The sequence below is a fragment of the Corvus kubaryi genome, unplaced genomic scaffold, assembly GCF_017639235.1.
Source record: "Corvus kubaryi isolate FWS band 111438036 unplaced genomic scaffold, C.kubaryi_AGA036_p1.0 37127, whole genome shotgun sequence".
NCBI classification, from domain to species: domain Eukaryota; kingdom Metazoa; phylum Chordata; class Aves; order Passeriformes; family Corvidae; genus Corvus; species Corvus kubaryi.
Window position 1 is genome coordinate 620,196 of NW_024581032.1, and position 72,089 is coordinate 692,284.

General features: G+C 44.0%; 2 long non-coding RNA genes across 3 annotated transcripts; both read right to left on the reverse strand.

The window, feature by feature from the left end:
* Positions 1 to 22,692: 22,692 nt before the first annotated feature.
* Positions 22,693 to 35,092, reverse strand: LOC121661233. Of its 2 annotated transcripts, none has more exons than XR_006014888.1 (3): positions 34,768 to 35,092; positions 32,398 to 32,503; positions 22,693 to 23,472 (listed from the first exon to the last, which is right to left on the reverse strand). It is a non-coding gene; the product is annotated as an uncharacterized LOC121661233 (long non-coding RNA). The 2 variants fall into 2 exon arrangements; XR_006014887.1 differs by having other exon boundaries at positions 32,398 to 32,500; positions 34,768 to 35,080.
* Positions 35,093 to 42,996: 7,904 nt separating this feature from the next.
* LOC121661237 lies at positions 42,997 to 53,021 on the reverse strand. Its single transcript, XR_006014892.1, has 3 exons — positions 52,786 to 53,021; positions 44,967 to 44,971; positions 42,997 to 43,009 (listed from the first exon to the last, which is right to left on the reverse strand). It is a non-coding gene; the product is annotated as an uncharacterized LOC121661237 (long non-coding RNA).
* Between the last annotated feature and the right edge of the window lie 19,068 nt (positions 53,022 to 72,089).

Here is a 72,089-nt window from a genome sequence, read left to right on the forward strand (position 1 = left end):
CTTCAATGTGGTGTAAATCCAACCTTTTCTGAAAAGCATTGCCTGTCAGGCAAAACTATTAATGCATTATACATATCTTGGAGCTGGACACAAGATTGCTGACATTGTATTACTTTTTATTTCCTTCATGGTGGAAGCTCTGCCTTCCTGGCAAACAGAAAAAATTGTACATCTCTCATAAAGAAGGACTGTTGGAGAGGATGAAAGTTTGGTAAGAAAGTTTCACAGCTATGTAGGCTTGGCAGAAAGATCTCTGAATGTAGAAACTGAGGATGAGATAGAAATGAAAGCAAGTTTTGATATAGAGTAAAAGATGTTTTGCTGAAACACTGATCACTGAATAACTGAAAAGGCAAAGGTTGGAGATGAGTTGGAAGGAGATTTTTATGATTAGGGCAAAGGTATGTGACCACAGACAAAGACATGTTTTTCACCAAGTAAAAAAGTCTCAAGAAGAACATAAGTAAATAGAAAACGTTTTTACCAAAAAGAGCTATCGCAGGCGAACAAGAAATGTCGATGTAGCAAGAAGAACAGAGGTCTGAGAATTTTTCACTGTAAGCTTAAATTGTAACTTACTCTTGTGATTGGATAATAATGACTATAATATGGTAATGGTAGTTATGATAGGCTATAGGCAAATGTAAAGGTATTGTGTATAGTGTTTATTGGTTGTTATGTATTAAGATACTCTGCAAAGAAAAGTATATAATGCTTTGCAACTTGAACAGAAAGGAGCTTCAGGTATGCCTACAAGCTGGAGCTGACAGCTGTAGGGCTGGCTCTGCATACCCACTCCCTGAAATGCTGTAACTTCGCCTATGCAATAAACAGCTTTCAAAAGAGCCGCCTGAAGCCCAGACATCCCTCGTGAAACTTTCTCCTATAAAGGACCTCTCAACTACGCTTTTATTTGGCATTTCTGAGCACTTACTCAAAGTCTGGCATAAGTACAAGAGTTGTTCCTGTTCTTCTTTTTCAAAAAGTTACAAATTTTTTGGCATAGTTCATAAACTACCTTCGAAGTGACACAAAGAGAGAACATCCCTCACACCAAGCACAACCACAGAACAACAGCATGGGTTATAAAGAAGGTACATACCAGTAATTCCTGAGGTAATTCTAACTGTAACAAAATAAAAAGCAAAGCAACTCTGAGATAAGTGCATTAAGCTTCCTCTGAAATCTGTACGCCTAAATTTTGCTAATATTCTTCACATTTTTATAGGGCAAGACAGTGTCACATTTGAGCTTTGTTTTGCCAGCTTTTTGAACCCAAGCCTCTCATTAATCACCTTGAAAACAAATACTTGTTCCTAGGAAGAAATATGTGCATGTGTACTGTGTTGCATACATGTGGTAAGGGCAGTGTATCTTGGACAGAACAGAGCTACAGATGTCCAGGAAAAACAACTTAAACCCAAGCCAGGCTAACTGTCTTTGGGTCAATGACATAATGTCTGCCCATGAGTTCTGCAGATTATGGAAATTTTTGTCTTACTGTGTGCAGTTCTTACTTCTGGGCACAGATGACCAGAGTCTGACCATGGGGCATTCACAATGGAAATCCTCCTGGTGATGTGAAGTCCTTGGCTATCAGGTCTGCACTAAGATGGCCTATCCCTGTCCCTCATTTCCATAAGCATGACAGAAGAATGACCAAAGATGGGTTTGACAGATCACACAATCAAAGAATAGTTTAGGTTGGAAGGGACCTAGATGCAACTGGATTAGGTTGCTCAGAGCTGTGTCCAATCTGGCCTTAAATGTTTCCAGGGATAAGTCCTCTACAACCTCCATAGGCAACTTGTTCCAGTGTTTCACCACCCTCATTGTAAAAAAGCTCTCTTATATCTTCTCTGAATACACTCTTCTACTTTAAAACCATGAAAATAATTTTTATGTGCTAGCAGTGGGTCAAATGTAAAAAATGTCAGCTTTTGAGAGAGCTAAAGACATGCTTCTACGTTGTCCCACTGGCCACTTGGGAATATGCCTATTCACTGATCAAAGTTATTTTTAGGGGCTTTCCAATAAGTTGTTTTTTGAGGAAGGTAGTATGATTTAAGCTTTTGGCTTTGTACTAGATAATAGTACAGTGAGCATGATAAATATGCAGGATACAGTTGTGGAGCAGAAGTCAAGCTGGCAACACCTGCTGGCATGAACCTACCTAGCATTTAATCCTCTGACCCAGGTGTATCATATTCTCCTACCACTGTTCATCACATCCCAGTCCATATTTCTTTTGAATGGAGCACAATGACAGTACAAGGAGTACAATGACAAGATCTGTACCAGCAAATTATGCAAAATATCACATAACAATTTCTTAGAAGTTGAAAAAAATAGAGCTAAGAACATCTTTAAGGTAGCATCTCATTACTGACAATATGTCCACTGACTGAAGGAAGTATTTGTTTTTCTCATCTCACCACTGTAATTTTTTTAAGCAGAGTAATTGTCAGAGTAATGCTGTGAAAGCATCTATTCTGGTGTAGGGATAGCCTGCAATAAAAGTCACTGCTGACTGAGGCATGGCCACCTCTGCCACACCTCTGGGAACAGTCTCATGAAGAAAATCTCTGCAGCTGGTCCAGAAAGTTACTCAAGTTTTTCAATACAGGGAGCACAGCCACTGTCAAGCCAGTAGCCCCAGCCATGTCAGCCAAGCTGGAACAGCACCTGGTCTGTGGGGGGCAAACTTCTGCAAGGAAAACAGGTAAGATGGACCCCTGTACAAGACCAGCTAAGAAGCTTCAGTGCAGTGGTTGAAAATACCTTGCACATTTATGTTTTCTTCTCACTTTGTCAGGACCTAAACAACATTCCTGGGGCTGCAAGGAGGAAGAAAGACAGTGGAGAAGATGGAGTCCAGGGCAGTCTGCAGGAAAACACAAAAATAATTGCCAGAAGAGGAGAAACGAGCTTCTTACATGTAAAAGTTATTTTCCATTCTATTCAGAAGTAAATTCAGTCTTGTGTCAGAAAGAATTTTAAATACATGTCAGTCTCTGCTACCATTTTGGCAAAAGTGACTTCTCCTTCTGAGCAGCCTTTCGGGATTATTTTTGTCCTGATGGTTTCTGGATTTCACCAGATTGATCTGCCAAGGGCTGCTGCTGAGTTCCCCATCCCTCTGATCCTCAAAGGACCTCCACAAATCCTGCTTCTCCTCTCAGGAGCAGGAGCAAGAGGGTGGCCTGGACAGTCAGCCCTGGGAGAAGCTGATTTCTAAATGCATCAACCATGCCACTGCTAAGAACGGGCAGCAACAAAGCATATTCCATTGCCTCTCATGTAGTCATTTAAAGTCTCCAGAGAAAGAAAAAAACCTTTCCTTCCTACCATGTTTAGTAGGACACTTCTTACTGATGACCCAGGCTGAAATAAAACACCAAGACCTATGTCAGAGCATGCAGAAGTATAGACAGATACCAACCACGTACTGTTCTTCCAGGGATAAAGTGACACAAAACCCAGAAAATCAAGACCAGAATTTTAAATTTTAAAAATTATGCCAGGATTAGTAAACCTGGTAGAACCATGGGATTTTTACCATTCTAATTCATAAACCAGTAATTTTCATCCCAAGGGCAAAGAAAGGATTTGTAATTAAAGTGCATTTAGGATTTATTGGCAGGATTTGTACTGTAAAGGCATGGAAGGACTTGTGCACCTAATTTCTGACTTATAAAAGGTTTTGAGGATTTTTGTGCGGTAAATCCAATTAAAGTAAGTTTAATGTCATGATTTAAAATCAAGAAACCCTGCCTCCCACATTTTGAACCATGTCAACTCCTCATGAGTACAATAGTGAGGGTGCCCTGCCATTGAGTGAGGTTGTCTGGAAAAGACTCAGCTACCTGTCATGGAGACAGTGAAGACAAGGAGCACAGCTTCCAGCCAGATGGTTGGTGGAGAAGACGAAACACTGATGGCACAGAGATCTTCAACCTTTTTTCAGTTTCAACAGCACCTCCCAACGCTTTGACTTTGATGGAGCACCTTCTCCATCTCTCTCTGCCTGGGTCAGGGCACCCAAAACATGGAGGGAGGCAGCACAGTTTTACTGTGCCTGTGTTGGACACAGTTTCACTAGCTGTGGCAGTGCCTTGGGGACAGCCTGGTGAGGGGAACTGTGAGAGAGACAGCCCCGAGAGCCCCCAAGGGATAGAGAGGCTCCAGGTGCCCCAGCAGGGAGCCTCTGCAGCCCCCGGAGAGCCCATGCTGGGGCAGGTATCTACATTGCAGCTGTGCAGGAGCCCATGCTGGAGCAGGATATGCCCTGAAGGAAGTGAAGCCTATGGGCAGGACCCATTCTGGAGCAGGTTTGTCTGAAAGGACTGCAGCTCATAGAAAGCCTAAACTGAACCCTGGGAAAAGTGTGCAGAGGAAGGTCAGAGAGGAGCTTCTATGGACCAACTGCAATTCCTCCCATCCCCCTGCACTGCTCAGACGAGCTGGGGAAGAAGGAGTGATGTTGAGCCTGGGAAAAAGGGAGATGGCAGAGGTAAGGTGTTTTAGTTTTTGTCTTTGTCACCATCCAACCCTATTCTAACCAGCAATATATTAATTTTCCCCAGTTCAAGTCTGTTTTGCCCATGATGGTAACTGGTAAGTGATCTCTTTGTTCTCATGTTAACCCAAGAGCTTTTTCATGTTTTTTTCTTCCACCTGTCACCTGTTGAAGAGTGGGAGTGAGAGAGCAGCTGGGTGGGCATCTGGCAGCTGGTCAAAGTCAACCCACCATGGAAATACAGGAGGTATGGGCACAATTCAGGCTGCTGAAGTTGCAGCACCCAGGCTATCATTTTTCCCTGACTGAAGTTTCACACTGCATAATTCTTCCTTGCCAGTCTGTCAGTATTTTTTCTTGCTAAGCTAAATATGAGTTTATGTTTCAGAGAAAAACAACAACCCCTCTATTTCTGATGTTTGAAAGAACTAATATAAGACAAAAGAAGTCAAAGTACTTAATTATCCACAAGAAATGAGTTGACTACAATAATGTTAAAAGTAACTGGTATCACTTGGATTTTAACTGGAGTCTGTTTTCTGCATTCAAATTTGCCAATCCATTTCTAAGTCTCCAGTTTCAAACAATGAAAATGACCTTTAGAGAAACCGAATTCCAACTTCAGGGCCAACTGTCTGCAGGGTAAAATCAGGGATGGAGTCCATTAGCTGTGCCAGGCCCTGCTAATCTGCATCTGATAAAGATTTGCATAGAAATGCAGTTAGTGAAGCAAGGGACCAAATATCAGAAGAAATGGGTTGTGAGTGGTGATATAGTTCCAAACCTTGCTCACTTAAAATGTCAGGACAACTCACTGCATCTCATGGTGCCTCACTGCAAATGCACCAGGGGTAGAAATTATTTTCTGCCGTTTCCAAAAGGAGCTATAAAGCAGTACCTGGTTCCTAGCAGCTATGGGATTGGGAGCAGCATTAAATGTGGAGGCAATTCCAATTTAATTGCACTCTTAAATTCTGTCAAAGTGCATCCAGTAAACAGGGAATATTCTTTATTAAGACTAACAGTACCATGGTGTTTCAGCTAAGACTATGAACCTACTCAACCAGGAAAAAAGAAAATAAAAAAGACTGTACACACACACTTACAGATGTGAAAGTACGTGATTCCTTCACTGTATTTATAGGCTGAGTTGATAACAGCTTGCCCAAGGCTGCTTGGGACTGACATCAGTGCCAGAGTCAAGGATTTACCTGTGACTTTCACTAGGCCTCATCCAGCACTTCAACCTGAATTCTCTCTTTGATACTTTCACAAAATGAACCGAAGGAGGAAATCCCAGTATCAGCTGAGATAATTCTGATGAATCACAAAAACTATAGTCTGGCTGGAACGTGTGTTTCTTTCCCATGCATCAGATATGGTGACAGTGTAGATAATCCTCAACAAACCACTGGCTCAGTGAAACAATTAATTACTGACCTTATAAATATTTAACAGGATTAAAAGTCCTGCTGACAGATGTACAATTGTACAATTCACAGTTGTACAATTAAGTTTTATCTTTCAACAAAGAAACTTCATTTGTACTAAAATATTGGGTGAGTTGTATTTTCTCTTTCAATGGATTGTTTAACAGATTGCTGAATTAATTTTTTAAATATGCAAATCACCTGGGCATTTTATAATATTTCTCCAAGGGCTTCTTCCCAGTAGTTCTTACCAGATCATGCAAATTACAAGTGATTCAGAAAAGGAAGCATTATAATATTTTAATTGTCAGAGTGTTTATTTCAGCTCCAGTTCTTTTACATTTTCTCTCTCAGATAACTAGAAACACATGACCTCCAGGAATCCCCATATTTGGGGAGTTCATGACAAAATCGTATATTAGGAGAGACGGAGTGCAGGAAATTAAGTGGTTTATATAGATAAAATTAGCTGACTTGGGGAATTCAAATAGTCCTCAATTACACTCTACCCCTGCACACATAATTTCCATGATAAATTATGAGCTGTAATGGACATAACGCACTTCTTGCACAGCATCCCCAGATTTTGCCCCTCCCCACAGTCTTCTTGGAAGCCTCCCAGGGGCCTGGGGGCAGCATCAGGCTGGTCACCACCTCTGGGTCAGGGGCAGCCAAACCTCATTTCCATGAAGCACTCCTGACTTGATGCTCAGCAAATCTACCTTTCCACCCCAAAGCCACAAAAAGGAAAGGAAGTTTTCTCTTTCTTTGCCATGACTGGCTCCTGAGAGTGACTCTTTAACTACCCCACTTAACAACTAGCTGCCCAAAATCTGATCTTCTGGGCCAGGAAAGGGGAAATAAGAAAGAAAAAAGAAGGGGAAAAATAGGCAGCTTTTTCCTTAATTAGTTACATATTTACCTGGTGAAAAGGGCAATGAATGTGTAACTGCATTGCAGAGTAATATTAAACACAACATTACTTTTTCCCCCATTTTCTTTAAGCTCAAACAGCTTCCTTCAGACGCTTCTGTGACAAGCAAACCCTGAAGGGGCATATTTGGATACACTGCCTTCAGCTCCCCTGCATTTCACTTCAATCAGAATCTAAAAAGAGCAGTTCTAACCCTGCAGCGTGGTGTGAGTTCTGCTACCTCATGCATTATTTCAGCACGAAATATTCATAAATTGGACACTAGGGGCAATCTTATTCTTTAAAGAGTGTAATAGATTTTTTTAAAATGTATGAGTGCAACATGTAAGAATCTGCAATTTGTTTGACATCCTGGATTTAACAGCCCAGTTCCCACTCCTCATCCACACAGAAGGAGCTGAAATTTTACCTTTTAACCAATTTCTTTCTAAAAACTGAACTTAGACAAAGCAAGTATTTTTCTCTCTTTTGCTTTCCTTACCATTAACTTGCAACACCACATCTTTACATTTTTGTTGCAGGAAGAAAAAATTACAGCATTTGTATCATAATTATCTTCCACCTGGCACTAGTGTGTATTCTGACATTAAAATGGTGGTCACGGTTTACAGTGACACACTGTTACAAAATTGGTCCTCAGAAAGCCAGAAGGGACTGACAGTGGCATCACAGTAGTCCCATCACACAAAGCTATCAGTGGAGAAAGCCACTGACAGGAAGATTTCCTTGTTCTACCAGATGTGTTACTCCTGTTTTAGCGGGAAGCCAGAAGATGGGACTTCTGGTAAACTGGTCCCCTGTGGGCACTGGGGCTCTCAGCACGTACAGAAGTCTTACAGTTTGGAGGACTTGGGGCTGAGGAGCACAAATATCTGCAAATAAACCTTTTGCTTTGACATGTTACTTTGCTAATGAATTCTGCAGGAAGTTACAAAATTGACCTATTCTCTGAAGCACTGATGAAGCTTTATCATTTTTTACCTACAGATTCAGAAATATTTACCAGCAGAGAACTAATTGGCTCTCTGGAGAACAAACCTAATTTTACTTTCTTCGAAAAACATCAGGAAAATAAAGCTAGATGTCCCCCACCTCGCAAGCAGTAATACAGCAGTTCTTACTCTCTAGCATTTCTGAAGTAATTTGATTACAGAATAACTAATCACTTTTACTTTTCATGAAAGATGGAACAATTTTATATGGGTTTTTTGTATTTCCTATTTGACGAAACAACGGTTAACTGACCTGCCTTCTACACAGCCCTAAAACATGTCCTATCTCTGCCACTTGCTAGCATATGTCTTAATTTATATTTCCTTCAAGCATGAGCTATAAATAGACTTCTACAGAGGTACTGCATGTGCAGAGATCCTTATAAACACCAGCCTCTGCAAGCTTTCAGAGGGAGTGGGCAATTCTTAATTGTCTGGGTTTAAACAGAACACAAAAAAAGATTCAGTTCAATGACAGAACACTAATAATTAGCTATAATTTGGATCATCTGAGGAATTAAATTCCTGCTTTGGAAAAAACAGGACAGATGCAACACAAGTAGGTTAGCAGATGCAAATCCTCTGAAGCAAGACATTTGCAATCCCTTACTAAAGTGATAATAGTGAGAGTACTAAAGTGAACTGTAAAAGGATTACATTTTCACTTCATAAAGTGTAGCTCATCTGGCTTTAATCATTTATCTCAGTACAAGGAATCTTCCAGGAAACCAACCATTTGCTCAAGTGGGTAACTTTTTTCCCACCTGGGATCATCGCTCCCCTTTAGTCATTCATTCCTACAGAGCATCATCTGCTTCCCTGGAAGATACTTCAATGAAAAGTACTACGCAGGGAACGAAACGCTGTACTTCATCTACCTTGCCGAACATATCCTTATCAGCACCAACACAAAAGGCTCCATTTCACCCCATGCAGCACAGGCCAGTGGTGCAGACACACACAGTACCTTTGTAAATTCAGAGAGCAGTTCCAGCAGGACCTGCAGACCAAGGCAGTTGATATTCATGTCTGAGCAACATTATGTGCTTCCATTATTACCCTGCCTTCCAAATGGATCCCTAAAGCTGACAGCACATCATCTATTTTTGCATTATCCCTGCTACACACCACCTTCTTCATCAGGAAATTTGCTTGTGACACCAAGTTGAGTGTGCGGTTGACATACGGGGATGACAGGTGGACCATCCAGAGGGACCTGGACAAGCTCAGGAAGTGGCCCATGGGAATCTCATGAGGGTTAACAAGACCAAGTGTAAGATACTGCACCTGGGTCAGGGCAACCCCTCATACCAATCCAGGCTGGGGAATGAAGAGATCCAGAGCAGCCCTACAAGAAGGACTTGGGGGTGCTGGTGGGTGAGAGGCTGGACATGCCCCAGCCTTGTGCACTGGGAGTCCAGAAACCCCCCGTGTGCTGGGCTGCATCCAAAGCCCCGTGGGTAGCTATTACAGCTGGTGATGGGGTCAGTGGCTGTGACCCAGGAAGAGGTGACCGGTCCGGGGAGATGGTCCCTAAAGGAATCGCCTTCCTGAGGCCCGGTGTCTTCCCTCAGCTGCTGGCAGGAGGGCCCTTGCAGAGGCTGTCAGCTCTTTAGTGATTATCAGTTCATGATTTCAGCTCAGCTCTGCAGGGCAGTCTCCAGGCCAAGCCAGACCAGAGAGAGAGAAGAGAGGCTCGTGTGGCTGGTTCTGCATGGAAGGTAGCTTTATTGTTGGTCCCCTCCGGCGAAGGGGAAAGCCAGGGATGAGAACTCTCTCTGACTCCCACAGGGCCAGAGGGCTTGCTTTTATAGGGATACAGGGGATGGGTGAAAGCCAATGGGTTACAAAGGATCTGCATAGGGTCTCCTAAAGGATTGTGGGTCTGTCTTTTCTTGCCGTGACCAAAGAAGTGGTTGCCTTTCCAGGGAGTACTGCTGGGCGATTGCGAAATCTCTTATCTCAGCAGAGATCCCTCCAAGGCAGGGGCTGGGCATACCCCACAGGTAGCAGGGGAGGGAGGAGATTCTGCCCCTCTGCCCCACTCTGCTGAGACCCCACTGCAGTGCTGCATCCAGTTCTGGGGTCCCAGCACAGGAAGGACATGGACCTGTTGAAGCCAGTCCAGAGGAAGCCACCAGGTAGATCAGAGGATTGGAACACCTCTCCTATGAGGAATGCCTGGGAGAATTGGGACTGTTCAGCCTGGAGAAGAGAAGGCTTTGGGGTGACCTAATTGTGGCCTTTCAGTACCTGAAGGGAGCCAACAGGAAAGATGGAGAGAGACTACTTACAAGAGCCTGGAGTGACAGGGCAAGGGGGAATGGCTTCAAACTGAGACAGAGTAGGGTTAGGTTAGATATGAGGAAGAAATTGTTCCCTGTGAGTGTGGTGAGGTACTGGCCCAGGTTGCCCAGGGAAGCTGTGGACATTGCATCTCTGGAAGTGTTCAAGGCCAGGCGGTATGGGGCTCTGAGCAACCCGGTCTAGTGAAAAGTGTCCCTGACCATGGCAGGGGAACTACAAGATCTTTAATGTCTATTCCAACCCAAACCATTCTATGATTCTATGTAGCCAATTCACTGGAAACTGCCAGATGTGGGTTATGTATTACAATATTAACTGTTCTGCATCCTGGAATTAATGGATAGACTCCAAACTGTACCACCTTTACATCAAAGTACCTCTCTTGGACCCAAACTCTGTAGTCTTGTGTTAAGTGTATGACTTTGCTTCAGGTTCTAAATGAAGATTACACTGATTTGTAAATGCATGGTTTGAGAGCTTAAGACATCCACGGGAGCTACAATAAAATTTATATCCACATGATCAGTTCCAAAATACTGCTGCAAGACCAGCAGTGAAATGATTTGATAGCTTTGGTCCATTTTCCAAACTGAAACAGATCCAGCTCTCAATAGCTGTAAGTGGACATTGAGCCACCATAACCAATGCCAACCTTGATGCTGACTGGTCGAGTTAGCAGAAAAACTGAAAAGCAAACACCATATCTGCTCAGCTGGAGGAAAGGATGGCATTACCACTAGGAAGGTCTAGACAGTCCCCCAATCTCCTCCACCACAGTTCATGAAATACAGCATAAAACTTACCACTGATTCCCTGGTAGTTGAACTGGGACCCAGGTTATAAACCAAGCAGATTTTAAAAGTTCACTACAAATGAAACCGCAAAAAAACCCCTAACAAACAACAACAAAAATACCCCTCTACATGGTTCACAGCAAATCCATACAGTCACAGTGCAATCACTTGTACTTACAAAATGAACAGTATTTTGAACAACACTTTGGTCCTCGTAAAACAATTCAAGAAATATTACAATATGCCTCAGCATAAAAGTACTCTGGCTCCCACTAAACACAAAGGCTTTGAGAAACTTGTACCATGTTGGAAAGTTCTTCAGGTTCAGACATCACACTATTTCACAGTAGATGTTTCTTTCCTATGCCCTGTTCCTTATGAAACCCTGCCCAGCAGATTATCTGAAATCATATTCCCTCCTGACATGCTGACCACACTGGAGTAAAATGCTGCCTTGTCTTCCTCCTCGCTGCCCTTATGAAGTGGGGTGTGAGACCTTGGGGATGGGTGGTCACCTCCACATGGGGCATGGATGAGCCAGGCACACAGAGGGGTGACCTTCCTTTCCATGATCTGTTCAAGCTGGATGATGACAGAAGAAAGATCCCTGGAAACCGGCTCTTATATTTCACAGAATCACAGAATGGGTCAGGTTGGAATAGACCACAGTGGATCACCTGGTCCTACCTCCCTGCTCAAGCAGGGTCATCCCAGAGCACATGGCACAGGATTGCGTCCAGATGGTTCTGGAACATCTCCAGTGAGGGAGACTCCATGCCCTTTCTGGGTGATCTGTTCCAGTGTGTGGTCTCTGCAAGGAAAGAAGCTGTTCAGGTGGAAGTTCCTGTGCATCCATTTCTTCCCCATTGCCTCTTGTCCTATTGCTGGGCACCACCAAGCACAGCTTGGTCCATCCTCTGACCCCTCCCTGCAGACACTGACAGACACTGATGAGGTCCCCTCTCAGTCGTCTCTTCTTGAGGCTGAATAGGCCCAGCTCCCTCAGCCTTTCCTCACAAGAGAGATGTTCCATCCCTTCATCATCTCTGCAACCTCCACAGGACCTGCTCCAGAAGCTCCATGTCTCTCTTGTCCTGAGGAGTCCAAAACTGGACAAAGCACTCCAGATGAGCCTCACCAGGGCTGAGTAGAAGGGTGGGATGGCAACCTCTGCTAGCCCTTTCCTGCCCCTCCTCAAACACAAAACACCCCTGGAGGGGGCAGACACACTTCACCATCACTCCTCATTTCTCCTGTCTGCCTGCTGAGCCCTACTGTCACCTGCCACCTTCATGAGCTCCTCCAGACAGAGAGGTCATCATGAACTAATACCATTATGTAAATTAAACCAAGCCAAACACTAGGCAGAGCTCTAAATGGCAAAATGCCGGCACGACTGATTTGCCTGGGAGTAATTAAATACTTTGAAAATTCAAAAAGAAGCAGAACAGTAAATTCACCTCAATCTGGGTGGGAGAGGCTTTAAATCAAGGCAATATCTTCTTAAAGTTACTAAATCCGTGATGTTTTCTGAACAAATCTCTTGGGCTCATTTACTGTATGAAGTTGGGTGTTACAATATCCTGGTTCAAGAAGAGATAGAAGAATGCCACAAGGATTCTACACTGATTTTGCTACAGTGATGGGGCCCCACCGATCATTTCCATCTATTTTATTTCAGAGATTAAAATGGCATGCATGAACCATTGCTCTGCACATGGACCAGAGGCATTGATTACCAGTCCAGTTCCACAGCATCAACAAGATTCCTACTGACTTCAAGAAAGGAAGAGAGATAAAGTCGTCATTTTCATGACCATTGGAAATCTGTTCTCAGACTGTACAAACTAAGCCTGAGACATAGATAGAAAAGCAGATTTAAACAATACTTGTTAAAGACAGTCTTGAAAATACCTTTCCAAAAATACAACTAAAAAACCCCATTTCACAGATTAAATATAACTCTTCTATGAAAAAAATACACAAAGTACCTTAAGATAATGAATATATTGTTAATGAAATAAATTCCAAACAGGATAGAACTTATTTTCACTCTCTTCTTGACCTTTATGTGAGAAGATGCCCTGAAATGCAATATATTTTGTATTACATCTGATGGCACTAATTCAAATGAGTTTTCAGCCTATTTTCAACCTGTATTTCAAACTCTATCAGAGATAACAGCGCAATCCAAACCCCTCTTCCCTCCCCAATTTAATTCTCCATTTTGGATGGCTTTCAAAAGTAGAAATGCAGTCACATCTGATGAAGAGTTATAAAGATGTCAGAAGGAAGCATAGAAGGCTCAAGAATCAGAGTAATTGAGCAAGCAGAGAATGCAAGGACTTTTTGAGTTGATTGTGTACATTTTTTTGTTGTTCTGTTTGGTTTTTATAAGGTAAAGAGGCATGATGCCAAGACTAGAAAGTCAGGAATTAAGTGCCCTGAAGTCAGTATACATAAAGACATGCCGTTTTTCAATACAGGGGGTAAAATTTTGGTCATAAGAGAGTGTCCCAGGGGTGACTCCACAGAAAAAGCCTGGGGTGACTCCACAGGAGACCTCCTCCAGAAAGTCTGAGTCATTTGAGGCCTCCTGAAACCTTTCCTCTGGAAGTAAGCCTCGTGCTGAATACCTGAAAATGGGATCTGGCATCCCTAAACACTTTTGAACACAGGGGCTAGGAAGCACTTAATGTTTTTAAATAGATCATGTCTCCTTGTATTGTCATTGAATTCCTGAAACACCACAATAGAAATTACAATTAGTGTGCTGATTTCTTTTAGTATCTTAATACTACAGAAGAACACTTCTTGTTTGTGTTCAGGCAAGTTATGCCACAGAAAAAAAAGAAAAAAGCATCCCTGCAGTGCCTTACTAGTTGTCATTTGTCCTGGCCAGAAGGCATTGCCTGTCAAAGGAGAGGGCACACTCAGTTCTCTGGCCCTGGGCTTCTGGTTTGAGCTATCCAACTAATATTTCACCTGGCACCAAGCTATGATGAATTTCAGTTTAAATCAGTAACAGCTGGCATGAGGCCAGCAACACGTTTTATATGAGCTGGTAAAGAGGCCATCAGAGGCAAGAACAGAGAGGGGCTTTTGCACTACTCCATGCGAAAGGCCAAGTTTAAATCTGTATAGAGATGTACATGCCCTTACACATTGAAAACATCTTGTGGGAAGACATATGGGAGTATTACAAACTGAATGCGCAGTGAAATCATGTAATCAAAGGCAGTGCCACAAAGTACACAACAAAGGAACAAATTAAGGTCACAGAAACATCTTAAATCTGTCATCTGAGAACTTCCAAAGTGCATTAATTTAAAAATGTATCTATCTTTCTCACACACACACATTTACAAACAGAGTTTCTGCGTTTACCTCCTGGGTTCTGACTGGAACTGGACAATTTTCCGTACTAGTACTAATCCCCAAAGAACCTCACTGCAAGCAACCCTCATTACTCAATAATTCTTTGCTGCCTCTACTTTTTGACATCTCAGCCAGTTCTTAATGCTTTTAACTTCTTAATGGAAGAGTAGTTACACACAATGGTGTCCTGTGGAAGATCCCTTATCTGTCCCTTCAGAGTGCTTCCCTGGCATGACACTGAGAAAAGGGCTGGGATCCAGCTCACAGGGACAGGACCATCTGAAGAACTACGAAGATGGGGAAATGCCTTGAGGGGAAGCCATATGAGGTCACTGGTTTGTTCAGCCTGAAGAAGAGGAGACTGAGGGGAGACCTCATTGCAGCCTACAACTTCTTTCTTAGGGGAAGTCGAGGGGCAGACACTGATCCCTGCTCTGTGGTGACCAGTGACAGAACCTGAGGGAATGGCATGAAGCTGAGTCAGGGGAAGTTTAGGTTATATTGGAAAAATATCTAACTCCTAGGAATTACAGCCTGACCCGCTCAGGGGCTGCAGCCTGACATTTTCTCAGGAAGGCTGCACATATCCGTATAGCACCAGAGGCACAGCATCACCTGCTTGGGCAACAGCAGCACTGACGCTGAGCCTGTGTGAAAAAGAGAAAGGAGAACTTTTTCCTTCAAACAGTTAAGGTCCTACAGTGGATACACTGCTCTTTCTATCCCAGATTGTTTTTACTTCACGTCCTACGCCTGTTTGGAGCTGGAGTGTGAGAGCAAACGCCAGGTGAGTGGAACTCTTCCAAGGGATGTGCTTGTGAGCAAGGTTTTTGTGTTGCTGCAATCATCATGAGGGCTTTCCAAGTCCACGTCAGGCCAGGCAGGTGGGACAGAGACAAAAAGTAAAATCAGCTGGCTATTTTTGGAGGAAGAACCTACAAAATAGGGGCCAGTTTGAAGTTCTGCCTGAAGCACAAAATCCACAGCTGAAGATTTGAATTCACAGGGGGAGAAACCTTCAATCCCAGTTTTCTGGCACAGGCCCCTGGACAGAAAGTTTTATGATGTTCTTGCAAAGCCAATATGAGGATTTTGCAGACACTAGCTAGGAAAAAAGTACTTGCACATGAGAACAACCAGAGAAGCACAGGAAACCCTTACAGCAGCAGAGCTCCTGCAGTGTTCTTCTGGATAGGCCATAGACAGCCTGAAAGAATTTGTTCACCAGTTTCAGAGAAAAATCTCATAACTCTTCTTACACTGTGCCATATGTTCAGTCAGTGTATGTCCGTTTAAATCAAGTGACTTGAGGATTTTGCCCTCCTAATTGAGTTTGTATCTCAGAACACAAGTTGGAAAAAAAAAAGTGATAAAAATACTGCAGATGGAAAGTATAGAAGATATATAGAAAATATAGAAACTGCTATCCCCATTTAGGAAGGAGCTGATAGTCGTGGCACTTATTAAAACCATTCAACACAAGTCACAGATAACAGTAATAAATCAGCTGACTTGTTTGACATATCCCCACATCCTGTGGTTTTTTTGTGAGTACTTCAAGTATTCAGTCTGGAAAAACAAGGGCATCTCATTAAAAAGCCCTATCAGCAACTGCAACATATGTTAAATTACTGACACATAACAAAGTCAAAATGAAAAGCCTCATTGAGGGATAGGTCCTTCAGATTTAAATAAGGGCTGCTAACTAGTAACTGTCTACCAGTGATGGGCAACAGGGTCAGATGCTTGGGGGAAGAGCTCACAGTGCAACCTGTCCTCTCCCTTCATTTATGGAGCACAAATGCCCTGAACAATTCTCCTTAACCCCAGCATACAATGAGCCATAGAAAGAGAGTACCCAGCAGCAGTTTTCCATCTGCAATACAGTCCTGCTCTCAAAGGGTTCTAACTGTACATGTACCTGACAGATTTCAAATGACATGGAGATGAACTATAGATGTTATTTTTCTCCTAAAAGTATCTGATGATTGTGGACACTGAGAAGAGAGCCCAGGTAGAAGCCCTGGGCTGGCAGTCCCAACAACCTCCCTGCAACTTCCCAAGTGGGATCCCCCAGCAAGGCTTCCCAACCCTTCAGAGGGGATTGCAGGGCTCTTTAGGTGCCTATTGAGGCATCTTTCTTAGTAACAACTCACATATACACAGAAGAAAAGAGCCTCCATCCTTTAAACAAGGATCCACAGCTCAGAAACCAAAACGAAGTTGCTTTGTAACTTTCTAAGTTGGGGTGATGCAAACCAGGGCTGTTTTTGTGGCAGTGCACAGCCAGCTCATCTGCAGAGGTGACTGTCCCCACTGGATAAGCAATACTGGGCACGGTCTGCTGTGCAAATGCCGGCCTGGAGGTCAGCCTGTAAGCAGCTGTTGTCAGCCGGTGACTGCAGAGAACAGGAGGGAGACCCCAAATCCCAACTTGCTGAGATATTCAGAATGTTTGATCTGCCTAGGCCCAAACCAGAACAAATTCTTATTTCTGTGGCTAATGTGAAATAACCTTCCTAGGTCATCAAATCCATCCCCTGCTAGCATAGGCAGCCACACCATAGAGGCCATTTCATCCCCACAAACTTCTGAAGAAAGGATGACTGGGAAAGGTGCGTAACAAGCAAGTAAAATTTCTTCTCTTGCTATGGAATTTTAATGCAAATAAATTATGTTAGGAGACAGAAACAATGTAAGCTTACCTAATACAGACATTAAATACAACAGCTCCCCTCCTAATCTCAGCACGTTGTCTTAATGTAGCATGTTATTTGAGACACAAAGCAGATGTGCTGCTATATTTGCAGTGCCCCGTCATGTAGCAATTCTGAAAGCATTACTGTCAAACTGACATTTTATTACATTTCTGGATATATGCTAATTTCATCATTACATTTTCCTCATCAACTGTGAAGGTTCAGGAACAAAGATGAATTGTGCTTTACTTCAGACAATTTTAAATGTGGTTGAAACTGGAGAATGAGGACCATAACTTCTAATTCTACCTACATGCCTCGAAGCCCTCTTCTTTTGCTCTTCACTGGCATTTAATATCAAATTATCCCTGCAAGGGGCCACTGGAGGAAAGCAGTACAAGGTAAGCAGACTGGTAATCCTGTCATCCATTTTCATAATTTCATTTCATGTAAACAGGCAATTTATTTCCAAGCCAAACACAGGATTACTGCTGTGGACTAAACAAAAATATTAGTTTTCAGCCATGTAAGTACATTAGCTACCATGTGACACAGCTTCATCAGGGTCTTTGAGGACCTGTCCTGGGTCACATTATGGGGTATAACCAAAGTATGTATTCTACCACCATCCACGTTACCTTCTGATGAATTGTTAAAATGGGTGTTTTCTTATCTTTGCCATGACTCAAGCGTGATAACACCCTCTATGGAAGCAGCAGCACCACCCACCCTGAGGGGGTCATCTCTGCTAATGGGCTATCAAGGACTCCCCACAATGACTCACATAATTACATCATCTGTCTTGGTTTGAAAGACAGGTGTCTGCCAAGGAAGGCAGGAGTCTCCCTTGGAATGGACGAAAAAAAATTGCAACCCCCTTCCCTCCGAATTATTACAATTTTGAAATTAAGGGGCTTTCAGGCAAAGATATGAGAAAAATAGGAATAACAATTCTTTACTATATATATATGTGTGTATAACAAGGTAAACAAACAACAATAACTATGGCAGTAACAGCAAACAATCACAAACCCAGTCCCAGCCTTCTCGGCTGTCAGGCCCTTTCCCCTCGGGTGCAGTTCCGCTCGCAGCCGGCAGGGGCGCTGGCGGCTCCCGGTGAGCAGGGCAGGTGCGATGGTTCCCCCACGGCTGCAGGGGGCGCTCCGGAGCGAGCTCGGGGAGCACACGGCACTGGTGGCCTGCGATCCCGGGAAGAGGTGGAACAAAGGCTTCACAAACCCCTGGGCAGCCGATCCCGGTGTCCGGCCGGACTCTTGGGAACAGCAGGCTGGAACAGCAGGGACGAGCACAAATCCCGGGTGGTAGATGAGATGTATCAAAACTCCAGAGCTGTGGTGGGAACCCCCTGGAGGTCTGGGCAGGCAGGGTGAGCAGGGCTACAATGTAGTGAAGGCTCAAAGCAACAGCAGGGGCAGGGCGGCCGCAGCCCAGCTCCCAGCTGGGCAGGGAAAGGCGGGCTTGGGAATTCCAGGGTCTCTCCAGTAGAAGGAAGGCAACTGAAGAAGCAGCCTCTCTCTCTGTCCAAACACTGGGAACTGCCTACCCACAAACCCAGGTGAAAGAGTAGCCAGATGCACCCCACTCCTATGGCCAGATCTTTTGTTTTTCTTAAGCACCCAGTAATTTGTCCCCCTGGCAACATGTATGTGGAAAATTCCTTTGAGAGAAAAAGAAAACAGGAGGAGAACTAAAACCCCAACATCATCTCATTGTGAAATTCCCTGCCCTGAAGGAGATGCCGAACATTTCTGCCTGTATATAATCTGGGGCTTGGGACACCACAACATCCACCATCGGACCTCCAGAGAAGGACCAGGCCTTTCCACGGGACAGCTGTTTTTGACAACACCACATCCATCACTCCAATGGCACTGCAACCAGTGTTTAATTAGACTGCTACCATCACCCTGACCAACAGGGTGTCAGGTTGTATTCCAGCTTTGTTGGCTTAAGCCAGTGTTTCTGTACTATTGCCTTTATTGTAATTTTCCTATTAAATTGTAACTCTGACTTGAAATCTCTCGCAAGGTATTTGTGTGGAGTTAATTCCTCCTGCTGGTTTACCTTCAAACTAGCACAGGACCACACAGCATAGCAAGGGGTTATCACACTGCAGTGAGGGAAAACCCATGGCCCATAGCAGGGATGTTGGCAAACAGAAAGAGAGACAAAAATAACTCATCTTAAAAGAATGCAACATTTGCACATGACGGAATAAGTCTGTAGGTAGGTTAATAATTACTTAAACTACATTAACACTGTGGAGGCTGGTGGGCCTGTTGACAGAAGGACTATGAAGGTCCCCTGGAGGGAAGAACCCTAAGTGGCACCCCCAGGTTAGGGAGACAGAAAAGGCCTCTCCCAGAATTCCTTAGTTACATTATGCTAATGTACCCCAGTTTTGCTTCCTCGATTGGCCCGTTGGCCTCCCTGCCCCTTGTTACTAACATGTCCCTGATCCAGAAGATTGTCCCTTCCCCGTTCTCCCATTGGCCCTTGCTCCCTCACCACTGCCTCAGAGTTCCCCTATTGGTTCCCATACCCTGGTCCCACCTGTGTACCGCCCCTGTGCCCTCAGATTATTGGTCCCTGATGCTCTCTCTCTCTCTGCCCCATATGTAAACCTGGACCCTCCCACGTTCTTGGTCTTCATCCCTGGACCCCTTCACATGTGTGGTTGCAATAAACTTCTCCCGTGGAACCCTACATGAAGACCCTTCCTTGTCTCTTTGCTGTCGACTTGTTGAAGAAGCTATCTGGTGTGTGTGTGTTTGTGTGAGTGTAGTGGCCTTGCCAAGCGGCTTCCTACTGGAGATGCTTTTGGAAGGTCGCGGCACCCTACTATCCGTCACCACTGCTGCAACATAACACCAAGGCTTCTCACTCAGCTGAGAGCATTTCTGTGCTGGACATGGCATATGATGACTCTTTACACACAAGTCTTCTCCATCCCAAGACGTTTTCATCTGAATGTGATTATCTATGGCATATTCAGTGTCTATATTCAAAATATAATCCTACACAAGTGGAAAGCAAAGATGGTTACAGAAAAGATGTGTTTTTTTAATGCAAATTATTGCACTACCAAAATTCTTGTTAGTCTTCCAGGAATATCTGTAAGATTCCAAGAGACATATTTCAACAAGGTCTGGTACAAAATACTCTTGGAGTTGCCTTAGTCCCAAAAATTAAAAGTGATGCGTTAAACTTATGCTAACTGCGTTTTTTCTCTCCCCTTAGTTTATATCTCCAAAGCAGGAGATGAGAGGTCTGAAATTGCAGGGACTTGAAGGATTTGATCCAAACAAAAGAATTAAGAGCTGCCGTCATGCACCACTTAAAACACCATCATACTGTAAGTGTTACTTTTATGTAAGTAGTTAATTTTGTGTCTCTTTTGTGTCTCTCTCACTGCTTGTCTTCCATTGCAGAATTCTCCTCAGTCCGCTACCAGAATATTTCTGCTTCTCTTTCTCCCCAGATCTATTGCAGAGGCATCAGTGCAGCACTCCTCCCTACTCACCCTGACCCTGCCAGTCACATTCTTAGCTGGCCTGGAGCACTCCTGAAAAAAGAAGTCTTACGAGCTCTACAGCACAGAGAACTCCCAACCTGTGGATACTGAAAAGCTAGAAACAGAGAAATTCTCCAGCTTCCTGAGTATTCTGTGAAAGTTCTGCTTTCTCACACAGGCTAGCCGAAAACAGTTTCAGGTTTTCGTAAACCAAGACTTTATCTAACACCTGCAGCTTGTTATGCACAGTCTTGTTATGGTACATTGGAAAAATATTTTGAAATGGGTGTTGTAAGGTCTTAAACAATCATCCTGGGAGGTGTATGGTCAAAGGACCAATAGCTTTGGCCATTCTAGCGAACCAAGTTATATAAACGAGTTTGTAATTAATTAAATAAGTCCATTTTCCTTGGACCCAAACTCTATGTCGTTATTCTCGCCGTCCCTGCTACAACAGTGACACCAACCTTAAGTGCTGATGACAGGCACCATCGAAGTGGTGCTTCAACAACACAGATACCAGAACCGGATCATAATGCCAGCTGGCATTATGTGGTGTTAGTGTCGTAAGAAAATGATAAAGCAGAATTTCAGAGGAAAATACATTATAAGACAATAATTCCATATATGCATACACACATATATAGATGTGTATACACACATACATCATGTAAGTGAAGATAACAAGCAGTGGCTGCAATCCCCTGCCCTCTTTTTGACAACCTTCCCGTTCTCTGAAGTTTGCATTGCCTTGCCTGGAGGTGCAAACTGCTCTGGGGTGTACTCTGTTTTCTGAAGAGCAAGGCATCTGCTGGTAAAGCTGGTGCCTCCCCCTCCATGGAGAGACATGCCACTCTCCTGTGGGAGGCTGACTGCCTCCCTCCTGTTTCAAATCATTACTTCTATTCTCCTTTTACTGGAATGAGGAGGAAGCACCAGTGGTGAGCAGAGGAAAGGGACACTGTTTACATCCAGGCTCTCTCTTACCCTGCTATTGGAAGGGAAAACTCAAATGCACAGGCACAACAGGAGTAAGCAGTGTAGAGTACCACAACCAAAATTGCTGATGTGATAGCATAAGCACACACATTAGGGGCTGCACTTCATATGTTTTTCCTAGTTTACAAACAATTGTGCCCTATGGCCTGCTCAGCTACAGGGCAGAAGCACCCTAATTATACCTTCATTAGATCATCTTGACCATGGATTATATGAAGGACTGGAGTAGTTTGCACAATCCCTTTACGTTTCAACAGCAGCACAGCAAGTCCACAAGGCACCTTATTTTTATAAGGTTTAGTGCATCTTAGCCAATGAACAGATATTTCAACAATAGCTGCAGATCCTTAGTACTACTTGTGCCAAAGTGTACCACAGGCCTCAAAAAAGAGAGAGAAGCTGGAATATTCAGCATTAAAAACAGTGCCCCTTGGGGGTTAAAGGAATAACTCCATGTAATGATAGCAGTAAAAATCTCTTATCTGTGTGGATGAGCCAACAGAGCAGATAAAGTGATGATAGTAGGCCTGGTCGGTTTGTGGTATTAGTGCCTCTCCACCCCATACTAAATGCTTACATACAGAGTGAGTCCCAGGAGCAATATTGTATTTTACAAAATTAATTCATTACAGGGAAAACCAAAAAAAGGTCTTTATGATAGCAGAAGTGATTCTGAGAGCAAACATCACAACCATTTTCTTTTTTAAAGAGAGAAAAATCATTGAGAAAACTTCATTGGATTTCTAAAGATTGTATTAACTATGGAATTTCTACTGGGCTGTGGTTATAAATCTCTGTATTAGTTTGAAAACAAACCAGTGGGAGGCACCAAGTCAGAATAACAATTTAATAGGGAAATCAACAAAATAAAGGCAGAAAACACTGGGTTAAACTGACAGAGTCAGGATACAACCTGACACCCTGTTAGTCAGGGTGGCGGTAGCAGTCCAATAAAATGGTGGCTGCAGTCCTCCTGAAGTGATGGATGTGGTTCTGTCGAAACAGTGATCCTGTAGAGGGGTCTGCTCTTCCTCGGAAGGTCCAGTGGTGGCTATGTAGCTCCTGTCCTCTGGGGACGGTTGTCTCTGGTGTTCGGAATCTCAGATTATATCCAGGATGGAATGCTTGGTTCCTCCTTCTGGATGGAGCATCTCACAATGGGATGATGAGTCATGAGGCCAGGCATTGATGGGCTCATTAAGAGAAGATAGTCTGGAGGGAGTTATCTCTGAGTCATGCGGCAGGGCATTGATGGGCCAATTAACAGAAGATAGTCTGAAAGGAAGGAGGCAAGGAAACACTGCCCCACCTGGTTTCAACAGCTCATGAGGATGGTAATAGAATACACTGCAGCCCAGGACAATCTCAAAGGAAATTGTGGCTGCCCTGTGAATTAATAGTTCATTCCCTTTAATTTTTAATAACTCACTTTTATATGCCTCTGGCAGGATATCCTCCTCTTTCTTATGGCTGGGGCATTTGGAAGAGATAACACAGGCCAGATTAATAGCCCGGCAAGGGCTAAAGAAGAGGCACCCTGTGTTTTAATTCTGGTGCTGACAAGTGCTTCCTCTGCAGCCCTCATCAGGAGCAGATATTGCTATGGTTGTAAATCTGATCGCATATTCTTCATTAAAGGATATGAACTGGGACAATAGGCATGGAACAAAAAACAATTGGTAATTCAAACACTGGGAAAGGTCACATTTTGAATACTCATTCTCACTCCAGCAGATCTTGCAATGAAAACGTGGTCCTAGATTTTTCTCTAAACTCCATATACCTCTCTCGCAGAGGTTTTTCTAGGCTGAAGCACGGATAGCATAATTCCATGGGTAGTCCAGATGCTGAAGACCAAGGAATAAAAGGCTGAACTGCTATTCACCTTTTAGACAGCATGAAAGGGAAACAGTTAATTATCAGTTTTGGCCTTTCCGATGACACATTTATAGACAGCCCCCTGTATTCAGCACAAGCATACTCTTGTATGTTCTCTGTTCCATGTATGTATGGCTCTGTTCCATGTGCCCATTCAGGAAGACTCTCCTAATCAGAAGTCAAGCCAAATGGAAAAAATAATTACCAAACTTCAGCAGACCTCTGGCATAGTATCAAAGTCCCAGAGCCAGAGGCATGAAATGTGAAACACCAAGTAAATTGTAGTTTTTACATACTGTCCCAAAGTGGTTTAATAATGGAAAATTTTGAACATCACCATTGATGAAGAGGAAAACAATTTTATTTTACGTAGAGTCCCATACAACTGTCACGGAGACACAGAACCATCCTCAACCTATTGTTGCTACACATATTTACTCCAGGATGCCTGAGTATGTCTAGTTTTAATTATTTGGAATCTTCAGTGAATGCCATGCTTCCTGAATTTCTTTTATTCACTATGAACTCCAGAGGCTACCTCACTATATTCCTAACTCTTAAAATGTTAATCGTATCCTTAGGTGCACTACTCCTTCATACCCACTCTCAATATTCCCATATCAAATGAATCAGCTTAAGGAACATTCTTCACTTCAGGAACAGCAGTCAGATGCTTTTCTCAAAGGTACTATTGGATATAAAGTACTCCACGTCAAATGCCACACACTACACACACGTTTGTCCTTAGTTTTGCAGGCCAAGATACACACATGATTTTTATGCTAAATGTGTTCTCTGCCTCTTTTCTTCCCATTCCCTCTGTCTGCCTTCCATCCTGGCTGCATTATACATCCTCTAGACTTAAAAAAACCAGCCCAAAACCCACCCAAAAAGCTCACCTCCTCCAACATACATTAGGTTCATGCAGATAACACCTGCTAATTCAGACATAACTAAACAGACTGTTGCATCCTCAGTGTCACTGGTAAGATTTTTCCCTCTACCCTCTCACAAACCACCATCTCACTACATGTAATGAGATTACAGTTCTCTCAAGTATTTATTAACTTTTTCCTCAAGTTACTTTTGAAGTTCTTGCAATCAGGTGTTTTGTTTCCTTTTGTGCTGTTTTTCTAAATCAAAGCTGCCTTAGAGTAAGACATTTCTGAAGACAAAGTTTATGAAGAAACTTTGCAATGTAATGTAGTAGGCTAGCTTTCTTCTTCTGTTAAGCCAATATTCCAGTTTACTCCCCTTAAAGACTTACCCAGGGAAATACTGACCAATCACATGGGCTGAATATTTTATCAACAGATGTTCTTAAATCTGGTGGGCCAAATCCATGTGTAGGTCCTCTCATTGCCACTGAACATTCAGCTGGCACAGCAATGTTTGAAAGAACAGGTGGACTATTTGTCTTCTTTGCTCCATTATTTATCTAAAATCTGGAATTATTTCACACCAACTCAGAGCTGCTGGCCATGAAGTATTGTGGAAGAGCAAAAGCAGCACTCGGAACTAACCATGACAGCATGCTGATGCTGAATCAATTTTTGCCTTTTTCTTTCATATATTCTCTGTATTCTTTACACATATATTTGTAGCTCTATTACTGTATTCCTAGCCTAGCTCCAGTACTTTACCTTACCCTACCCGATAGGCAGAAAGACAAAACACATTCCAAAAGATTTCAGGCTGGGGGTCTGTGGCTCCTATCCTATCTTGGCTCTTCCTGGCAACCAAGGCTGAGACCAGCTCTTCAAGACGTATTTTTATAAACAAAGTTTAGTTCCTATCTAGAGAAGGGAGGATTTGAAAAAGGGATGAACTGAGGGAATCACCTCACCAATTATATATAATCGGTGATTTTTGTCCGATATGCTAATTTGCAAAACCTATAAAAACTGTATATGTGTTATGCTGTGTGTGCATCTTCAGCATTTTCCACCTGGCAAATTGTGCACCTAAGGCTCCTTACAAAGGTAACCCCTTTTTATCCCCCTGTGTCTGGCTTGCGATTTTAGGAACAGCGAGAAGGCATCTGACATCCTGCTACTGACATCCCTGCCCAAAGAGCTAGCTGTGGCTCGAAAGCTACCTGTGTGCCAAGACAAACACAAGGCACAATGTGGTGGAAAAAACTTAGCTGTAAATTAGCTCACAGAAAATCCACCAGGATAAGCATGAGGGTCGGACAATCTGAAGCCTCTTGAAAGTAAATACAAAAAGCACTGCCAGAAACACTCAAAATTGGGTCCCGCAGAAGAAACTCCTTTTGTCCTGACAACCATCTCTGAGGAGCTCTCGGGTTTGCGGCTGCAAGTAATAACCAGATGTCTCCAACATCTCAGAGTGTCCTGGTTTGAGACGAATTCAGAAGAACATCTGAAATGAACGTCCTCTGATAGAAGGCAGGTTACAACCATCCCTCCCCCACCAGGTTCGGAAAGAATTTTTCCTCAGAGGAAAGTGAAAGGAAAAAAACTATTTAGCAAACACAGTGCATGCAGGCATGGGAAAAGAATAATCCTAAATAATAAAACCTCTCGCTGTAGAGAGAACCTGGTAAGTCCTTTCTGTGGGTGTGGCTTTCTCCTCATCGGAGCTGGGTCAGCTTGGGCCCCTCTGGGCCTTGGTGGAAAGGCCTCCCAGTGAGATTCTGATGTTTTGGTGTTCTGAACAGTCCAGAAGAGAAAAAGAAGAAACCAAAGTTCCGGGAAAACTCCTTGCTTTAGCTAATGAACAAAAAGCTAGCTAGAAAGTGGGAGAATGCCACTCTCTTTCCTGCTGCAGAGCTGCAGAGCTGAACTGAGCAGCCAGGCAGGAGAAGCCAGCGAACTTATCTGTTTTGAACACAGCGCTGAAGGAATTCCACTGGCTCTCCCCCCTCCCCCTTAGCTAGCTTTAAAGGCACAGAGAGGCACAGGATTCATATCTGGGCATAGAGCAGGTGATAGAGGATACACATCATGGAATCACCCCAAGACACAGAGAAAGAAGGCAAAATGCTGGCTGGTTAGGTTGGGAGATACTGTTGTGGCAGACCTGGAGCATCTACCACAGAGGAAACATGCTGCAGTCACCTTAGTCCTTAGCCTGGTAGAAAAGTGCAGCAGCACAGGAAAACTACTAAAAGGTCAGTCAGAAGCGATTCAATAACTTAGAAACTAGCTTCTGAGAAGAAGGACAGCCTGAGTTTCTTGACTCTAAGGGCTGGGATGATGCTGAAGGCTGGGAAGGGTGTCTCCAAGCTTGTGCTTCTGGTAGGGAGTGGAAAGATGGGCAGGAGAAACAGCCGGAGCACTCAAGCATCCCTGTGCCTTTTCCTTCATCTCACAGACACAGCCTTGTTATGTTGCACAGGTCCAAACAAATCTGTAATTTTCCCAAGGAAAAAAAATGTGTAGAAGACCTAACTACTAAGCGCTAGCTATCAAACAAACAAACAGGAGGAAATGCTTATGTCTCAGGAAATGCTGACAGGGTGTAGCTATTGAAAACTCGTAGGAAGGGAAATACAGCTGCAACATTAACACTGTAACAGCTTGCTCTGAATGGGTATCATGAAGGGAGAGAGGAGGAGGAATGTATTATTTTGCATTAGAGATGCTCATGAGATAACAGGTGTCTCAGTCACAGACCTTGAACGCCTACAGATTATACCTGTAGTCCAACCAGAGATGGAGTTACTGGAACATCTCATACAGGCCCTGAAACCCCAATAACTAGAGTGAGTTGATAAATCTGCATCTGTTCTTCATGCATAGAAATTAAAACACACTAATCACAGATGCACACAGCCTGGAAGATGTTTGCTGAAAATATCTTCTAACTTAAAAAAAATCCCTGGTGTCCTAAAAAGATAATGATTTCTTAAAAGAGAAAATTCTAAAACCCTACATGTAATATCTCAATGTTGAAACTTGTTTTAATGAGTGAAAAGAGTTAATTAAACACTTAAAAGGTACAACCTAAGTGTTAATGATCGCAATCTAGTCACACTGACTTTGTTTCAAAATCAGTATATACATTATTGCCTGGTGTTTATAGTCTGTACAACTGCTGGCATATGGACCTAAAAAAAAGAAGAGTGAGAGGCATGAAACAAAACAGAGAATTGTTTAAAAGGAACCCATTGCATGCCAAAAGGATTTTCTAAAACTGTAAGAAAGAGTTACACTTGTGAAAAAACAAACCCAAAACCATCTTAAAGAAGATAAAGAGCAGAAACATTGGAAAGACATGCAGATTTATTAAGAATAGAGAGAGCATAGAAACTAGTGATAAGCAAATGAGGAAGCATAAGCAACCTCTAAAGAAGCAGAGACAAGAGAACACTGAGCACTATATAGTGTTTCACACAGTAAAAAGGCACCCCTGGAAGCAACCACACAGATCATGTCCATTGTTTGGTGCAGAAAGTAGGGTCAAAAATTATGATGCTGAAAGACATAAAAGATATTAAAGAACATTACACAGAATTATCAGGACACAGAGTGTCTTGGATTAAATTTGCTTCTTTTAAAGATTTCAATACACAGTTGTCAACAGAAAAACACAAGCAGAAAGGTCACTAGTGACCATTTCCAAATTCTAATGTAATTTTATCCGATTGTTATTTGGGAGTGAGCAACATGAAACTTCTTGCACATAATTAAAGAAAGACCAATATAGTGCCCAGTAGTGAAATGGGAAGATTATTCTTATGGAGCATAGCTAAAGCCATAAAAAAATCTTTTACAATGCAACTAAATCCAAGGTAGTAGCCTAAGCAAAGAACAGTTTGCAGGCTTAAAGCAGCAGACATGCTTTGAAGGCTTTTACTTACGGATTTAGAGATGGAACAAACTGCTGAGTTCATTTGTCTTCTGTGATCATCACAGATAGCTGCTTCAAAATAGGTACTCAAAGAGAGGTACAGGAAAAAATTGTCCTACCAAGGCTTCTGTCAAACCCTGTGCTCAGCCCTGCCAGCCACACTTAAAGAAGGAAGTGAATATATGAGATGAAGTTCAAAAGAAGGCCGAAGAATTGATCCCTGAGCTGGGCAAAATAAAACAAAGCAAATGTTACATGTGAGGCTGACAGAGTTCACCATATCAGCTCAGAGATATGGTTGGGAGCTGTCATGATGACCATTTAAGACCACGTTCCAAACTTGCAGACAAGAGTTGACAGTAGGAATTTCAACCTTCACTTCCCAGCAAAATTTCCCAGTGATGTTAGTAAATGAACTATAGAACAGTTTACCAGGACAGATGGTCAACTCAATGTCTGAAGTTTTTAAAATGAGAGTACATGTTTAAAGAAGACATGCCCTGATCTGCTTTCAGGAAAAAAACCATATCTGTGACTTAATCATGCAAAATGTCAGGTCAAAGAAGTATAACAACTGCTGACTGATCTTCATGTCTATGAATTGGACTATTTAACCATAAAAAATTAGACAGATCAAATGCCTCCTTCAAGACGTGTTGTGGCAAACAGCTCTTGCAAGAGCCTCCTTCAGTATTCAAACCCACCCAGATATACACAAACCCTTCCAAATGTGTCAGAGCCGCTCACACTCAGGTCTAATTCAATACCTGTTTACATCTGTTAAACAAACATACCAAAGACAAGGTGTCAACCTGGTGCTGAATGCATGGTTTGAACATTTCAGCAGTCACTCTAAAGAACCCCCTGGTCAAGGCTTCACAAAGCACAGTTCCAACATTAGGCTAGACAAATGCCAGCTATGTTCATGTGGAAGTGAGAGATTAAATCCACTTGCTCTACGGGAAGCCTCCTTCTTATAATGGGATGTCCTATGCTCTTGTGTTCATCATGCCTAAGCACATGTGATCTGGAACAACGTATTCAAAATGAGCACCTCCTTTGATGCTTGTAAATGGAAAACCAATTTTGTAATGAAAAAATACAAAAAAAAAAAATCAAAGGAAACATTCACTGGGTAAGCAGGAAAAAAATTCACTTGTCATTCTTCAACAGTAATCGATCTTAAATACATGCTCTGTCATTGTCTTGGGGTGACTTTATGATATGTGTCCCCTATCTCTGCTCTATGCCCAGAAATTAATTTTGTGCCTTTCTGTGCCTTTAAACTGAGCCTGAGAGGGGGGAGAGGATAAAAAACCTAGCAAAACTTTCAAAGCAGTTTACAGTTTGTTTTCAAGGACACAGATACACAGACTCCTCTCTGCATCCTGCAATAGAGAGCAGAGGAAGCACACTGCTTGCTTTCCAACCAGCTTTTGGCCTTTTTTCTCCGGACAGAGACAGAGAGTTGAACTTTTGTTTTCCTGGGACTTAGTTTTTTTTCCCTTTTTCTCCGCTGAACTGTTTCAACATCAGAATACATTGGGAGGACTTTCCACTGAGGCCTTGGCCCTGGAGGTGGGCTCACCACCCCATCCCAGCTCCAAGGAGGGGGAGAGAGAGATCTACGGAAAGACTCTGAAATTTTTCCCAGGTTTTCTCTCCACAGTGAGAGGTTTTATTAATTAGCATTATTATCATTTTCCTGTGTGTTTGTTAAATAAATAGTTTTTATCTCTTTCACTTTCCATCGAGGAAAAATTCTTTTTTTTCCCCCAAACCTGGTGGGGGAGGGCTGGTTTTAACTTTCCTTCTATCAGGGGATATTTTCCTCCAAATTTGTCCAAACTGGCACAGTCATTTCCAGATGAATGAAGGATTCTGGTGTTCTACCATAATTTTATTTACTTTAGCCCAGGAAGCATTTGATCTGCTTTAAAAACTGTGGATCAGTTCTGTATTAACATACCATCACTCTGCCTACTCCTTCAAAGTGTGATAAAATATACTGATGGGAACACTGGAATATTCCTCAGGTACCACAGCTGAAACAAAAACTGCATCAGAGGAGTCCTTCTAGAAAAAAGCAACTACTACCTTCCCATTCACTCTTCCCCAAGTACCAGGCAGTCCATATACCATGTCATTTTTATCTTCTCTGGTTTTAGTCAAGAATATAAACCAAAAATACGTCACATCTTTAGCATACACAGACTGCATGCTAAAGGTTAAAGAAATTACTACTGGAATTATGAAAGAGAAAATAAGATGCTCTATCACGAAGAACCGCATTTTATGTTTCATTTAGGTTTGCCCTTGCACATGAATGTAAGATTTGTGAGTTGTGACTTAAGTAAAGGTCAGACTCAGGTCCATTAGCAGGCAAGCTTCTCTTCTCCCTCACTAATGCAAAGACAAACAGCTGCACCGGAACCTATGTTTTTAATCAACTGTTTACTCCTGTATTTTTCTCTACATAAAAAATATTTGTAACCATTTCATCTGCTGTGTTTTTTTAAAGCACTCTGAAACATTTTATTCATACAGCAGTGTTAAAGGGTCAGATTACACTCACCCAGAATCTGTTTAATAAATTCCCCCAACAGCCAAAACACTATTTAACAAAAACAAACAAGCCAATTGTCTTGGGGTGATTTTATGGTAATACTGTATTTCCCTACCATCTGCTTTATGCCCAGAAATGGGTCCCACAGCTTTAAGCTGGGTCCGAGGAAAACAGGAAGGGGGGACAAGGCGGGCAAATTCTTCAGTGTGGCTTGTGTTCAAGGACTCACACTCCCCCATATTGCTTGGCTCTGCTTGCAGCGGGAGAGAGTTTTTTTTCCAGCCAGCTTGTGAGGTGAGGCAAGAGGTTTTTTCCCAGGACTGCATATGGCATACCAAAATCCTCTGGTAACTTCTTCTTCTGGAACTGTTCAGCCTAGCTGTGATCCGAGAACCAGTTCATCGGACCCCGTGGACCAGCAGGGAGGCTGTGGGGACGTCGCATCCCGGCCTCAGACCTTGGGAGGGGCCAAACCAGCTACAAAGGGAACTCTAAATCCACCAGCTTTCTCCGCAACAAGGGGGTTTAATATCTAACATTATTCATTTTTTCCTGTGCCTTGCGGGCATTTTGTTTGTTAAATAAATAGTTTTTTTCACTTTCATCCAAGAAATTCCTTTCGCATTGGTGGGGGAGGGAGTGCCGAAAACCTGTCTTTGGGGGAGATGTTCATTCCAGAGCATTTTCCTCCTACATTTGTCTCAAACCGAGGCATCAATAAAAGTGAAAATGAAAAAAATAAACACTCAAAGCAATATGAATTTCAAATCTAAGTAATTTGAATCACTACTCAATCACTATTGACTCCGTGTGAGAAAGCATTTCAACAAAACCCACAAGATTTCTATTCACAGATGTTTTCAGCTCAAGAGCTTGAAACAAAGTTCTCACTATGTAGAGAAATGGCTGAGTGAACAGGGACATGTGTACGTGCACAATCCAAGCTATATTAGTGAACTGTCCTTGACTAGGGAAAAAAGAGAGGAGCAATGCTGATGTGGCAAGCCGACAGGATGTTGGGGGGGGGATGCTGACCATAGAAAGATAAAAACTTATGTTAGTTAGGTCGCATGCATATTAATCTGTAACCAATCGCTTGCTATTAAAGGCCATGTGAACAGTAGCTGTAACCCAATAGTATGGAGCTTGCTTATGCGTGCTTGGGGAATTAGGGTATAACTATGGGTCTGACAATAGAATAAATGGAGTTCCATCATATCTCTATGACAAGTGTGGTTCATCCCGGCAGATCTCTGGCTATTTCACTATCTCTAAAACTCACCTCCAGAAGTTATATTATTGTACACAAACTAAGGGTAGAACCCCCAGTTTTAGCAAGCTTTCTGGTATGCTTCAAAAGGACATGCAACATGAGACCTCAAAGGAATACTGAAGATTGTTACCAGCAAGGAAAAAAACAAACCAAACTAAAACAAGAAAACCCAAACCCTGTCTCAGTTTATTGCCAAAACATAGCTTGCCACAGCAAATTAACACTGAGCTCATGAACACAGCACATAATTTTTTTTAAAGTGCAAATATACTCACAAAAGGACATTCCCCATGTAGGCATAATATGAACAGCAGTAGGGAGTAGTCCCATCACAGCAGTAAGCTTTGCAGTCATTATCACACTGAGCCAAACAATATTCTGCTGAATAAAAATAACACTCATGAGGTCAAACATCAGCAACATCAAAATCTTGTACAGCACAGCTTTGAAGAAAATGCAGTCTAACCATTTCATATAATCACAGGATCTGTGACCTGACTGTAATCCTAATGGCAGCTAATTCCCACACTCCTTCTGCATTTCAGATATAGGTGCTTGCCATATGGGTATTTTGTAGCTGGCCATATCAGTTCCTTTTTATACTTAATCCTTTAAAATGAAAAAGAGCATTTTGAAATGTCAAGACACCACAGACCAACTTTTTCCATTCCAGCAAGGAGTCCAGAAGGAAACCTGAGTCTGGGCTGCCCATCTTACTGATCTGGAGGGTGGCAGGAGAGGAGAAGGAAGCTGTCTGGGAACAGGCTACCACCCCCAGTCCCAGCCTGGGGTGCAAATCAGAGCTGCCTGGGGCTCCCTTGCCCCCTGCCATCTGGCAGCTTCTCCCCTGGCTGTGCTCCAGCATCAGGGCCATGGCCAGTGTGGCATGGCAGTGCCTGGCACAGGAGCCAGCAGTGCCCTCTCTGCCCCACTGAGTTCCCAGCCACAATGCCCTGCTGGACAAAGCAAACTGTGAAACAACAGTAAGAGAGCTCTTTATTAAGAAGCATGGAAGAGCATTTATCTTTTTATTCCTGTGAAAAGCTATTTTAATAGCATCAACCTCTTGTGCTGTCATGACATTTAGTGTTTTCAAAATCAGGTTCCCCCAAGAAGATAACACTGTACTGCCACTGCCCTGTAAAAACATTCTCAGGGATCACCTTCCCCACTGTCAAGGCTGCAGCTGCAGCCCAGATGAATTCAAACAGACTCCATGTTCCATACACCATCATCCTTGGTGACATATTTGGTCACATACTGCAGTGGCAGAGACTTGAAGATTGCAAACCATGCTTCTGCATTCCCAATGCACTGTAGCTTCCGCTTCCCAGGCTGCAACTCACCTGGGAGGTTCTCACTCTCCCATTGCCATTATTGCCTTTCATCTGTACTGACCCTTTTGGTTGGTGTGCAAGGATCCAGGCAACCCCACCTCATCTCAGCTTCTGCCATGCTGCCATTCCTGCCCCAAGTGGGTGAAAGTTCCCACCTTGCACTGAAACTCCTTTGCTCACTGACTCATGCTTCTGACTCATCTCACAGCCTGATTGGTTCACAGGATTTTAGCAGGTCAGCTCTCTGAACCTGCTCACACTTGGTTTCTGCTTGAAAATAAGCACCAAGCGAGGGCCAGAGAGGGCTGTGCAATGCAGCACGTGGGTCAGCCTGGGAAACTGCACCCTAACGCTGTGAGGGTTGAAACTGCACCCTAACGCTGCCAACCAGCCCCACCAACAAGTGAATCAGGGTAGTCAGCAAGACACCCATCTCCACAAGGAGAGCAGCAGCTCATGGGCAGTACAGGCACTGCTATAGGGAACAGCAGTGCAGGACAACCCCCGCATAGGACACCCCATACCAAGGCTTTGGCAAGGGGCTGCCCTCCCCGGACACCCCATGACAAGGCTTTGGCACACCCCCGTGCCAGCAGCTACAGGCTTTTGCAATGTCACCTCTTTTTTGGTATTCGTGGCTCCAGCTGTGCCAGGCCAGTACATCGTCTGGCTCTGTCCTGGTGGGAGAGTGCCAAGGTGCCTTCACCCTGCACATCACAGGTTTATCCCACACAGGTGGGTTCACAGAATCATAGAATGGGTCAGGTGGGAAGGGACCACAGTGGGTCATCTGGTCCAACCTCACTGCTCAAGCTGAGTCATCCTAGAGCACATGTGGTACAGGATTGCATCCAGGGGGTTCCTGAGTATCTCTACTGAGGGAGACTTCACAACCACTCTGGGCTATCTGTTCCAGTGTGTGGACACCCTCACAGTAAAGTTCTTCCTCATAATCAGGTGTAACTCCTTGTGCATCAGTTTCTGCACGTTGCCCTCCGTTCCATTACTCAATACCACCGAGCCTCTGCTCCATGCTCTTGGCACACCCCCTTCAGATATTTATACACGTTAATGAGGTCCTCTCTCAGTCCTGTCTTCTCAAAATTTAATCTCCCTGCAGCCAGAGAGGGGCTTCCGCACACCACACCCCTCCCGGGAGCGCTCTGCTGGGACACCCCGGGGAACCCTTTCTAACTCCGGATGCAATTCAATCGCCGACGAGGAAAAGCTCCCACATCTGTCCTAAACCGCCGGCCCCGTACACACCGGCTGTCCGCGGCTTTGCGCCCGTCCCCCGCCCCCGCTGACCTGCCAGAAGGAGGAGGAGGAAAGAGAGAAGCAGTACACCCCAGGCGGGGTACCCCTCCATCCGGCCGCACCGCCTCACTCGCTCCATCCTGGCTGCACGCGCAGAGCCACCGTCCGCCTCATAGCGGGGGCGGGTCAGTATGGGGAGGGGGGCAGGCGGGATCTGGGCCGAGCCCCCTGCCCCCGCGACCGTCCCCAAGCCGGGCCGGCAGCTCTCTTTTCCCCGCCTCCCGGTGCATTTACCCTGCTCGGCAGGCGCAGGGAGACCCGGAGTGGTGTGAAAGACAGAACCGGTGTTGTTTGCGCCGCCTTGGCCAGTGCAGTGTTCGAGGGGGTTCCTACCGTGGTTAAAGTCGAGATTGTCTGTAAAGTGGGATTGCAATTGTGATCGTTTGTAAACTGAGATCAGAGCCATGGTCTGTAAACGCAGGCGAGCGGCGGTGCGGGGGTGGCTGCCGTGGAGCCATGGCGTGTTTCCAAACCTCAGACAGGTTTGTCCGTGCTGCCCAGCAAAAAGTATTTTCCGTGACCAGGCCAGAACAATGCTCTTAACTGTTCTTCAAGAGTGATTTTTTATAACTATTTAAATGCTGCCGTAACTCAGCCCGTGTGAGAATTTCCACAGATGGGGCCGAGAGGCCAAAATATTTGCCTTGTGGTCGCACAGAAGAGAAGGGTTAGCTCTGACTTTACATGAAGAGCTGTAGGTCTAGGAATGTGCTTTGGAAGGCTGAAATATGCACACAAAAAAATGAGAAACATCCACAGGTGTTTCTGCTCATAAAAGGTCTCCTGCTGTTGGCAGCTCAGAGGGGAAGGCTGACACAGAAACATACAATGAATTTCTTTTTTCAGGATTTCACTATTCTACAATGACAACAACAAAACCCCAAACCACCACACCAAATCACTTGAAAGCCAGTGGTTTTATTTATCAACACACAGCTGACTGGTATTTTTTCAAATGTATGCCAGAACCTGCCTGTCAACAAAGAAAAACAACTTTACATGTTTTTAACTACCCTGCAGTGTGTATCTCTTAGTTTATACAACAGCCCAAATGAAACATACAAAAGGAAATTTCTGTTATATGTAGCTGCTGAGAGTAAAACTTTGCATCTGCTTCCTGTGTCTTACTCCAGTCACAGGCCACAGATGTGTCTGAAAAAAGGCTTGCAAAAATAATACAGTTTTGCCAATAGATAGTATTGGTAGTAAAGGAACAAAAAATAGCAGATAAAGGAGACTATGATCTCTAGACAACTCCCAGAAATTCTGACATTTCCAGGCTTTTGATTTTAATCATGTTTGATCACCATGCCAGCCTGTCTCTAGACAAGCCTTTTGTTGGTATTTATGTTCTTCAGGTTTTGTTGTTGATTCCTTCCCTTGCAGTCCCCTCCCCTTCCCATATGTCTTGGCAAGTCACATTTCAGTATTTCCCAAAAATTTTGAGTAAAATTGCCCCAGAGTTGTTGGCCAGCATGCTTGAATTCCATGCTGATTTGCACTTAACAACTTTATGGATCTTCTGTAGTACTTTTTTTTTTTTTCTGTCTGCAAGGGATAAGTTGATTGAACCTTTCTAAAACTCCTCAACCCTAATTGTTATTTCCCGAGTACTGCCCCTTGGACAAAGCACTGAAAGGTGCAGCTGACAAAGGGAAATACATCTTCATGTTAATGTTTAAAACAATCCACAAGAAGCTTTCAATCCAAGGTTTTACCTTCTTTCTCCTGTGGATTTTCCTTTGAAGAGAGAGGGGTGGAGGTGGGGAAATACAAAATTTATCCTCTGGCATTGGGTTATCAGCCTTTAACCAACTTGCACAGGTAAGCAGAGCCTGTTACAGGTTGTCACAGGCTGCTCTTATCCCCTGCCCACGTAAAAACACCCAGAAGAGGAAGTGTAGTCGTGGGCCTGCCTGTCATTCCAGCTCTACTGTCTGCTCTGAAAATGAAGAAATCTGCTGGAAGAACATGTGCTTGTCTCCTACTCTTCCCAGCATCATGGAACACTTTTGTAGAAAGCTGAGAAGAAGGAGAACAATGTCAGGGCAGTGTCATCTGGTTCTGCTGGGCTGAGGTCCTTCTGGGACCAAAAACCATTTAGTTTTCTCAGAAGGATGTTTTGAAGGAAGACTAATTCATAGCAAAGAACATCAAGAGATTGGAGCTAAGGTTCTAGCCACAATGATACTCCTTATAAAACTCCATAACAGCACCACATCATGCCCAAATAATCTCTTATCAGAAATGGTTTGAAAGATGGTTTTCAAAAGCATGCAGGATTGGTAACATCCTGTTGAGTATACAAGCTCTCAAGTGCTAATCTTCAGGCACAGTTCAAGAAGAAAATCCTGCTCCCAGTGCACTAGTATTTTGAAACTCACTATAATCAGGCATCTTTGTCTCCAGAAGCTTAGTTAGCAGTTTAGAAACAGTAATTATCATACACAGACCACTAGAGAAAACTTAATAGAGGAAAGGGCACGTACTTAAGCATTTAAACCTCTTTACCTCTAAATTACCTCTAGAGAAATCACTTCAAAGCAATTAACAGGATATCTTATGCACATGCTAAAGACTGTCTCTTGTTGAACTCTAGCTGCTAATTGGCTCAACATGAGGAATGATAAGTCTTCTACATGTTTTCCAGTGTATATCAAGCCAATCAACTTTTGAGCTTCTCCAAAAGAGCCTTGAGTGCTCTTTGCAGCATCAGGGCAGCTGCTGAGATGGGCAAACCCCTGGTTCTAGAAAAACAGGCAGCCAGACGTTGTCTGTTCAATTGTGCTCCATGTTGTCCTGTAATGGCATGGAGGGGTAGTCTCATCTTCTGAGTATTTGCCACCTCTGAGCACCACCTATCTTCTGTCTCTCAGTCACAAGCAGTGCCTATATGTGCTCTTGTACACAGCAAAAATATAAACATCACCCTTCTTTTTCTGTGGGTTCTTTGTATCAGTGTCCAGAGCTAGAGAGTACAACATATATATTGTAGTTCCAGTGGCACATTGTGGCAGTGCAGGTGGCTCCAGCCACTCTGTCTCCTGAAGAGAACTCAGGCAACCAGCTGTGGTGGTCAGCAACCCAAGTGTAGCCTGTAACTTACAGTCATGGTGAGAACCCATGATTCCCTTCTTCGTGCCTTTTGCATGTTTTCTCCCAACTGGTTAATGTTTTCCCCTCCCTGATTTATGTATGATATTATGTATATTCATTTCCCTTCTTTAATATGTATCAATTCTAGAAAGTTCTTTGTTCCTCGACGCCCCATTGGATCCTTCCCTAAGTCCCTCCTATGTGTTGTTCCCATTGGTTCCCTTGCTGTCAACCCCGCCTACTTGCCTCTATCCCATTGGCTGTGATTCCTTTCCCTGCCTATTCTGTACCCAGTCTAAGATCCCTGGACCCTCCTACCAATTGGCCTTTTCGTCCCTGTCATTTCACCAGAGTAAACCTGCATGGTACACATATGGAGAGTCCCCTCTCTTTCTTCTTTGCCTTCACCTGCGTGCCTGCTTAACAGTGACAGGAAGATACAGCCCCTTCTGGGTGAGGAGCTCTACCCCTTTTTCATTGCTTCATGGGCACTGAGTGCCACCTTCCAGAGGGGTTTCAGCATTGACCTCCAGGCATCCTTGTGTCAGCACGCAAGGGGTAAAACCCCCTTTCTGCCAGCTCCCAGTGGCTGTTATCCCCTCAGCACATATAACTTCATTGCATATCATTCAGTATCTTCTCTTTTCCTACACTATGACAGAAAGAACAGGATTAGCTGACAGAGGGCGTACTCCCAACTACTGCTGAAATTAATGAAAGGCTTCCCAGTGGCAATACTCTTAGCTGGACTGGGTTTTTAACTTCTGATTCCCGTCTGTCTCCCTTTACTTATTCTACCACTAGTCAAAAGTGACTCTATCTTTTCTCCTCTGTTAAACTGAAAATTTTTTGCACTTCTAATCAGTAACATTTCCACTTCAAGGTACTCTTTCTGCTAAATCTTTTTCTGAGGATGGCCTGAATACTAATGCAATATTTAAATGGATTCTTAATATCAAACTCTATCCTCCTTTGACAGAGTACCATGTCTTTTCCTGACTACTGCATTAGTATGAGGTCTATTTTAGTATTGGCATAGTTACACATACGCTATTATTGACTATAATAAGAAAAATATACAGTATTTTTAAATACATTTTTGCTTTCTCTCGTTCAAAAATATTCTCTATGATTACACTGCCATTTATCTCCACATAAGCTACTTTATTATGTCATTCGGGTTTTCTGATCTCTGACAGTATCTTTGGCACTGGGGAATTTATCACTGAACTCCTAGAAGGCTACAAGACAGTCTTGTTCCTCTCTGCACAGACTGCAGGTCTCTGTCACATGAGGAATGTACTCAACACTCCTGCCTGTTGCTGAGTAAAGCTGGCAAAAAGCTTCATATAGGAATGCCATTAATCCTAGGCAGCAAAGAACATCAGTTATGGACTCCTCACTTATATCTACCATTCAAGGTAGGTGAAATGTCTACAGTGTAGCAGTTACATTCTACAAAATTATTCTAAATCTACAGGTAGAAAAGCATTATTTTTGTAGACTTGCATGAAAGCTTTATCTACGAAATCTTTACCTACATTTTGTTTCCAGAAAAGATCAAAGCAGCAGAGAAGGTGGAAGGGATTTTAAAAATTATTTGCAAGACAGAAGTTTCCCTGTTCTATCATCTGCATGCATTTGTTTACAGGAAGGGAAATAAATAGTGGAACATCTTTGGCATTATTTATTTTAAGAACAAGGAGCGTTTCAGAAATGTTGTATCCTTTCTCGTAGAGAACCAGAGAGTGATTTACAAACCTATGCTAACTGTAGGCATCTGCTGACTTGATAAACAGTATTTAAAAATACCGTTCTGTGTATTTTTACAAACACAAAACTTGGGACTTGTGTGCTTTATTGGTTTCATTAATGAAACGTTTGTTTAATAAACTAATCAGTAGTCTTTGGTGAAGCTTAGCAAACAGTAGAAACATCTGGAAAAAATTCTGAAATCTTGGGTTAAGGCATTAGCATTGATGTTTTTTCTCTTCCAAACCCTCTCCCTCCCAATCAATCAATCAATCAATCAATTTCTTTTTTCATCATTTGGTATGAGAGTTTGGAATCTGAGTAATTAAATGGTCTTTCTTAAATGTTTATATTGCTTTTGAAGAAGTATGAATCAAAATCAAAAAAACTTCATTCGAACAAGACTTTTATTTCCTTTTTCAAACTAAGCATTAGCCATTAAGCAGTCATGACATCAAATTCTTGGTTGAAGTGAGTTAACTGTCAACATACAAGGTACCAGGACAGCTACAGCTAGCTTATAATAGTCTTTTTTTAAAATATCATTTAAATTTCAGGGCATTCATTTTGAAAATTTTATTTTGATCATTGTTTTAGGGCACAATAGGTAATGTTTTTGTGAACATCATCGTTTTTTATTATGACAGCCAGTGAGGCATGTATGCAAGGGGATGAGCAACAAGCTGGATATTACTAAGCTAGAATGTTGCATCAGTGTGCTGGTATCTGTTGTTTTTCACATTCCTGCTACAGAGCATTTTAAATGATCAGCCAAACCTTCAGTTTTGCTGGGAAGAATTGGAACAGTATGGAGAGCTCTGTACCAAAGTATCTTATCACTCTCTACAACTCCCTAAAAGGAGTGTAGCCAAGTGGAGGTCAGGCTCTGCTTCCAGGCAACCAGCAACAGGACAAGAGGAAATAGTCTCGAGTTGCACCAGGGGATGTTCAGGTTGCACATCAGAAGGAATTTTTTTCACAGAGAGGGTTATAAGGCATTGAAACAGGCTGCCTAGGGAGGTGGCAAAGTCACCATACCCGGAGGTGTTCAAGACACGACTGGACATGGCATTCAGTGCTCTGGCCTGGTTGACAAAGTGAAGATTGGTCACAGGTTGCATCTGATGATCTTGGAGGTCTTTTCCAACATCCATGACTCTGATGTCAGAGCCAGGAAAAGTCATGTACCCAAGAAACCAGTAAATCCCCATAGTTTGTCAAAGCCTATTACTAGCAGCCAAGATTTAGTATTATTCTAATACTTGGTTTCATGCCTTCATTAAAATCCAGCAGCCCAGGAGTCAGGGAACCATGAATATGACCTAAAGATCTTTCTCTCACATTGATTCAGGGATCCCACACCAAAGAATTTCATGGACTTTTAAAATTATATAGTATATTTATATAAAATATTTAGAAAATACTAAATTTTAATCTCCTCTTCAAGTTGATTTTTTACAAGTATATATTCCTGTTCTGTGAACTTCATAGGAAGTATTAGCCTGTGTCAGATTCGATTCAAACAAAGCAAGACATCTGAAGACATAGTAGAGAGTAACTTTAAAGGACTATTTCTGAGAAGCAGATGAATAGCCTCAGTTAAGCAATGAACTCAGTGAACTTCTGGTCCAAACAGAATTCTTTAGTTTAAAGCAGAATCATTCAGAGCACAGTCGTGATGCCTCCACCATTCAATGCTGAGTGGAATTTTGTTACAGTGGGGATACTGCGACACATGTATCAGACAATGAGGCCCATGGAAAGAATATATATGGACCGATTCTTTGTAGATATTTTCAGAGAGGTTTCTTTTCCCACCGCATGACTGAGGATGCTGAGGAAAACTGCTGCAATCATGGGACTCGAGGGTCCTTCCCCTCGCAGGGGAACACAAAACAACCAATGGGGAAACGAGGTTGACCAGAGGCTAGGGAAATCCTGTGTCTCCCCCCCAGCACCCCTCTCCCAGGACCACATAGCAGGGGGGAAGGGACCCCAACAGAATTTTAAAAGCTTATGTTGAGGATGGCTAAAAGAAGGCTTCATTGTACCATCAGTTGCTGGTGAAGGATGCATTAAAGTCCAAAGAACTCTGGTATGGTACATTTTTCTCTCACAAGGTCTGCTCTAGCTTGTTCCTTCCCAATACATTGTGTAATATCTCAGTTTGGTTTTTGTAATTTAGCACCTATGATAAGAGCAGAATGGTGGGGTAGTAGGAAGGTCTCTGGATTTTGGGATTTTTTTCCTCCTTATATAATGAACCTACTGAAATTATTTTTCCAGAGGAATGTACAGTGAAAACAGCCAAATGTCACCTTTTCCTGCAGTATCCTGCACTGAGCGAGTAGCCTCAAGTTCCTGTTTGTTGTAATTACTGATGCTTGGCTGGTATTTGTGACTTTCAGAGAACTTTGTGAAAAACATCACTAAATTTAGTTTTCTTCTTTGCTAAGATCTATATAGGAAAATGTTTTAGAGAAAAAACCACCATACTATAGATTATACATTGCAGTCTGCTGGTAAACTGGACTACAAATTAATACGCAGAATCACATAATCAACTATGTTGGAAAAGACCTTTGAGATCATTGAGTCCGATCTATGACCTAGCCCCATCTTGTTAACTAGACCATGGCACTAAGTGCCACATCCAATGAAACTTACATGAATAAAGATGAAATAGCAAGTAACAGAAACCAGCTAAGTCTGGTGGCAAATGAAGAGGAGCACATGGGTGTGAATTGTAGTTTGTAGTATTTAGGAAGGAGGAAATAGTTATTCTATATATAGGAGGGAGAAAATAGTTACTCTATATTTAGGAGGGAGAAAATAGTTATTCTGCTGATCCTTTAGTCCCTGGTCTATAGTTATAAGGGTTAGAATACATAGACATTTGTAGTGCTATGTTCTTAAATATTTGCCTAGGCAAAGATAGCTTTTTGCTGTTTTTGAAAGACCATCTTTTGTATAACAGCCTTTTAATCCTCAACAAAATATATGTGACTCCCAGTCTCAGCATTGCATGACTGGAGAGGAACTGCTGCATCAGAGAAAGTTTAATTTTTCCTTTTGAAGCCTAGGGGCTTCAGTCCAGTATGCTGCTCATGGAAACAGTGGTGGAATTGATGCCCAAAAACTAGGCAAGAAAATAAAACTCCAGAGTCTAGTGGCTATAGAGCAGGTATTTGTTCATTCAGCGCTGGGAGTGAGGGGGATCACTCCCCAAGCTCAATCATCCATCCCTTGCACAGCAATAGCTTTTATGCATTCTCTATTCAATTGGCATATTAAAACTTCATAATCTTCATATTGCAACATATTTACTAATCACATCATTATGTAAGTCATTGTAACACATGCACAGTTCCTGCACATCCACCTCCTGACGAAACGGTCATCAGCCTCCTGGTCATTTGATGAAGGCTCTAGCAGTCTTCCTCAGGCTTGAACTTTTTACCTTTGCTTTTTGCACATTCTTTATGAAATTGTTTGCTCGAATTGGCAGTTTTATCTGGTTCTACTTCTTTGTAGTTAGCTTGTTCTACTAAGCTTGCTGATTTCTAAAAAGTGTTTCATTTACAAATCCTGTTACAAAGTAACTACTTCTTTCTGCATAGCTCATGTAGCTTCTTTTTGCTTAGCTCAAGCATATTTCTTTGCCTAGGCATCAGAATGTAACTAGTCCAACAGATAGTCCAACAGATATCCTAATGAGCCCTGGTCATTCCCTTCAGTATCCTATTTCCATGTATTTAAACAGGAGAGTGATATTTGATAACATTATTTTTTTTAACTCCCACAAGAAAGAACACAACCCCTATTAACTGGACTCAGTGCCTTGCCTTTCAAAATTCATTTCATCTATATGTCTACACCTCAAATTCTTACATAAATTGATATGAGGGACACCTGTGGTAGATGAGAAGTTGGTGAGCTAGAGAAGAGAAAGATAGCGAACTATAATAATCACAATTCCCTCTCGTTAGCCATTCAGGTGCTAGGTGGGGCTTCGTCCGGCCATCAGAGGTGATTTTAAAAGGGAGCTGAGCAGGTGGTTCCCTTCCTCTCATTAGGCATTCAGGCGCTGGGAGGGGCTTCCTCTGACTATCAGAGGTGATTTTAAAGAAGGCTCTAGGGAGAGTGGCGACTCGAAGTGGGCAAATAGGGGTATGACATGGCAGTTTGCATGGCAGTTTGCATGGGCAAGGCAAGCAGGAGCGGTTGCAGCCGTCCTCCTGCTAGTGGGGTTTTTATTTGGTGTTGGGGTTTGGTTGGTTTGTTCATTTTTGGGGGTTTTTTCAGCGATGGTCTCCAAATGACCAAAAGGTACAGCTAGTAAAAGTGTACCAACCCAAACAGAACCCCCCAAGAAGGATGCATCTGTCCAGATCCCTTCCTGGAAGGAGTGTTCAAGACTGTCAGTAGTACCAGGGGATGGTGCAAAAGACACCTGCATGAGGTGCAAACAGGTGAATGATCTCCTCTGTCTGGTGGCCGAGCTTAAGGACAAAATAGAAAGACTAAGGAGTATTAGGGAAAGTGAAAGGGAAATAGACTGGTGGAGTTTCACACTTCCATCCCTGAGAGAAGCCCACCAGGAGTCAGAAGACTCCCATGCCTCCTACCAGCAGGCAGAAGGAGGAGACCTGGTCGATGGAGGGGAATGGAAATGGGTCCGTACTCCAGGAGTTAATAAAAATTCCTCCCGACCCCCATCACCTATCCAGGTGCCACTTCAGAATAGGTATGAGGCTCTGGATCCAGAGGGCCAGCCAGATGACACAGAAGAAAATAATCTGCCCAGAGAGCCTCCCAATTCTACTTTGTTTGTCAGACAGATCACTACCTCTAGCATTAAAAAAGAAAAGAAGGGTATTCATAGTAGGTTACTCCCTTCTGAGGGGAAGAGAGGGCCCCATATGCTGACTGGACGCATCCCACAGGGAGGTCTGCTGCTTCCCTGGATCCCAAGTATGGGAATATCACCAGGAGACTCCCTGGGCTGATTCAGCCCTCTGATTATTACCCATTGTTGATACTCCAGTCTGGCAGTGATGAAATTGAAAAGAAGAGCGCCAGGGCAATTAAAAGGGACTTCAGGGCTCTGGGTTGATTGGTTCATGGGGCAGGAGCACAGGTGGTGTTCTGCTCAGTCCCTTCAGTGGCAGGGACAAATGATGAAAGGAACAGGAGAACCCACATTATCAACAAGTGGCTTGAGGGTTGGTGTCATTGGTAGAATTTTGGGTTCTTTGATCATGGGGCAATTTTCACGGCACCTGGCCTGCTGGAGCCAGACAGGCTCCATCTATCTGTTAAGGGCAAAAGGATTTTAGCACATCAACTGGCGGAACTCATTGAGAGGACTTTAAACCAGGTTTGAAGGGGGAAGAGGATGCAACTGGGCTCTCCAGAAACAAGCCCAAGGGTGGTAAGCCAGAATCAGGGGTGAAATCAGCAGCCCAGTTGAAGTGCGTGTATGCTAATGCACGCAGCAGGGGTAACAAACCAGACGAGCTGGAAGCCATGGTACAGCAAATCACCATCACAGTAACGTGGTGGGATGACTTGCATAACTGGAATGCTGCAATGGATGGCTACAAGCTCTTCAGAAGAGACGAGAGGGAGAAGAGGTGGAGGGGTGGCTCTGTATATTAGGGAGTCTCTTGATGCCATGGAAATTAAGATTAATGATGATAAGGTGAGTGCCTATGAGTAAGAATCAGGGGGAAGGCCAACAAGGCTGACATCCTGGTGGGATTCTGTTATAGACCACCTAACCAGGATGAAGAGGTGGATGACTTATTCTACAAGCAGATGGAGGATGTTTCAAGATCGCCAGCACTTGTTCTTGTAGGTGACTTTAACCTGCCAGATGTCTGCTGGGAACTTAACACAGCAGAGAAGAGGCAGTCCAGGAGGTTCATAGTGTGGAGGACAACTTCTTGTCACAGCTGGTAAGCAAGCCTACCAGGGGAGGGACTACACTTGACCTACAGTTTGTAAACAGAGAAGGGCTGGTGGGAGATGTGGTGGTTGGAGGCCATCTAGGGCATAGTGACCATGAAATTACAGAGTTTTCAATATTTGGTGAAACAAGGAGGGGCATCAGTAAAACTTCCACACTGGATTTCCAGAGGGCAGACTTTGGCCTGTTCAAGAGACTCATTTGGAGAGTACCTTGGGAAGCAGCCCTTAAAAACAAAGGAGTCCAGGAAGGATGAGCGTCTTCAAAACAGAAATCTTGAAGGCACAGGAACAGACTGTCCCTATGTGCCGAAAGATGAGCCAGCGAAGAAAACGATCGGCCTGGATGGGCAAGGAACTTTTAAAGGAACTAAGGAAAAAAAGAGGGTGTATCATCTTTGTAACGAGGGTCAGGTATCTCAGTAAATGCTTAAGGGAGTTGCTAGGTCATGTGGGAAAAAAAACTAGAGAGGCAAAAACCCAGTTAGAACTCAATCTGGCCACTTCTGTGAAGGACAATAAAAAATATTTTTAAGAATACATTAATGGCAAAAGGAGGGGCAAGAACAACCTCCATTCTTTATTGGATGCAGGAGGGAATTTAGTAACTGAAGATGAGGAAAAGGCAGAGGTACTTAACACCTTTTTGCCTAAATTTTCAACAGAAAGGTTGTCCTCAGGACGACTGTCCTCCTGTGCTGGTAGATGGTGTCAGGGAGCAGAATAGCCCTCCTATTATCTAGGAGGAAGCAGTCAGAGACCTGCTGAGGCACTTGGATCCTCACAAATCTATGGGACCAGATGGGATCCCTCCTAGGGTAATGAGGGAGCTGGCAGATGAGCTTACAAAGATGCTCTCCATCATTTATCATCAGTCTTGGCTCACTGGTGAGGTCCCAGATGACTGGAAGCTGGCCAGTGTGACACCCATCCACAAGAAGGGCTGGAAGGAGGATCCAGAAAACTACAGGCCTGTCAGCCCGACCTCAGTGCCTGGCAAGATTACAGAACAGATCATGTTGAGTGCCGTCACACAGCACCTACAGGATGGCCAGGGGATCAGACCCAGCCAGCATGGGTTTAGGAGGGGCAGGTCATGCTTGATAAACCTGCTCTCCTTTTATGACCAGGTGACCCACCTGGTGGATGCGGGGAAGGCTGTGGATGTTGTCTACCTGGACGTCAGCAAAGCCTTTTGACATCTCCACAGCATACTCCTGGAAAAGCTGTCAGCCCATGGCTTGGAGAGGTGTACTTATTACTGCCGTCCTAGGCCCTAGGGCATATTACCATGTCCTGCAGCCATAGGGAGGAGGAGGAGAGAAGATCCAGCAGGCAGGAATTGTACAGCAAGATGGATTAATTATTTTACAAACTCTTTTATAGACTTTTTTCTTCATAGTCTAATTGGACAAAGGATCAGCCACCCCTTGGGGGTGATTGGCTAGAATCCTAAAACATCCATTGTCAAAATATTTTTCTACTATACTATCAACAAGACTTCTCAAGGCTGCAGGTGTTTGGTTGTTTACATAACTCTGCTACCTCTTCTGTGAGAGCGAAAAGTCTCTCACAGACTGAGAAAATAGCAAGAAAATCCTCGCTAGCAGCATTTTTGTATCTAAAATTCCCCCTTTTTGTTTGATAAGATAACAACTCTATTATTAATCCAAAATAGAAATTTACATCAGTTATTAATTCTAAATATGTCCTTAAGGCTTTAACTATCTGACTCCATAACAAGAAATTTAAAATTCAGTCTCTGCTTGTAGAAGGACCATCTGCCTGATGGTTGACATCCTGGTCATCATCAGAAGAGTCATTAGGCTGATGATCTACATTCTGGTCGCCATTTGGATGGTTGGCGTTCTGGTCATCATTTGGAGGTTGCCTGTTCTGCCTCTGGTGCCGTAGGTCAGGGCGAACACATTTTGCAGGTAGCCACCATCCCCCAGTATCTGTGGAAATGCAAGTATACCCACGACCCCAAACGATAAGCTCATGCGGGTCTTCCCACTGGTTAGTAAGTAAATTCTTTACCCAGACTTTTGCCCGGGGCAGTTGTGTCTTGCCTGAAGACTGCAATGAGAGAAAATGATTCAGAATAACAGGATTATTTGAATTTTGTGGTACTGTAAGGTGATTGATTGTATACAAAGCTTTTGCTAGTTGTCTTCAGTAACCAAATTCAAAGGTTCCTGTGAGAATTGTTGAAAAGCCATGATAACAGCCCTTAATTCAACTAACTAAGCAGAGCCTGACTCGGATTGGTATGTTAGTCAGCCACCGCAAAGGCAGTGTAGGATATTGTGCGCCTTTACGCACAGTGACCCCTGCTAAAAATTTATCCCAATCCATACACCCCAAGCTGCCAACACATCCCGCCCCCAAAGGTTAAGGGAAGTGGCAGTAACATAAAGCCTAATTGTAGCTGTGTGCCCCTCTGAGTCCTTCACCACCACAGGCCGTTCGCTTAAATAGCTCTGTGTGGATCCTCCTAATCCTGCGATGGCCGATCCCACCGGGGCTAAAGGCCATGAGGGAGGCCATGCAGAGAAGGAGATGATCGTTACATCAGCAGCCGTATCAATCAAACCTCGAAGCTGAGTCCGGGGTGGACGGGCGTTCGGCAGGATCAGGGTACATGCCATCTGTGGCCTTTGGTCAGAGATGTCTGCAGTCCAGAAGGCCTGCGGAAGTCCCATAGATTCACTGCCGTTATCTCAGTGAGTTTGTTGTTCTATCCTGGGGACACAAATCTTAAAAGGCACTATTTTAGCAAGGCAGGTCTTTTCAGGAATAGTTACAGGGGGTTTTTTGCGTGGAGACCGCAGCGCAAATTTGACCTTTAAAGTCAGTGTCAATAACTCCTGAGTGCACTAAGATTCCTTGATGGGCAACATCAGGTTTTCCCCCCAGCATCGCACTGGATCCCTGGGCTAGAGGTCCATATGCATCCAAGGGAACCTTATAAATACTGCTAGAGTCTAAGACGACTGCGGTGTGGACGTCAAACCTGTCTGATCCGTGGGTGCTGTCTCTAGGGTGGCTGGGTAGGCCTGTGCCTGTACCTGTGCCACTCTCTAGGGGAGCAACTGCATCGGAGAGCAATTCCCCCTCTTTGCACCCTGGCGGAAGTTTCCCGTCAAAGGCTGACCATCGGCATGAGTCCGGGATCTCCAATAGTCTGAGCAATGCCCTGGCCTGCCACACCTCTTGCACTGGGGGATTGGTGTGCTTTCTTTTTGGCTCGGCTTAAGCCGCTTCCGTTTTTTCACCTGTTTTGGTTGCTTTGGTTCACGACCAGAAGATGCAGGAATGCAGCCAAAGCAGACCTTTTCTGGTTCCCAGATCCCACCTTAGCGCAGGCTTCGACCATGTCTGTTAAGTCAGGGTCCCCTGGTAAGGCATCTATGATTTTTCTGCACTCTTCGTTTGCATTATCTCTCACTAACTGCCTTAACAACAACTGTCTTAACCCGTCATCCTCAACCTGCTTCTCGAGAGAAGCAGCAACTTCCTCTACAAAAGAGAGACTCTGATTTCCCTTGAACTATTTCAGTATATCGCTTTCTAGGAGCAGACAACTCTATGGTTTTCAACACAGCAGCCATGCCGACCTGTTGTGCTTGCTGCAGGACGCTAGAGGACAAAGTTACCCTGTAGGCTGGGGTCAGAGAAGGGACCAGTCCCCATCAAAGCATCCGTCCCCACTGTCTGTCTAGGATCAGCAGCAGGGAGCTGCATATTCCCTAATGTAGACTTGTCATCCAGCTTTCTCCAGGTAGTCTCAAAAACTGTAAATGGTATAGATTGAAATACAATTTGACCTAAGTGCCTGATATCAAATGGAGAAAGCAAATCTGTATTTATCACCCTTATTATCTGCACAACCTCAGCAGAACCTAGCCCATGTTGTGCCACCTTGGATTGCAGATCCTGGGCAACCTTCCAAGCAATCACCTCATGCTTGTCATGCTCCCCTGAATTTGGGAGAGCCTCATACACTGGGAAAGCTTGGATCTCCTCTTCTGGGGAGTCACTACCATCCTGAATTTCTGGCACAGCCTGTGGATGGAGTGTAACAGCTTCCCGATTACCCCTAGAATCCTCAGATATATGTGGCATCCCAGGTGTTTCCAAAAACCTCCAAAGCTCGCATCTTAACTGACTCTAAGAAGCAATTGTAGTGGGTCAGATGCACTGTTACCATGCAGTCCTGAAAGGTCCAGGGGCGAGACCGAAGCAGCCTTTTCCTTCGCTGCCCGGCTACGGCAGCTTTACGCCCCGGCGCCAGAACCTCATCTGCCTCACTTCCCAACGAGGAATCATCAGGCAAGGGCAACTCTGAGACACTGGGAGCGAACAAAGGTAGGTGGAGAGGGGCAGATTGGCTAGGCTGGCTAGCGGCAGAACAGACAGCACAGACTACAGCTGGCTCCGCTGCAGTTTGAACAGCAGCCTCTTTACGGGATGCCGTCTCGGCCGGTCCCAACCGAACTGGTACTGGAGCTGCTGCAGCCATCTCCGGGGCTGCAGCCGTGCCCGGCACTGCGCTCGTCTCTTGCACTGCGGCAGCGTTTGGTGCCACTGACCCCTGCACTGCAGCTGCGCCTGGCACCGCGCTCGTCTCTTCCACCACACCGGCACCCGGTGCCACTGCTGGCCCTTGCTCTGCGGCCACGTTTGGCACTGCCGCTGGCCAGAGCGCGGCCACTGCTGCTGCCACTTCTGGATTTTCTCATGGCAGTGCTACTTCCGGGTTTGCTGCTGGCTGCGCTGCTTCCTGGTTCGGAGCCGTGTCTCCTGTGGGCGGCGCGGGCCCGGCGCACCCCGCACGGCGGGGTGCCTCTGGCATCTGCAGTAGCTGCTTTTGCAAGCTGAGCATTTCCTCCAGCTTCTGTGATATGTTTAGCAGCTCTGTCAGCAAAGGCAGATGCTGTATTAAAAGGTCAGTGGCTCGGTTCTGCAGCGGTGCAGAACAGTCCAGCATCAAGGAGGGCAGCAGACCACACCCAGCCAGTCTCGATGCAGTCACGCCTGGCACTACGCTGGCCAAGAAGGGACATCTGGGCAGTTTTGACTCTGCTGGCGCATACACAAACGGGCTAGGAGCCGCCACGGTCCAATTCACTAAATCGCTAATTTGCGGCCCTGGATAAGTCATGGCCGCTGCCGAGCCAAGCGGCAAGGCATACTGCGTGTCTTCCCGCTGCCCCAACACCCCCGCCACTGCCGGCGCGGGGTCCCTGCAACTGTGCAGGGTGAGGCGGCGCAGGTTCTGCCTGTGGAGATGAGGGTGTTTTTTTGGATTCACCATCACTTGCCCCTGGAGCCCGGTCAGTGGGGTCCCCCTCGGACATTCCTCCGTCACTCATTACCAAAACAGGCGAGCCAGCTCTGCTGCCACAGTCAAGGTCGGTTAGCAGAATAAATAACGAGCGCCAGGTTCAGTATAATTTTAACACTGCTGGGTCCCCAGAAGGGAGCTCGTGCCGGACAGCACAGCCAAGTTCCTGCCATAAGGCAAAGTCCAGGGCAGTGTCTCTGTCCATGGAAATCCCTTGCAAGGCAGCCCAAGTTAATAATTCCCGAAGTGAGTTTTCAGGAATGGAGGTGTGCAATATACTGAAAACACCTTTCCAGACCATTACCAGAGCGTCAGTTTGTGAGCCGCTGTTCGCCATTTCTCAGTCCCGTCGGATCTCCTGGTCCCGGGGGTGGGAAGGGGAACAGCGTACCTCTAGAGAAATTCGGCTTGGCTCGCAGCAGCAGGACACATCGCAGCATGCAGATCACGTAGGGGTCACCAAATATTACCGCTGCCCTAGGCCCTAGGGTATATCACCATGTCCTGCAGCCGTAGGGAGGAGGAGGAGAGAAGATCCAGCAGGTAGGAATTGTACAGCAAGATTGATTGATTTAATTATTTTACAAACTCTTTTATAGACTTTTTTCTTCATAGTCTAATTGGACAAAGGATCAGCCACCCCTTGGGGGTGATTGGCTAGAATCCTAAAACATCCATTGTCAAAATATTTTTCTACTATACTATCAACAAGACTTCTCAAGGTTGCAGGCATTTCATTGTTTACATAACTCTGCTACCTCTTCTCTGTGAGAGAAAAGTCTCTCACGGACTTAGAAAATAGCAAGAAAACCCTTGCTAGCAGCATTTTTGTATGTACAGTGTACTCTTTGCTGCGTTAAGAACTGGCTGGATGGCCAGGCCCAGAGAGTGGTGGTGAGTGGTGCTACATCCAGTTGGTGGCCATTCACTAGTGACCCAGAGGTCAGTGCTGGGTCCAGTCCTGTTCAATATCTTCATTGATGATCCTGATGAGGGGATTGAGTCCACCATCACTAAATTTGCAGATGATACCAAGCTGGGAGCATGTGTCGATCTGCTGGAGAGTAGGAGGGCTCTGCAGAAGGATATGGACAGGCTGGATAGATGGGCCTCCAAATCCAACGTTATACAGTTTAACAAGACCAAGTGCTGGGTCGTGCACTTTGGTCACAACAATCCCCTGCAGTGCTACAGGCGGGGGACAGAGTATCTGGACAGCAGCCAGGCAGAAAGAGACCTAGGGGTACTGAACAGCCTACTGAACATGAGCCAGCAGTGTGCCCATGTGGCCAAGAAGGCCAAAGGCATCCTGGCCTGCATCAGGAATAGTGTGACCAATAGTGGTCACTAATGAAGTGATTCTTCCCCTGTACTCAGCACTGGTTAGGACACACCTTGAGTACTGTGTTCAGTTTTGGGCCCCTCAATTTAGGAAGGCTGTTGAGATGCTCAAATGCATTGTCTTAGGTTACAATGTAAGATGTAACCAAAATGTATTCTATTACCATCTACATAGGCAGTGTTCTTTATCCTCGCCATGACTCATCCCTGATAACTCCTTCTAGAGTGCTATCTCCGCTAATGAGTCATCAAGGTCTTCCAGCATGACTCATAGAATCATCTCACATCATCTCATTGTGAGATGCTCCACCCAGGGGGAGGAGCCAAACATTCCTACCCATATATAATCTGAGGCCTGGAACACCAGAGGAGCGTCTACCACTGGATTCCCAGAAGATAAGAGCTTGACAATCACCACTGGAGAAGCACCAGATCTTTCTACAGGATCACGGCTTTGACAGCACCTCTGTCAAACCACTTGTTGGAGTGATGTCCAAGACCAGGACTGTAGCCACCATTTAATTGGACTGCTACCACCACCCTGACTGACAGGGTGCCAGGTTGTATTCTGACTGTCAATGTTTCTGTACTATTGCATTTATTTTAATTTTCCTAATAAATTGTAGTTCTGACTTGGAATCTTTCACTGGTTGCTTTCAAACTAGTACATGCATCCATAGAAGGGCAACAAGGCTACTGAAGAGCCTGGAGAACAAGTCCTATGAGAAGCAGCTGAAGAAGCTGGAGTTGTTTAGCCTGGAGACAAGGAAGCTCAGGGGAGACCTTATCACTATCTACAACTACCTGAAAGGAGATTGTAGACAGGTGAGGGTCTCTTCTCTCAGGCAACCAGTGACAGGACACAGTTTTAAGCTGCACCAGGGGAGATTTAAGCTGGACATTAGGAAGAAGTTCTTCACAGAAGGAGTGATTGGTCATTGGAATGGGCTGCCTAGGGAGGTGGTGAAGGTATTTAAGAAATGAAGGTATTTAAGAAATGACTGGATGTGCATGGTCTAGTTGGCAAGGTGGTGTTAGGTCATAGGTTGGACTTGATGATCTCAGTCATAGGTTGGACTTGATGATCTCAAAGGACTTTTCCAACCTAGTTGATTATGTGGTTCTGTGAGGATCACTTCAGGGAAATCAACTGGAAAATTGAAGGTACAAAAGGTCATTCTTTATTTCTTCTTCTCCTGAAGATCTCCAATGGTCTCTTAATTTTGGTTGTACACTCAGCTAGTAATGCAACGCTGATTAATAAAAAAGCTAGCAATCAATAAAAATAATCTCAAATATGATTCAGAGACTATGCATAAATTTACATTTATTACTGTCATTAGTTACAGTAAAGTGATTGCCAATGAAAATTCAGGTTCCCAGACAATTGTCACACAATGACTGCTATTTTCTCTATTCAAAACAGAAAATATTTCTACCTCTATAAAAAGCTGACTACTTCATTTTAACCACTCTGTTACGTCACTTAGCCACAATCAGCCTTACTAAAACATTAAAAAGTAAGTTGGCACATTTAATATATATGTGCTCACAACCATAATTCACAAAAGAAATACTGTTTTTCCTTCCTAAAGGCAATAGTGTTGGTACATAGTATCTGTGTCTGTATCACAAGCAGTCAAGGAGTGACCCCTTCAGGAAGCAGTAATATTCTAACTTCTGTTTAGCGGGGGGGGGGGAGGGTCCCAGGTGCAGGAGAGCCAGCCGGAGTCATGACACGAACACTGATACAATTTGAGCATCGTGCTTCAGTTTTATTGTTTACCTTCACCAAGTTATACTTTGCAAAGTTCACGCCCCTTTCCCACGAGAAAGCCTCTAAGCAGCGGGGGAGCTGACCAGTGTATACCTTTTCCCAAGGCTGTTCAAGGCTGCCGGCTAGCAGGTGCCTTGCAAGCCTATCTTCAGCCTGAGGCCCTGTCAGGGGTACTTCTGCAACAGCCCTGGGATGCCCAAGCTCTCCTGGGGTATCCTATGCCCCCATTCCACAAGGAATTCCTCTACATATCCCTCGTTTTCTTTTTGGGCAACCCAGGTCTGGTCGATGATTTTTCTCAGCCCTGCTTTAAGGCAAGAAAAAATACACCCAACTATTATTAAGCCTAATATAACTACAAATAGCAATTGGCAGCCTTCTACTACCAAGGTACGTAGTCATCCGGTGATACCCAGACCCTTAAGCCAATCTCCAATAGGGTCATCTGTCTCCCAAAGGTTGTGTAGGCCCCTCTGAAGGTCAGAGAGGTGCTTTTGAATGGAGACAGAGTGGTCAGAAAGATTCATACAGCACATACCCTGGAACTCTTCACAGCCGTGGCCGTGAGCTAGTAGTAGAAAATCACTGGCTGCCCGATTTTGTAATACTGCATGTCTAACACTAGCAACATCTGCGCTTAGCTTGTCAAGCGTCTGCAAAGTTATGTTTAACTCATCCCTCGCCCAGCAAGCAAGTTTATGCAAAATAGTGTGAGCCCTGGCTGCTGAAGCACCAGGTAAAACATAGATGCTAGCCAAATTAACTGCCTTCACTCAATCTAAATGGGCGGACAGCCGATAGAAGATGTCCACCAATGCTCTTGTCTCAAGACAGTCAAAAAACAATTCCCCACTCTGTGTCTGGTGCTATACCCAAAAATTTATGCAACTCTCCTTCTTGGTTTTGCCTTTGGAGAGGGTTCCCCGACACCCGCCACAAGTCACTAGCAACCACCCACGGCAGCTGTTACATTCGCCCCAGGGTCTTGCTATTTCTCCTGCTACGGAGAGTGGTGGATCTGGCAAGTCCTCAGCCCCCTCACTCAGCTACATCTGCAGCCTCTCCCAAGGCTTCTCGGGACGGAGGTCCCAGAGTTCCAGCTGTTATGGTAGTGGCGTCACTTTCCTCAGGAGCTGATGCTGACTGCGCCTTCTTGCTTCGGGGTCCTGTATGCATAGCATGGCACCACTTGCTGGGCACCCCTCTGGTCAGTGCTGCGGTGATGACTTGTCCCTGTTGTTGCAGGATGTTCTGCAGCGTTGCAGTAAAGGCAGCTGTTTTAGATGACTGTTCTGTACGGGTAGCACGCACGAGCATCTTGTCTACTCCTGCTCCCTGGGGCAGCATAGCAAGAATTGTCTTAGTTTGCCTATTAGCATTTTCAAAGGCAAGGGTCCAGAACATTTGCTCTTGGAGCTCTTCAGAGAGCTCAGTTACATCCTTTAAGGCTGCTGACAAACTGACCATATGGCTCTGACAGCCCCTGTCGGACTGCTGCATACGGGGGAGACTTCTTCTTTTCAGGTACTGACAACAAGGCTTTGTGGGCAAGAGTCTGTGACAACTGATGAATGACTATAGGCATAGTCAGCTGTGTCACCGTCGCTCCATAAGCCCCGCTCCCAGTTAGCATGTCAGCTTGGAGCGCATACAGTGGGTCTTGTGTGTCACCTTGGTGTTTGCTAGCTTCTTCTTGTGCTAGCCGCTTCCACGTTCGCTCCCAGAGCAGGAACTGTGAAGGGGTTAATAACAATTGCGCGATACTGATGCAATCATTCGGACACAGGACATCTGCTGTAAAGATAAACTGCAGGATGCTTCGTGCAGCTTCAGACCGCAAGCCATGCATGGTGACTGTTTGCTTGGCTTGCTGCAAGAGCTTCCAGTCATGGGGTTCCCACTTTGCAGTGCCCCCTTGTATCTGTACAGGGCAAGCAAGGGCATCCACTGCTTGCCAATCACCCTCGATGATTGCATCACGGATAACTCCATTCCATCTCCTTCGCAATGGGTCAGTCCTCCCCATCGGGGCTGATGGAAATGACGGCTGCACCTCCCCTTGTGAGAAGGGAGGGGCTGTAGGCACTGTGCCCGAATTCTCCCGATGGGAATGTAGGAGCTCTAGGTGCTAACTTGACCGGTGGGGCCATGGGACGCCACGGTGCTGATGGTGTAATATCACAGGCCTTGGACTCCAGCCCGTCCTGCCATGTAGATAAGTCAGCAAGCCTTTTGATTACTTCTTGCATCATCTCTCGGTGCTTCTCCCCCTCTTGGGGCTGACCCCCGGCAGCCCTGGCTGGCTCTGGCTCTGCAGGCGACGAGACCACAGAAGCTGCTTCGCTGCCGGACATTGCTCTGCTGTCCGGCAGAGGGGGGTTGCGCTCTGCCGCTTTCGGCCAGGCATTAGGACCGCTGGTTTGCGCCGCCTCTTTCGGCCAGGCACTAGGACCGCCTGTTTCTTCTTCGCCCGCCTGTGTCCCGCCTCCTGAGTTGGGAGGCTCTGCTTCCGCCTTTGCAGCCATTTCTCCCTCAGACGTCGGAGGGGTAACTTCCTTCCCCGCCAAGTCCAGCAACTCCCGCAGCGAGCGGACGGGTGCTGCTGTGCCTTTAATTGGCCTTCTCGTGGCCAGCCCGAAGGACCGTGCTACCCTGGACTCCGCCCTGGTCTCTGGCCACCGCTCTTTAAGACCCTTGTCTGTTCCCTTCCCGGAGCCACCACACCCAGAGCTGCCACTCTCTAAAGCCTCCATGGAGGCCACAGCCACTGTCCTCTCTGCTTTCATCTCTGCGAGAGTGCCAGTTACTGCTCTCCAGGTTAAGCTGGGAGCTTTAGCTTCTTTAGCTTCCTTTCTTCCCTCAATCGTGGACAGCCACAATTTGTTTCCAACTTCCCCCCATGCTTCGGTTGAGAACAAAAGCAAAGTGTATTTCACACACCCATGTTCCTGGGCCCACGTAACGAGGGCATTCAGATCTCGGTCTTTCACAATCTCACCTCTCTTAGAATACTAGCTAGGAGTCGAGTCCTCGCCTCGTAATCCATAGCTGCTTTGCTGTGGGTACGCGCTTAGCCACGTGAAATCGTGGTCTCCGGCCACTCAGCTTTGAGGTTTAGCCCCCAGCTTTACTCGACTTTGGGGCTTATCCTCCGGCCTTCTATTCAAATTCGAGACCGGGCCCCCGGCTTTACTCGGCTTTGGGGCCACCCGCTCTTCCTCCCCTGGCTCCGCTGCACCAATATGATGAAATTCAGAGTCTTACCAAATTTAAGCAAACCTGCATGTAGCAAAACTCACTCGGGTCCCTGTCGTTCGGGCGCCAGACTTAGCAGGGGAGGGGTCCCGGGTGCAGGAGAGCCAGCCGGAGTCACGACACGAACACTGATACAATTTGAGCATCGTGCTTCAGTTTTATTGTTTACCTTCACCAAGTTATACTTTGCAAAGTTCACACCTCTTTCCCACGAGAAAGCCTCTAAGCAGCGGGGGAGCTGACCAGTGTATACCTTTTCCCAAGGCTGTTCAAGGCTGCCGGCTAGCAGGTGCCTTGCAAGCCTATCTTCAGCCTGAGGCCCTGTCAGGGGTACTTCTGCAACAGCCCTGGGATGCCCAAGCTCTCCTGGGGTATCCTATGCCCCCATTCCATAAGGAATTCCTCTACACTCCTGCTTGACAAAGACTTTCTTACAGACCATGATGCCTCTTGGGATAATGGAAAAAAAAAAAGAAAAAAAAAGAGTATTCCCATTAAAAAAATCAGTGTTGTTGAGGATTATACAAATCCTGCTTTAGCATTCAGATTTTAAAAACCCACTAAATTAATGGATGATATTTGAAAGATGCCGTTTATATTTGGAATTCATGACTAGAGCCTTTGCTGTTGCAAACTGCTGTTGTGTAGACGGATTCCTTGTGGAACAGGGGCATATGATGCCCCAGGACAGTCTGGGCAGTCTGGGCACCCCAGGGCTGCTAGGGAAGGACCCCTGAAGGGGCCTCAGGCTGCAGACAGGCCTGAAAGACACCTGGCAGCAGGCAGCCTTGAGAACCCTTGGCAAAGTTACACACTGGTTGGCTCCCCCACTGCTTAGAGGCTGTCCTGTGGGAATAGGGCGTGAATCTTTGTAAAGTAGATATAAGTGAGTGTAAGTAAACAATAAGGGAAGCACGATGTTCAAATTGTATCAGTGTTTGTGTCGTGACTTCGGCCGGCTCCCCTGCACTTGGACCCCCCCCACCCCCCACCCCCCGCTAAACTGTTGAGCCACTGGAATTTGAGCAGTTAGACCAGTCTGCAGCAAATAGGAATCGGATTCATCATGTTTATGCACAAAGCTTGTAGAAGAGGCAATTTCACAAATACAAATGAAAACTCATAAACTAGGAAAGTATTGAATCACAGGATCAAAGCCCAATTATTTTTTGGAAGCCACAATGAGAAACAAAAGTAATATCTGAAACAGAGGAATGAAAGAAGGAAGTGGGAGTTATTTTTAGAAGTGGCAAGGAGTTCCTTCGTAAGCTTCCTAGCCTTTGTGTTTCTTGTTTATAAAACCATAAATTAAACTGGACAATAACAGCTATCCACACAGAGTTTAGTTCACTATTGTTTTGCGAGTTACATTGAATACCATCAACAGAAGCTGCAATAGAAGGGAATTTATAGCATCTACGGTTATAGTAAGGTTTAAATTCTACAGGTATAATAAATGAAAAAGTAGTAAATTTAAATGTAAAATATTTTTGCTGTGTCAATGATGGTAAAAGAAAGACTTCTTTTTTATAACACAAAGATTGCTGATAAAATCACACTATAGTAAGAAATATCATAACCAAAATTCACTGAAGAAAAATCTTAATCACTTGCCACCAGAGAATGTGGGGAAAAAAGCTTTTTAAATTTTCCTTGATTTTTTTCCCCATTATTATACCAGGATGAAAGAAATATTTATTAATATGCTTCACACATGAATGCATAGATCATGGTAGCATCCACATCTGAAGGCTGGAACATAGTTGAATGTATCCAAGACTTAGAGGAAGGAGAATCAGCATTGTGGGAACAGTGCCAAACATCTGGCATCCTGACCAAGATTATAACAAGAAAATGTTAACCCTAAGGGCCCTGCTAAATTGTGTGCTTGATGAAGGATGCTATGGAATCTCATTTCTCAGCGGAACACCGCCATGTGAGTGTGACCATGTGGCTTATTGTGATTGAAAATGATTGAAAATGAATGAAAATTAAAATGAAACTTGACTAATTGTTGTAAGCCATTTACAGGTATCTGGGATATGATGAAGTGGGCACTTGTCAGTTTGGGCTTACTCTGCTGTACAAAACTAAAATTATAAAAACCTCATTTTTTGTATTTCTATGAATAGTCTCATCGCATCATCTAGTATGGGAATAGTTGTGTCGTAAAGTTTACCATGTGCATAGAAGCATTTCTGGATCGAAACCTAAAAGTTAGAACTTCCACTGGATTGTTTACTTTTACAGAGCACTGCTCCTGGACCAATTGATTTACATGGTGGTCTGGGATATTTTATAGAAAATTACACTATTTAAGTTGCATTTTAAGGCATTTTTTAATTGCATGCATAGCACGCAAAATTAAATAAAAACTTTTTAGAAATCTCTAGAAATTATTCAGAAGAGATCCCTTGTTAGTGTTGATGTTTTTAAAATTGGTAAGACTGAGAACATGCTTAAGCAGGGCTCTTAAGCCCATCTTTAATCACAGAATCTGGAATGGTTTGGGTTGGAAGGAATCTTAAAGACCTTCTTGTTCCACCCCTCCTGCCATGGGCAGTGTCAGCCTCCACTAAACCAGGTTTCTCCAAGACTTATTCATCCCAGTCTTGAACACTTCCAGGAATGGGGCAGCCTGTGCCTATTGTTGGTTCACTTCAAAGGAAGAAAACATGTGCAAGTATTTGCTGGATAAGAATTAATTTCATTCCTATGGGATTCCATGAAATGGCCCTAAAAGCAAATGGAAAACCTGGGATGTTTTTTATAGTGTAAAGCTTTCACATCCAACTACTATGAGCTGTATGAGTAGTATAGCTATTGTGTATTTATCTTGTCATTAGTCAGGATGGAAATACCATATACTTATATATCATTCTCATTAAGGCAAATTATTTTTGTAGCAGATTTTTATAACTGTCGAAATGCTGATTTAGTTTTCATGGTAGGGGTTTGGGAAGCTTGGAGCAGTCTCAAGAATGGCAGCAACAGGCAGAAGGTAAGTGATGTATCCTAGATGCAATTTTTTTTTATTATTAAGACTTTTATGCCATGATGGATAACATATATTTCTTTATGCACACCCCACTAACATAACGCGTGGGAACATTGTATGATTTTAATGCGGAGTCACACTCACCCTTTGTTTGTTTACTTGTTGCGTGCTTGGCATGGAACATGCTGCTTTGAAGAGGGAAGTGCCTACCAGACATTCCGCTTTACAAACACATATGCTGCCCTATTCTTCTGAGACCTCAGCATGGAGCCCTTATTCCCATGGTTAGCCCTTATTCCTTCTGTTAGAAGGGAAACTCATATTGCCAGGCTTCATTGCCCCCTGCTTCTTTTGGGGTAGTTCTTGGAAGAAAGTAGATAGCAATTTTTCCACTCCACACTAATAATTTCTGATTTGTCTTCCTAATGTACTGCTTTTCAGGGAACAAGGTATCAATTCTCCACTGATTCTATGAAAAGGTATGAATCCATTAACTAAATTCCCATAGTATAATAAGGAATCAAAGTATTTTGTGCCTACAAACATGCCTTTACATTATGAAAAGCATGGATGGTCAAGGATAGAAGAAGATCTGTGTGAAAAGGGAGAAAACCCAGAAGCATGAAGGGCTTTTTAGGTATGAAAGGGAAAATGACATTATATTGTTGATGGAAAGAAATTGTTACCTTTGAAGAGGGAGGAGGAGGCACAAGCTGCCTTTGAAGCAGCTGACACAAGGACAGTCAGCCTCATAAGCAAGAGAAACTTCACAACAATCTCATAAAAAACTTAGTGGACAGATGTGTAAGCCCTTTTGTTCATTTATTCTGTGTATAACTATGCTGTTTATTCAGACGGAATTATCAGGTAACAAGCTAATGCATGGCACCAGGCGTCAATGGTGTATTGGAAATGGCCGACATGCAGAACATGTTTTATCCTAAACACCACCATAATAGAATCACAGAATCATAGAATGTCCAGGGTTGAAAAGGACCTTAAAGGCCATCTAGTTCCAACCTGCTGACATGACACGTTCTACTTGCCCAGGTTGCCCATCCAACCATGCCTTTAACACAGGGTTGGGGTGTCCATAACTTCTCTGGGCAACCTGTGCCAGTGCCTTACCACCCTCACAGGGAAGAATTTCTTCCTAGTATCTAATTTAAATCTGCCTTCTTTCAGTTTGAAGCCATTCGCCATTGTCCTGTCTCTACAGTTCCTAATGAAGAGTCCCTCTCCTGCTTCCTTTCAGATACTGGAAGGTATTGTGGGGTCTCCATGCAACCTTCTCTTCACCAGGCTGAGCAGCCCCAATTCTCTCAGCCTGTGAGAGGTGCTCTAGTCCTGAATACTGAATTGCAGCGTTGAATTAAGATTTTTAAAATCCTTTTAAGATATTTTAATTGTTTTTCAGCCTTAAATTAGGGTAAATATCTTTTATTTGTGGGTATTGCAAGTGAACATCGGAAATCACTGTCCTGACTTGCCTTTTCTACAGCTCTTTTCCATGGGAGGCTTGGTGCAAACATCATAGGTGGTGAAATGGTGGGCACACTATAATTCTGAAAGAGCTTTGCCCAGCAAACATAGAGAAGGATTAAATATTGAAATGCACATGAAAAAGACTGCCCAATGGACTGTCCTGGTAGAAATAAAATACTAGTCTAGTATTTTGAATCCAAGTAATTCCTCCCTATGAGCCCAGCGAGGATTGTTTGCCTTCAAATCTGAGCATGTGGACAGTAGTGTATGGGCCACCGGTTGAAAACAGTGTTGATACTTCTCATTAATGGCTCAGAGACTAAAAAGGCAGCTACAAAATGGTAAATACATCCCTACAGATTCAAAAATTTTTATTATTATGCATCTCCCCCATAACAACAGATTGTTAGACCACTAAAATACAGATGAGAATTTCATAGCTTCTCAGAAAAGAAGCAGGAATAGGCCAATGGGCCTTAACAATAGCTACAAGTTTTTCAGCACCAGGCATCTCAAAAGTACTTTAACCTTATAATACCTTTCTGAGTTATGCTTTAATATCTCAAGGAAGCATGCAAAAAAAAGGAAGCAGCAAGTATTACATGACTGAGATAATAAGCAAAATCAGTAACATATCTAGAAACAGAACCCAGGGTTTGTAACTTTTAACCTTGTCTTCTCAATGCATACTCTAAAATGGAATTGTTTCCCTATCTCCCGTGCAACATTTTCAGCACAAAGCACTCTAAGGTCCTGATAAGTGTTTTGTTCAAAAATCACTTGTTCTGGTTTTCTTGTCCTTAAGTGGAGTAACACGTCTGCATTGGTAGCTGGCCAAATGAGGTAGGAAGAGTAATCATCATCCGCAGCACTGGGGCTAAAGAAATTTCCACTGAAAATTGTCTGCCCTATTATTTTTTTATGTGTTGGGTTGAAAGTTCAGAATCTGTTTCCATTTTTTTCCATCACTAGAATGGTGTATTTCACAGAATTAGAACCATGCAAACATCAGTCCTGCCAGAACACCACTCCATGTGCTATCAAAGGGGATCTGCTGATGCCCACTGACTCTTTACCAATATAGTGCTTGTCACTGCTGCAGATCAAGAAGTTCTGAATAGTTTTCATTAATGCTCTTTGAGTGGTTGAAAACAAGAAAAGAATGACTATACATTTTTATGATCAAATACCCTGATGGAATAAAAATAGGAGCAAAATAAATGCATTAATTGTCATAAGAAGAGAGATGAAGAATCCAAAATATTACTTGCGTACTTATTGTTCTAAATCCCTTGACATCTGGCAAATTGCAGAAGATTCCAGGCTTTCACCAAAATGCAAGTCAGATTAAAATGTGAAGTCTTACAGTTTACTGGATATAAAACTTCATAATCTAACTTTAAGAGTTAGAGATTAATTGTTATGTATTTCCTATTAATATCCTGAGGTACAGAGCTGTAATCCAGAGAGAAAAGAATGGTATTTTGAATTCATTATATTAAATCATCTTGTCTGGACTCTCTCCTCTTGGTTTTCAGTTCTGAAACTCTGTATAACAAAGACATAAAATTCTAGATTAATTATTTTCCACATTTTAGTTCCCCTGTAATTCTTCTTTTAAGGCCAACCTATTAAAAAATACAGTTTCTTACCCCACCACTTCTAAAATCCTTTTGAGAAGAAAAAAAAAAAAAACCCACCAAACAACCAAATCTCTGTTCCAATTTGTATAAAAAAGCAGTCCCTTAACCGCTTTATTAACATATTCTTTATCTTGTGTTAATAAGGCAACCTTTTCTTGCTTTTATAGATTAGAACCAAATTCTTAAAGCTATAAGGAAACACAGGTTTACTGTATCTGATTTTGAGATACAGAAGTCCAGCAAGGAGTTCAGATGTCAGTGTCTGTACAACAAGTTTCAGCACAATGTTGAGACTCATTAGCTATTTTTCAAGAACAACCAACCAAACTGAAACTCTTGGACCTCTATGCTATCATGGTTACCTGCTTCCAGAACCTGACCTATCTTACTGAAAACTAGCTGCAATATTACTGTAATAATGCTTTGAATGTAGGACATTGTAAATCTTCTCTTCCATTGAAAACCGCAAATGGAGTCACATGACTTGTCTTCAAAATTGTGTATTCCTTTGCAAATTGGTAAAATAATGATAAAATAAAATGTTCGGTTCATACAGTTTGAATGTAATAATGTTCAAGGTGAAAAATAAAATACATTCAGACATGGTCTGCAATAACACAGCCGATAGAAGATGAACCAGTCTGGCCTACTGTGGGGTATGCCCAGCCACTGACCTGGGGGGATCTCTGCTGAGATAAGGAGATTGAGCAATCTCCCAGCAGGACTCCCTGGGAAGGCAACCACTTCTTGGTCATGGTGAGGAAAGGCAGACCCACAGTCCTTTGGGAGACACTATGCAGATCATTCTGTAACCCATTGGTCTGTCCCAGACCCTCTGTAATCCATTGGTCCCCTTGCTGATCCCCTGTATCCCTATAAAAGCAAGATCAATGGGCCCCTGTGGCTCAGAGAGAGCTCATCCCTGGCTCCCCCATTCGCCGGAGGGAACCCATAATAAAGCTATCTTCGTGCGGAACCAGCCACACGAGCCTTCTCGTCTCTCTTTCTGGTCTGGCTTGGTCTGGAGGCTGCCCTGCAGAGCTGAGTTGAAATCACGAGCTGATAATCACTAAAGAGCTGACAGCCTCTGCAAGGGCCCCTCTGCCAGCAGCTGAGGGAAGACACCAGACCTTGGGAAGGTGATTCCTTTCGGGACCATCTCCCCGGACCGGTCACCTCTTCCTGGGTCACAGCCTCGGACCCCATCACCAGCTGTAATAACCTACAAATTAAAGTGAAGCAGAATTTGGGAATTTGGAATACCTTACTATGTAATACTTAAAGGAGAAAAATAAATAAAATATAACCTACCCAAACTCAATGAGTGATGTGCAGACAGAGGAAAAGAACTAATTACTACTATTATTTGTTTCATTCTCAGACAAGAACTTAAATTATCCTCTTGAATGCACAGGAGATTGTTGGAAAAGATAGCAGCCTTCTTCTTTACAATATATTCCTCAGAGTTCCAGGAGACAAATCCTTAGAGCTATGAGGATCTTTCTGTTATACTCCCAGAGCATGGCCAATATTATATTCCTTTAGAGATCCCCCCACCTCAAGGCAGTGGAGGATAGTCTACAGCTCCAGTACTCCAGCCAGAGCCTCTGCCTTATTTAGTATTGCTACTGAAGCAAGGACATCATCTATACTGGCTTTATATCCATAATATATCCAAGGCACAGCAAAGAATATACACAAAGCACTGACCACAGCTTATCACTTTCAAAACAAAAATCTCAGGATGGCAATACTGGATCTTCTGATCCAAACTGTAAGGAAACATTTCTTTATAGGCAAAAAAGGCTTCTGTGTATTGTACAAATAGTAGTTATGAAAACCAGAGTTTTATGACCTAATGTTTCTATTTAGCTGTAACTATTTTATCAATATTATTTATACGCTTATTTTCAGTGCATTTGGTAAAAAATGTATAGTTTAAAAGAAATTACTGGGTGTGCTACTTAGTGCTATGGTTTAGTTGGCAAGGTGGTGATCAGTCAAACATGATGATTTTGGAGTTTTTTCCAACTTAAATGGTTCTATGATTCTATAATTTATGAAACTGTTTATAACATCCCTATTAAACAGTTTATAACACTTAAGCCTCTAGGAAAGTTTATTAGCCATAACTGACATTGCTCCAGTGAAAACTGTGTGCCCTTGATTCCACCTGCAATGTTCAAGTGCTCAGAGCATTCAGCTGTACCTCAGTAATGTTGATGTCACCATGTTCTGCTATTTGAAGATCCTGTCTGCCACCAAACATCAGCAAGACATTCAGTCTTTCACCCATGAGCAGTTAATGGCTGATGGCCTGTAATTCTCAAATGATAATAAATCCAAAGGAAGGAATTGCTCTGCTAAATGTTAGCTGAGTCACTGCTCATTACAATACAAGGGGTAAATGTGGAGCTGAATTTTTTGAAGGGTCAAACACAAACTTTGATAGAATTATTAGGCTTGTAGGTCAAACTCTTTTGAAATCTGAATGAAGAAAACCATAAAGCAAGCACAAGCCAATAGTAATGTTTCATGGGAGCTTCACGATTAATAGAGGGCACAGAAAATGCAAATCGAGGGGCATCTGCAGGGTGGAGTGGAATATGAAAGAAGCAATCTTTAATATCAAGGACAGCCAAATACCAATGTTGTGGGAGCATTGAAGGTGATGGCATACCTGGTTGAAGGGGTCCCATGTCTTCAACAACTTTATTGATTTCTCTAAGATCTTGGAGAAGCCTATATTTGTTCTTTCCTGGTTTTTGTATTACAAACACGGGTGTATTCCAGGGGCTGTTAGTTGGTACGATGTTGCCTTTAGCCAATTGTTCATCTACTGATGTTTTGAGTGCCTCTAAGTTTTCTTCTTTTAGTGACCACTGGTTAACCCACACTGGTTCACCTGTTTTCCAAGTTAACTTTTGTGGTTGGCACGCAGCTCCAGTGGCCTGCAAGGGAAAATTTTGATGTCTAGGGGTGATATCAATTTTTGTTCCCCACTGAGACATGGCATCCCTTCCCCACAGGGTGAATTTGGTGTCTAGGACATACGGATGAAGTGTCGCTATTTGTCCTTCAGGACCTTCAATTTGGATGGTGTTTTTGGATTGCTTCGCAATTTGGGTGCCTCCAATCCCTTGTATGATACCCTGAGATTGCAATTCCCATTGTGCATGCCACTTATCAAATGGAATGACAGAGATATCAGCACCTGTGTCTATCATTCCCATGATACTGATTTTATGTGATCCGTGACGGAGCTTACATTCCACTATAGGTTTATCGTTTCCCAAAACTTCAGTCCAACAGATGGCTGGGATATGACCATCTGTGGGCAGGTATTTGAGCAGTGGAATGGCTTGTGCGATGACTTGACCTTTTGACATAAAGTATGGTGGACATTTCCATTGTACCATTAGGTTAGAACCCCCATTCTGATCCACTTTCATGAGTGTGGGTGTAACCTCTATCCCAGAAGGTGTTTCTCGAGTGTCCCCAATAACAAAAAGGTATGTAATGTCTGGCATGTGGTCCACATTTTGGAATGAGATGGGTATCGCAGTCTGTTTGTTGCCGTTGAAATGGTGTGTTTCATCACAGGTTACCTTAAACCTGAGTCCAGAAGTCCAAGTTGCTTTGTCTGCAGCTCTATTTTTGTCTGAACGCGGAACTGTTAGGACGCGTTGAGTCGTTAGTTTCCCTGCTGTTGACCTGGGGAAACAGTCTTTGGAGAGTTTTTATCAGCAGTTATAATTGCTCTGCAATTGCGAGCTACATGTCCCTTTTTCTGAAAACGATAGCATATAAGGTTACCTCGAGATTGAGTTTCCCCTCTACCCATCATGTTCTCTACAACCTCCCCCACCATCCCCACTTTTTTCAAAAAAAGGAACACCTGTGTTCAGCTGCACCTTCTTTGTACAAACTTTGAGGATGGTTTAAACAGCTGGGGGTGGACGCAAGGGAAGACTCAGGATTACTTGTTTGCAAGCATCATTCGTATTTGTCTGGAGCAGTTCAAGTGGGAACGCTTGTTGGAGGTCAGGATTAGGGACCTGGGAAAAGATTGTTTCATGCAAACAGTTATAAAACTGAATAATATTGTCATTTGGCAATTGTTTGATGTTGGTATAATGAGATTCAGGAGTCTGAGATGGTAGTAACGTTAAGGCCTTTTCATCAGCACGTGTTATTTCAGTAAGAACTGGACGAGGAATAAGCTTGCTTTGTTTTTGAGGATTTGCCATATTATTGTCACCAGATAAAAGGTCTAATGTGATATAATTGTTGTCAAAGTCCAGATAATTATCTGGAGTTTGCCACAGAATTTGCAATAAATCAGATAAAATTAATTTCCATTTTTGTTTCCACAACAGAAATTCACCAGGTGTGAGAAGAGTTTGCATTATTGTAATCAAATCATGAGGTATGAGCAAATGTGTTGAAAAAGTAGCACTTAAAAGGCTCTTAAAATAGTTACTATGCATCCAAAACTCCTTAATTGCCTTGCACAAATCTTTGATATTAGAATAAGGGAAAGGTGTCCAGCCAGGATTAGCTCCTGTGTTGTTACGGGGAATAGTAACAAGTGGAGACACTTCCTGGTAGCTATGCGTTCCCAGATGTAAAGGGGTAGTCATGTGACTGTGGGAACCTGGAGCGGGAAAATGGGAAGCAGGGCCGGGGAGTGGAGGGGCAGGGGCAGAGAGTGGAGGGGCAGGGGCAGGGAGTGGAGGGGCAGGGGCAGGGAGTGGAGGGGCGGAGGCAGCAGGAGGAGGGGAGGGGTTGGGGATGGGGTTGTGGGAGACAGGGGCGGTACTTGCATCATGGGCGGGAACAGAGGGAAGGGTGAAACACAACGCTGTGGGGGTGGGGTTGGGGGCGGGGTTAGGTTTCAACGCAGGAGTGGGAGGGGGTGGGGACAAGAAGGGATTTGTGGGATGGGAAGAAAGGGATTGTGGGAGGCGTAGTTCGGAGGTGAAGAAACGTGGCATCTGTCATTATCGGAGACAAATAAACTCTGAGAAAAGGGATTGGGGGGAGGGGGTTTTACCAGGGCTGTGGGCACATGGCAATGGCTGTCCCTGGGAACAAAGAAATCAGGGGAGAAGGGGTTTTTTCGTGCGCTTAAAACACGAGGGCTAGAAACTGGGGACAAAAGAGTGGAAAAGAGGGGTTGGAAAGGTCCTGGGACCAGCTCCGGATTCCCATCCAAGGCAGGGTGCTGAGAAGACACGGCTGGGCCAGGAGGTCGATAGCTCTCCTGTGCTAAAAAGCAGTCTGCTCTAACTGTGTTTTCCAGCATAGGGAAGAGGGGTCAGGGACACAGGGGTTGGGAGAAGGTATAAGGGAATTAACAGGGTGTTTTTGCAGTGGCTTTTCATGTACTGTGTTTTTCTCTGGTGAAATGTAACTTAGTAACAGGAGAGGAAAAAATTTTGAAACTGTTTCATCTCCCGATTGTCTAAGAGAGGAGAGTTTTCTCCCCACACTATCCCAAAATTCAGGAGATCTCATATCCTTGGAGGTCAGATTAGGAAAGTACTGGAAAAGCCATTGCACAAAAGATTGAACGGGATTTTAGGGTACTTATGCCCAGTACAAGAAAGGTAGCTTTGAACTTGATAGTATATTTCTCTGTGGTGTGCAGAAACTTCAGATCCCATTATGAAAGCAATACCACAAATCTCAGCCCCAAATTGCGAAAAATAGAAAAAAAAAAAGAGAAAAAATTTGCACCGAAACCAGCTTAAGACATGACCCCCCAAACCAGCGGGGAAATTCTCACCAGAATTCTGGATTCACCACAGGAAAGCAGGTCCGGAGAAAAAAATAAGCGAAGTGGGTCTCCTACTTTCCAGCTGTTCCCTTGCCATGTGGTGTGGGGGAGGGGACAGGCTGAAGCTCTGAGCTCGCTGTTACACAGAAGGTAACAGCTGGCTACAAAAGAGCTGGCACAGCAGGACGTACAGGGCTAACTCCAGCAGACACATAGCTGCTGTGACACCCTAAAAGTCTCTCAACAGCCAAGGTTCAGAGATAGCATGTTGTGCGCCAAATGTGGAAATACAGCATTTAACTGGCTAGGTTCTCAGTTCAGTGCCTCAGAAAACCTTGAGCCGTCTAGAGGGACGGCACAGGCAATCTGGCACTTCAATAGCTCTAAAAGTGGCAAATGGTAGCTGCGAGGCCAATATCTCAAGTAGAAGCAAAGAGGAGAAATATAGCCCATGGATTATGCCTTAATCCTGCAGTTAGATGATTTCAGTCAGAGACAGAGACACACAGGAGATGTTAGCAGAAGGGAGCAGAGCCAAAGAGGGTGGGCCCACTCTGAACTCTCTCTTTTATTCAGAAGAAGGGAAAGGGGAGAGCTAGGGGCAGACCCGGGGTAACTGGCCAATCAGACACTGCTCCAGAGTTTGAGTTGCTTTCAGTTTTGCCCACACTTTGGAACAAAGGGGTTTCAGAGCACCTGGCTGTTTGACCAGAGCTGACCCAGGGAGGGGCAGCTTTCTCTGAGCAGGCAGCAACAGAGACCACTTGATTTTTTGGTCATAGTTGAGACTGAGCTTCTCTTAACTAAAAAGAAACATGACTCATATACTCTCCTGCAGAGATTTAGTATTCTGAACTCAATTAATGTTCTTTCATAATGCCTTAAACTTCAAAACCAAATCAAAACCCACAATTAAAAGAAATTACTCTTTTGAGTATATTATAGTTCATCCAGAATATGTGCCAATGTACAGAATCTTTTTCATCTTAGCATCCCAATTGCATCTGAAGTCCTAGAGACCAACACTCTTCCTCAGTGGCAGCTGTGTGGTAAGGGTGGTATCTCCTATGTGGAAGGGTAGAAGTCCTAAACTTCTTTTCTTTCTTTGTCACTTGCCCAAGGAAAGGTAATCTGCTTTGGCCCTATATTAGAAGGAAGCTGTAACCATCTCCTATTGGTTTAGCATACAAGCTTCTTTAGTAGAATAGTGAAAAATAGGCCTCTACACCCTCCCCACACCTTTCCCTACCAAGCCAGCAGGACTGATACAGATTTCGGCTTGGTTTCATCATCACACAAGATGTACCAGGCTGCTTTCTGGTACAGAAAGTCTGCCTTCTTCACCCTCCTCTTAGGATCTGCTTTGGGTTTTACTGCAGTTAGTTATGAGACTGAGATTTCAAGTGTTATAAGCTTAGATGAAAAGCAAGAATGTATTATAGTGCTGGTTTCAACTCAGATGTGTTAATAGAAATTTCCTCTGCCAGGATTTATCTTATCTCGCTTCCGATAGTCATCACATTAGATTCTAACCATGCCCACTGCCTAAGTTCCTGCTATGGTCAGTTAGATAGAGACAGGCAGCACCCAAGGAGGACTTCATCCCCATGACTGAGATGCTGGCTGTGAAGACATAAGGTGTTTCTAGAGGATGGATGCCCACATCTATTACTGTATCCCGCAGCCGTAGGGAGGAGGAGAGACATCCAACAGGCAGGAATTGTGCAGCAAGATTGATTTTTTAGATTATTTTACAAACTCTTTTATAGACTTTTTTCCTCATAGTCTAATTAGGCAATGGATCAGCCACCCCTTGGGGTGATTGGCTAGAATCCTAAAACATCCCTTGTCAAAATATTTTTCTGCTGTACCATAAACATAGTTCTACAAGGTCACAGGTATTCACACTTTACAGAACTCTGCAAATATCTTCATGAGAGAGAAAAGTATCTCATGGGCTTAGAAAGAAGCAGGAAAATTTGTTGCTAACAGCATTTTTGTATCCACACACGTCCTTATTTCTTCCTTGGTGTCATGGTTTAGCATAGTTTGGGTTCTTAGTTAGAGGACTCCATCAGCCACAGAAGTGATTCTTTGCAAAGAAGTGCTTACAGCTTCCTCTAGACCCAATAGAACCTAGGCTAGTCTGAATATTAGCAACTTTTTGAAGCCACTTAAGAAGCTTGACACGCCTCTGTGATCCACATTTAAGAACGAGCAAAGCCTGGGAAAGCTCTCTTGCTTCCGGCTTTTGGACATGTAACTTGGGGGCCTAGAGTGCGGCCCAGCGGGGCCAGGCCGGGCCCTGCTCAGCTGGGTCAGCCAGGTCAGCTGCAGCATGGCTTGGCTAAGATCTCAGACGCTTCGGCTTGCTGGACACCCAGCACAGCCCCCTCAGTGTGGCCCGGGCCAGCCGGGAGACAGCCATCCTGGAGCCGTGCGGCCCTGTTCCATCCACAGCCCTGCTCCATGCAAGTGGCCCCACGGCATGGTTTGGCCAGGCCGGCCCTCACCTAATGCAGCCAAAATTCATTTGAGGCTGGCAAAGATCATGTGACCTACAGCGATAAGCGAATTCCAGCTGCACGGCCCGGGTGCAGCTGGAACCCTTTTAGTATTGTAAGTTTCCTCCAGAACAGATGAAGCCTGCAGACATCAATCCTCTCCCAAGTCAAAAGAAAAGGAAGAGTGAGGACACGTGAAGAAAACACCATAAAGACACCAAAGTCAGTGAAGAAGGAAGAGCTGAAACCCTGAGGGAGGAGAAAGAGGAGATGCTTCAAGCCTAGAAGCTGAAATTCTGTTGTAAAGCTATGGTGGTGATGGACTATGATACATCAGAGAACCCGCTGTAATTTCATGAA